Below are 72,089 nucleotides of genomic sequence, written 5' to 3'. Positions count from 1 at the left end.
TAAAAACTATTCTTGGAGTTATTTCTAAACAGAATAATAACTCTAATAATAATAATAATAATAACTCTAAATAACTAATAATAACTCTAAATAACTCTAATCCTAATGTAACGAAATATATACAATGATCGGTATTTAATAATTTTTTTGTGTGTGTGGTAAATTTCAAAGCATATAACAACACAAAGCAGAGCATCACATTCCACACAAAAATATTGCATTTCTCTCTGGATCTTTTTGCCATCTTTGTTGTTGTACAGTAGCAAACTTTGCAGTTACCAATTGGATTCTGTTTCCCTGATGTTGGTGGTATGCACTTGAGAAATGTCTTCCAGACAGGAGAAAAGATGTGATGTCATCAGACCATGGATGACTTCAAAGACGTTGCTGCCCTGGCTTGTGATGCCTTTCCAGCATTCTTTCAATTAACATCAGTTTGAAGTTTACATGACTGATAGTGTGCTCAGGATTGTCCTTCTTGAACAAGATGTAGGAGTTCAGCACCGTAATGTTTAGAAGCTGGCAAAAGAATTTCTTATACCAAAATTTGTGTTTTTTTGCACTCAATTGGATAAGAAGTGAGCATCTGATCAGCCAAATGCACTGCTCCCATATTCTCATTATAATCCACAATGACACATGGCTTCTTAGTTTTCTTTCCATTTCTGTTGTCGACTTCAATCACGGTATCATTGCAGAATGTTGACAACATTGTCACCTCCTTCTTATCACACCATTTCAGTGCCGTAAGTTCACCACAGAATCTGGCTATAGTTGTCCCATTTGCAATCTTGTTTTTCAGATCATTTTTTCACCACAGAATCTGTTCAAACAAGCATTCTCAACTGCATTCAGTCCTATTTTGATGTAATTCTCTGAAAAGCATGGGAGATGTATGGTAAACAACGAAGGTAAGGTTAGGCCTGTAATCTGTGATCTATCTCAGGATAAATGCAAGTGCCATTGGCAAATAATCTCGGGGCAAACTTGAAATAGGTTTAATAAATTTATAGAATAAAAGACCAACTAATAACAATTAGTTATATTTCCATCTATTAACAATAAACATGCTAAAATAAAAAATACAATGTCATTTATATTTACCCCAAATAAACAAAATATAGAGGCATAAACTTATCCATAGGATCCGTATGCTGAAAATTTTAAATTTAAGAAAATCAAAGACAGTCTAAGTGGAAAGATACACCATGCTCAGGTATTGAAGATGGACATAATGAAGATATAAATTCTCCCCAAATTGATCCATAGATTTTAATATAATTCCAGTCAAAACCTCAACAAGACTTTTATAAGCTATAAAAACTTATTATAAAAGTTATGTAGATTTACACAAAGTCCTTGAAAAAGAATACGGTGGGAGGAAATATTCTACCTAATATTAAGGCCTAGTATATAGCTATATTTGTCACAATGGTGTGATGCTAGTGAAGAATAAACAAATAAACCAATGGAAAAGAATAAAGGATCCAGAAATATATATACACCAAGATACAAAAGCACTTAGTGGAGAAAGAATAGCTTTTCAAACAAATTATGCTGGAGAATTTGTATATCTATAGGCAATAAACAAACTTTGACCTAAACCTCACACAATACACAAAAATTAAATCAGGAACTTAAATATAATTTGTAAAACTATAATACTTTTAGAGAAAAAAAAAATTGGAATCTGGGGCTCAGCAAAGAGTTCTTAGACCCAATATCACAAGTACTATCTACATAAAGAAAAAATGATAATATTTATCTCATAAAAATTAAAAACTTTTCTCTACAAAAGACTGTTTAGAAGATGAAAAGACAAGATATAAACTTGGAGAAACTATCTGAAAACCACTTACCTGACAAAATACTAGTATCTATATTATAAAAATCTTTCAAAACTCAATAATAAAAAACAAAGTCAATTAGAAAATTTTCAAAATACATAAAAATACATAAAAAATATTTCATCAAAGACCATATGCCAAAGAGCAAATAAGCATACCAAAAGAGAGTTAATTTTCTTATTCATTAAGGAAATGTAAATTAAAAACATAATGAAGTATTACTACACATCTGTAAGTATAGCTAAAATGAAAAATAGTGACAACATCAAATGCTAGCAATTATGCAGAGAGACTTGCTCATACATTGCTGGTAAAATATAAAATTTCATAGCTGCTCTGAAGAACAGTTTAGAACCTGTGCACACATACAACTCTACAACTGCATGCTTGGGCATTTATCCCAGAGTACATGAATACATACATTCAAACAAAAACCTATATATGAATGTTTATAGTAGCTTTATTCCAAATAACCCCAAACCAGAAACATCCCAAGTGACTCTCAATGGGTGAATGATGAAACAAACTTGTATATGCGTACGTAGGAATAATATTCTGCAGTACAAGGAAGAAACTACTGATATATGCAACAACATGAATGAATCTCCAACAAATAGCTAATACCAAAAGGTTACTTGGTGTATGATTCGATTCACATAACATTATTGAAATGATAAGTTTATAGAAATGGAGAACATATAGTCATTGCCAGGAGTTAGGGACTGGAGTGGGGGAGGTGGAGAAACTTAAAGGAGAGTGATGTGAGTTTGACTATAAAAGAGCAGCATGTTGCTCCTTGTTTAGATGGAATTGTTCTGTATTAGAACTGCCAATATACTTGTAATAAAATACTATTGTTTTCCAAGATGTTACCATTGGTAAAACTGGGTAAAGGGATATCTTGGTATTATTTTTTTTTATAACTGCATGTGAATCTATAATTTTCTAAAATTTAAAAAGTGTACTTATCACAAAAATCTTTCTTTAAAATGTTAAAATTTCATTCGAGTATGATTGAAGCACTTAAAATATTCTTTAGTATTAAAATTATCGATTAGTAAAGGAGGCATACTCTGTTCAATTCCTTTATATTTATCTTTTGGAAATTTGTGTATTTTGTGATCATAAAGGTAATACTTATTGTAAAACAATTTATAACATAGATAAGTATAATGAATAATCTTATCTATCTCATCCTGTTTTAATTCTTTTCTATTGGAATTGTTTCTTTTTTGGAATCAAGTTGATCATTTCTCTTATTCTTTGCTTTTCTTCATTTTTCTGCTTTCTCAGTAAACTTAAGCTATCAATATATACTTTATCTTTAAACTTCTACTTATCTCTTATTTTCCTTCCATTAGCAATTATATATGCTCAAGAAAGTCTCATTCTAGATACCAAGCCAAAGCAAAAGAGAACAGAAGTAACCTTCAAAGTTACTTTTTCCTCTCTGCATTTGATTTTTCCCTCTTACTAAATTCTGTTTATTCCTTCTGAACAATATAGTTTCTATCCTTAAATTTCCACAGATGTTACAATCTATAAAACATCAATAACCTTTATATTGCAAAAGGATACACAAAAGTTTCTGTCACTTAAAATTTTCATTATCAGAGTCATTGCTTCAACATTCCCAAGTCAGCACTAAGCACATTATATTTTGTATTTAATCAAAAGAAGTTATAATATGAAGCCAGTAACACTTAAGCTTCAGGACTCTTTACTTACACTGTAAGACACTAGTAATATATTCACATTTTCGTGTTTTTTGTATAATTTGGGAAAGTAAGATATTTTTATTGAAAAAAGGTTTTCACTTTTTTTGTTTTTTACACTTTGTAAATTCTTATTTACAGTTCCCTTTCTTTTGGGGAATTTTCACATGGCCTCTGGCATTTCTGGGATCTAGCTAAGGAAGTGCTGAGTTTTGGCTTTAGTGGGATATGTTGATGTGATTTATGTGGTTCATAGCTGCTTTTTCTTAATAGTAATTGTAAGCCATTCTATTATAGGATTGCCTTCTACAGAAATTCCTCCCTTCCTCTGTGCCAACACACTAGATGTCATGGCAAGAACTATAGAACCAAATATCTTAAATATAAAAACGTTCAGTGATACCCAGTCCCAAAATATATGAGAAGGAAAAAGAAAAAAAAAAAAGAAAAAAGAAATCCTGAAATATGCAAAGCCAGAAGCTAGTTTTTAGAAAATTCTTTCAGTAATTACATGTGAAAGATTGTTCTCTTTAAAGCATGGTCAAACTAGAAGTTCTCTTCTGACAAGAATATATAAAGATGTGATCATAGATTGTGCATCCGAACCTTTAGAGAAAAATGTGTTTGAGTGATATGCCAGGCAGTTAACTATTATAAACCTTATGTTATTTTTCTGGATATTTTCAAGTTTGTGGTAGTTTATAGACTTTTTTCTTGAATTCAACTCTGTAGTGTTTTGTGTTTTTTTTTTTCCTAATTTTAAATGAGCATTCATTTTCATATGTGATTTTGAACTGATAATTTAAAAAAAAAACAGTAACCAAAAATTTAAATATTTAATTTTCACATAACTTGGAGCTCTCTATTTATTCCAGTGTTCATTTATACTTCATAAAATAAGCACTTAAAATATTGAAGCACTTAAAATATTCTTCAGTATTAAAATTATCGATTAGTAAAGAGTATCAACACCTCAGCTGACTGCCATGCTTTGTCATAGAGCCCATGCCTCTATTTCTGCACTAATGATTCTAACTAGACATCCCTGGTATGACCTCTCACATGTATGTACTTATGTAAAGCCTCTCTGTATGTTTTTAATGAATAATGCTATTACCATGTATGAAAAAAGACCATTTTCCATAAAGGCTGAACCATTTTGAAATCCCTCCAGCTGGCAAATATTCTTTGACACTTGGCATCTTCTATATTTCAGATTACCCCCAGTTAAGTTATGTATATCATTTTCATTTGCATTGTCATGTGTGTTTATGCATCTCTTCATATGCTCACTGGCCTTTTATATTTGTTTTATTGTATATACCCATTGCCCATTTTTACATTGAGATTGCTGTTGTTTTCTTTCTGGTTTGCATGTGTTACTGATGTAATTGAGATAGTTAATTATTCTTTTTTAGGCACTGAATATAACCTCTCATTCTGTCACCTATATTTACTTTGTCTATGGTAGTTTCCTTTGAAAAATTCTCTAATTCTGTATTTTTTTAAAAGGATAGGCTACCATAAATGCAGTCTAATCATAGGACCTTATAACAAGTACCTTCACAAGAGTTAGCATTACCACATCATTACCCACCTATCCTGACCTAAATTGGAGACATTCCTAACACTGTAGTCTGAGGTTTTTGTTTTCCACAATTTTAGTTACCTGTGGTTGACCAAGATCTGAAAATATTAAATGGAAAATTCTAGAAATAACCAATTCATAAGTTTTAAATTGTGTGCTGTTTTGAGTAGTGTGAAGACATATCATAGAGTCTTGCTCTGTCCTCCCAGGATGTGAATCATTCCTTTGTCCATCATACCCATTTTGTATACGCTACCTATCTGTTAGTCACTTAGTAGTCTTGGTTATCAGATCGACTGTTTTGGTATCACAGTGCTTCTGTTCAAGTAACCCTTTAGTCAATAATGCTACTAAAGTCATTCATAACTTTTATGACAGTATGCGATAGTTCTAATTTAGTGTTATTGGTAAGCCCTTACTATGCCTAATTTATATTAAACTTTATCATTATTTTGTATGTATAGAAAAAAAACATAATACACATAGGATTTAGTACTATGTATGGTTCCAGACATCCACTGGGGGTCTTGGAATGTATACCCCACAGATAAGAGGGGACTACTGTAAGATAATTTCTAGTTCAGAATCAACTTCCCCATTTTCAGGCATCAGTTCTGATGTTTCTCCAGAAAGCAGTTGCTATTTAACCAGGCCTTGATTGGGCCAGTCTGTGCAAAGGCTATTATCTGAATAAAAATCACTTACGCTTTCCTAAACACTGCTTCCATTGGAATGGTTCTGAAAAGACTAGGAGTACCCTATTGTGTTCTATGTCAGATCAGATTCGTTCGAATGAACTTATTCCTATAGGATCCATTAAATCTGATATTTTTTTTGAATTTCTAAAACCCAGATAGGTTAGAAACATTTTTCTATTCACATTGTACAACTTAAAAAATTATGAATCTGAGTAGCATTTTTTTTCTATACTGCCATTTAAAAAACAACCTGTATGAGCCCATACTTATTGCTCTGATAAATACACCACGCTTTCTATGGCTTTTTACTACCTGGTTTTCTAATACAAAAATTGTTCTCTATTCTCTCAACCTATTAGGTATGACTTTATAATAACTTATGGTAAATTTTGACAGTAGACATCTCAAATCAATCAATTCAAATTTCAAACAATTTAAGATTTTTGGCAAAATCCAATATAAAATGAGTCATACTTCCTTATTTTTTCACTCAGATATTTGACACATTTAAACATTGATAACATTTACAAAGGTATGAATGCTAAAACTATATTTTTTTCATTGTATAAATACTAATTTAAAATTAACTAATTGCTGTTTTTCTAAGGACAAGAAAGAAAGGACAATAAACAGAAGGTGAATACTTTGGAAGGCACTGCAAGAGAGTGCAAGAATTCCTATAGCTATTTAGAGTATATTTGTGTGTGTGTGTGCGTGCGTGCATGCACACGTGCGTGATGAACAAAATGGAATAACCTTGCTTGTAATTCATTATTGGCAAAGCAACATATATAGCATGCCAATAAATAAGTAGAATAATTCAAGAGATATGGGAGGCTGGTATTTATTACATATTAATCAGCCACATAATTAGTACTGGGTGTTTTGATGGAGCCTCTCCCTCCCTATATTACATCATTAAGATTATGTTGTAGATAAGAAAACTAAGGTTTAGAAAGTTGAAACGATTTGTTTTAAAGGTTCGCAAGTGGTTAGAGACAAAGCCAGGTAATAACTAGTTAAGGCTCATTTCAGTATACCACACTGCCTCCTGGTACCTCTCCCTAGTTGTAATTCTGAGAGGAGAGGAAATAGTGAGTTACACATTCAGCCATATACAGCCACCTTCCTCTTTCCTTAGTGGAGGCATCAGAGAAGTGGTTATTCAGAACGGTCATTGCAAGTACATTAAACTAAGCCTATGCAAATACATTTCCCTTTTAAAAAGAGGTATCTCTAATAATATACTTATAAGGCTTTTATGTAACTGTATCAAACGAAAGCTCCATCAGAATTTCTACATCATATTTTTGTTAAGAAAATAGGAGAAAAATGCAATGAATATAGAGAAAAAATACTTTGGACATTATATAAACATAATGTTAATTTCCTTTCTTAAAAGATTAAATTTTAAAGAAATCATTACCTTTCTCCATAAACAATTTTATCAGAAATGGTACATAGTATTGTACAATAGAAAAAACAAAGAATAGTAATGTCATTAAATTGATTTTTAATATGCAACATCTGTTTCAGCCACAGGTATCATTTTAGTTAAGAAAGTAGTGCTTGAACAAAAGCTACCAGTATGTTCTCTAGTTATGTGAAAAACTGCTTAATGTTCTCAGAAACATTATAAATTAGCATATCATCCCTTAGGTCCCTGCTCCATAAAACAACCTATAAAATAGATTGCATGTTTGTTTTTGAAAAGTAAGTATTATCAAACAGACCCATAAAAAAGAAATAAAGGAAAGACAGTCCTAGGAAAAAACTGGCAACGCTGAGAATACATTTCCTAAAATCTGTCTGGTTAAGCAGCCATTAAAGGCACCTAGATATCCCAAGGGGAGTGACACAGTGAGAAGGAGAGCCCAGAAGAATTTTGTTCAGAGTCAGCCAGAGATTGGTTTCTGACACAGAGCAGAAGACACACAAGTCTGAAACAAGTTTAAAGGATCTAAGTTAAGGCTACCTAAGCACATATCTATGTACTTGTTTGAGACTTTGCAGGCTGGCTTAGAATATAGCAGTCTCATCAAAATCACTGAGAGTTAGAATCTTCTTTGAAGCCACAGTAGTATGTTTGGTTTAACTAGGCTGCCATAGCAAAGTGTGAAAACATATATTTTAAGAAACTATGGCTATAGCTCAATTGACAAAGAGTTTTCCTGCCAAAAATTTATTTGTAAACTGATCTTTGAAACTCTGAATCCATTTTTCAAAATACATAATAGTGATTAGTACCTCAAAGTTAAGCAACAAATGACTAATCCTTAAAATATATATATAGTATTAATTAATGCTTTTTATTCCAACAGACTTTTTTATATGGTGAAATTATATTTTAAGTTCCAAATGAAAAAGGCAAAAACACACCTCACTGGCTAAGGTTGTAAAGACCCACAAAATCTTACCGGCTCTAGTGGATCATATGAGGTGGGCTAGGTAGAGTATGGCCTCAGAAAACCAAGAATAGCAGAGGCTCTGAGAGCTTATTAAAGTTAGTTTTCTTTACAGAAGTAAATGCACTTTATAACTTTAAAAGATAGCTTAACTAAAACATGTAGGATAGTTTTATAAAATGAGATTATATTTACAGTCCTAAAGAATATTATTATTTTACTGATATTCTTCAATAGGTGTTTACTCCCCAGTAGGTGTGGTTTTGGTTTATTTTTTACAATGGCATTAAATATTGCTTGGGAAGCTTCCCATGTTTATGAAAACATTATATGATTGGAGATATTTCTTAAGATTTTCACAATCATGAAGAAAAAGAATAGCATCTAGCATCTGACAAAATGTTTTCTTTAATTCTCAAATAAATAATTAAACAGGTTTTCAATATATTAATGTGATTAAATCATTCTTTGTAATGTAGATCTCAGAATACACACATTTAGAATACATAAAAAGAAGTTAAGATAAATATTTTAACAAGAGTATTTATTGGTCAAGTAAGACCCATAAGTTGCCATTTTGAGGGGAAAAAATGAAACTTTCTTTACACTCTGAGGGAAAGAACTTCCTTTCTCTGTTTTCTTCCCCCCCTCCCATCCTGTCTTTCATCTTCTCTCTTCCAAAGTTGCTCTCTTCTCCTCCAGCACACTCTCATTCCTCAGATAAGTATGTATATGTTCCAGGCACTGTACTAGGTGTTGGGGAGATAGTAGTAATCAGGGTGGTGCTGCCCCTGCCCTCAAGAAATTGACATCCATTGGAGAAGACACACATGAAACATTTATTAGAAGATGATTATTATAAAAAAAATATGAAATATAGTATACTGTGGAGTACATAAAACGAGTTTCTGATTGTATGTTTACACTTGGGATGGTAGTGAATGTGGAAATTTAGTCTACTTAAAATTGATACTTAGCATTATATGTCAATATAATTTCTTGTTTTTCATTTTTGTTTTTGTTTTCTATCAATGTTGTTAAATTTGAAAACATTTACAGAGAAAACAAAAGGAGTGATTCAGTGTTGGGGACTGACATGACAAAATGATAAAGGGAATTGGAATTTGGGACTCCCAGAAAAGATTTAAAGTTCTTGCTAAGATCAACGGTTTGCCTTTCAGATGATCTGTTATTTACCTTGCCCACAGATTCTTTAGAAAACATAAAACAAGAAGTAAAGGAAGGTGGTCTCTAATTCTCTATTAGTGGCTGTTATGCTGTTGCTAGTGCTGCATGTGTCTTTCTCCTTCGTCTCTTCTTGTGTTTCTTTAGTTTGTACACACCTGATGCTTAAATTCTTCCTTTACATTCTCACTTCCATTAACCCTGGTTCAGCTGCTTTATTCCTCAAGCTTTGGTTTGATTTATTTATCTCTCTTTCACTAGAAATGGTTTTCCCCACAACTGCCCCTTCCTCATTAGGAAAAAAAAAAAAATCTGGATGTGACCCAGATTTCCTTGTTTAAATCTTCACTACTTACTGATCTCATTTGACATTTGCCAACTGCTTTCCTATGTGGAACAGATTTTATGCCTGCTTCTCTTCACTTCTGGCACCTCAGGATCCAGAATCTGCCATGCATATAGACTTGTTATAGCCTGCCAACTGTCCCCTGTGCCAGCTGGTCCGCCTGTGGACATTTTCAATTTAAATCTTTAAAGTTGTATATACCTTTGAACTTGAGCTTTATTAACTTCATTTGGGGTGCTCTTTTACACATTAAGCAGTGGCTCCTTGATATCAGGCTTCTTTCCAATGTTCAATGCCTAGTATTCAATGAAGATTTTTTGAATATATAATTTGCTTCTTTTACCTTAGATCTCTCATGTTTACAAGAATATATATACTTCTATGTTTAAACTTCTGCAAGTTTGGCTCCATTTCATAACACTTTGCATTTCACAGTCATGCACCTGATTCAGTATTTAAATAAACATTTCTAAATGGGGAAACTATGCTGAAGTTTGTTCTCTTATTTTTTTTTTTGTCATTTTGTATGCTCAAGATAACATCTAACTTTGCTTCTTAAAAACAAAACTGCTGAGTGCTGATTCATTTCATAGCTTTCTTGATAATACATCTTCACAAAGGTATAATACTTTGTTTATTTTGAATGAGGTATATGCATTCTTAATGACACAAGATCACTCCTAAAGGGACAGAAATTGTTCTTGGATGAGGATTAAAAAGAATCTTACTTTTTTAATGAAAAATGCACTGATATTTATAGAGTATATAACAAGCAGAGAATATATTTGTGATATTAATACTTCATGGAATTGATAAAGAAAACATGTTTTAAAAGACTCCTTGTGGAGGATGACAATGGAAAAAATGTTGAGAAACTGTGGTAAATAAAGATAAGAAAGAGTTTCATTCCTGATTTGCAGAGAGCATCCAAGTCAACAGGTAAAACATACCAGGGATTAACACCTTTAAGAAGTGGCATATTTTGAGAAAACTGCAAGCACAGCCTGGAAAATGAAGTGGTAGACACAGAGGAACATCCTCAAGATACTTCTTGATTGTCAATTTCTTTCAAACTTGAAAAAAAAAATCATTTGTTATTTTTTCTGATAATCTTTCAAGTTTTTAATTATTTTTTTCAATCTACTACATCCAATAAATAGCCATTTAATACACATACAACTTTTTTGCACTAATGCTGTATGACTTTTTAAAACTACATACAGTCCTTGACATGGTGATTTGTCTTATGATTTTTTGACTTTATAATGTTGCAAAAGCAATACACATTCAGTAGGAACCATACTTTGAATTTTAAATTTTGGTCTTTCCCTGTACTAGCAATATGTGGTAGGATACTCTCTCATGATTCAGGACAGCAGCAGAGAGCCACAGCTCCCATTAGGCCATGCAATCACACGGGTAAACACCAATACTCTACAGTGTATTCACTGTGTTAGATGGTTTTGCCTAACTGTAGGCTAATGGAAATGTTCTGAGCACATTTAAGGTAAGCTAGGCTAAGCTATGATGTTCAACAGGTTAAGTGTATTGGATGCATTTTTGACTGAAAATTTTCAACTCACAATGTGTTTATTGGGACGTAACCCCATCATAAATTGAGAAGCATTTGCAATTACGTGAAGTATTTATTTTAGTTCAAAAGAGCAAAATTGGATTCAAATACTTATCTCTGTTGTCTCATGAATCACAAATTCATTTAGTCACAGCTACTTCTAAGATAAAATTATTTTCTTCAGAAATAATTCATTTCTGTTACATCCCACTTTGAATAAGTCTCAAATGTATTGTGAACGCTAACAAGTGATCGCTCTTCACAACTCAAGTGCAATCAGAGCCATGACTCAAACATTTGAAAATATCTTCTTTGGACTGATAACTTACATTAGCTTCATTATTCCTAACCTACCTCCCCATTGCAATGACTTTCTCTATTCTGCCAATGAAATCAGCACACTTTAATACTTGTAGCCTTGGTGTTCTGGAATACTAATATTATATATTTATTTCTACTACTTGTTAAAGACAATCAATTAAATGATGTCTTCTAAAATCTCATCTACTTGATCTTTTTTGTAACATTTGACAGATTTTAATATCCCTTAATTTTGGATTTTTGGTACATTTTGGTACTGTGTTTTTCAGATTTCTCTTTGATAAATCTTAGTGTTTCTTTGAATTCTCTCACCTTAGCCCTTCTGTTCTAAGTCTATTACATTTTTCTTTTTGTTTACAAACATCCTTACCAATTTCCAAGAGTTCGATATCAGTCAGATACCAAACCATATTAATGTGCAAGGTGCTAAGTACATACAAAGATAGACTAAATATAATCCTGCCTTCTAGAAGTTCTGATAACATCTTTTTTAAATGTCATGCATATTTAAAATAATCTTAGAAATCTCACTTTCAAGCTCTGTGAACATCTCAGATATAATCTATGTAAACTTGGAATTTTTTTGACCCTAAAATATACTCTTCTTACTGCAAGCCTTTATCTTGGTAAATGGCATAGTATCCACCATAATAATTATATAGTTAACTTTCTCTCTTGTCTCTTCCTCAAACCTCAATATATCTCTTTATTCAAGATCATATTAATGGTTTTATTAGTATCAAATTCTGGTTTCTCCACATACAACTTGTGTGGTCTTAAACAGGACAAATAAAATCCTTGGATCTAAATTTTCTTATTGATAAAATAGAAATAACCTCTAACTAATAGGATGTTGTAAGAATTACTTGAGGTACATGTGAAGAGTGTAGCACATAATATGTGCTGAATACTTTTTTAAGTTTTCTTTTTCCTCAAATCCTTCTTTTCTCATAGATTATATACTTATTCATTGCTATCTGGATATTCTGGCACAGGTTTACATGTTTTTATTCTCTGTCAATATTTATCTAAACACCATAGTGTTATTAAATTAATTATTCTGCTGAAAGCTTTTCAGAATTATCAATTGCTCACAATAAAAATATCAATAGCATAGCATAGCTTATAAGATACCATAGCATAGCTTATAAGAATCTTTATCACATCTTATATACTTCTGTATATGCCCAATAGAGTATAGTCTTAGATATAGAGCAGATATTTGTCAAATATCTTCTAAATTTGCTTATCTACCATTGTAAAAGAACTTGTAAAAAACATGTGTACAAAGACCAGGCTGAATCCTTTGTAGAAATTACTCATTTTTTTGAAGGAGAATATTATATTCAAGTTAATGTTGATTTAAGAATTATATGATTTCAGAAGGAGGGACTGAGTTAAGGCACAGCTTCCATTGGATTTATAGGATTTATAGATCTAATGCCCTCTTACCAACTCTGTTTTGTCTTCTGCTTTGTCTGCATTTGTCTGTGTACTTTTTATTGTTTGGGAGATAAGAAAAGACAATAGTAAAGTCACTTATTCTATATACTTTTAGTTAGAGCTAACATTTTTTTTTATCAACCTTCTTTCATTTCTAATACTCTTTCCTGGATTGGACTTTAAGTCAGATAATGATAATAATGACAATGATAATAAAAATTAATAATCTTGGTTACAAACAGATTTCCCTATTGAATTTCACCTCACCTCTATTCCTGCGGTGGGTATGACCTCAATTGCTATAGAAAAATATAGGTCCTTTCTGTTTGCCTCATGTAATACTAGATCCCAAAACCTTGGTCATTGAATATGACACTCAGTACTATGACACTTTATGGAAAAATCTCTACCTTGCTTGAGAACTAATGAATTATGTACCACCTTTCAGTGTCTTTTTGCCATTTCTTCCAGATTTAACAAAATATGGCAATTTTTCTTTCTAGTTTTCAGCCTTATGTTAGCAGGGCTCTTTATTTTTTTCTTAGTTCATAAGTGTAATGTTAGCAGGGCTCATTTTCTGATTTTCACATTTTTTTCTCTGATTAAATCAAGTTACTTGATTTAGAAGTATAAATTGTTGCATAGGTGAATACAGGAGATTTGATAGAATATGAAAACACCTAGTAATCAAATTATCATTATCTCCAGCTCTACAGGAGTTTTCTTTAATGGTCTAACAAGATCTCTTGAAGTTTTTTATTATAGGGACTCTAGAAGGTAAATTTTCATTTCAAACATTTTGCATAACATAATTTTATCCCTTTAATAACTTCAATTTTGTTTTGCTTGAGCACAGGACATTATTATTTTTGAGGTGAAAAATTTGAAAGTTGTAATTTTCATAATTATATTCATACAAAATGAAAAAAAGTATAAATTTGTAGTTTCTTATTAAATTATTTGTTTGCAATATGTTTTTCAGCTCCAATTCCACTCCTTTTGAAATATTCTATTCTCCTTGCAGATCAAAGTAGTGGTAAAGCTGTAAACATCCTGAACTTTTTTTTTTTTTTAACCATGTGTCTTGGCTACTGCCACTACTGTCTTCATCTAGAATACTCACCCTTAAATCCATCCAACTGAAATAAAATTGAGTTTTACTTTTCTTCTGTCTCCTCATTGTACTCTAGTTCAGTACTATGGTAAATTATATTATCATATGATATACCTTCATATTCCAAGGTAAATTACTGTTGCTTGATATTGTGTTACTTCTCTTACCAAATTGATAACTTCTTGAAGGTAGTAACCAAGTCTTATTCTTTTTGAAAATTTCAACTATGATTATGTATTTTTCTATCTTCCTGTATTTCTGTCATTGTGTGTTACTATATTTTGAAGTTCTCTATTTAGGTTCATACATACTTAAAGATGATTGTGACTTTTTGATAAAATTCACTCTATCTTACAGAATATTCTTTATTTCTAAGATATCTCTTTGCCTTCAAGTCTACTTAATTTGACATTAAGATAGCTACACGTGTTTTCTTATATTATTATTTCATAGAATGTATTTTCCTACTATTTTACTTTTAACTGGTCTGGTACCTTAATTTAGATTGTATTTCTTCTAAACAGCATCTTATTTTTTTTTTAATTCAATCTGATAATCTCTGTCTTTAACTGTGTTTTGTCCATTTACATGCTTATATGCCTGGATTTAAACCTACCATGGTAGCACGTGTCTTCTATTTTCTTTATTTGTTTTTTATCTTCCTGTTTCTTATATCTTTCCATCATTTTTAAATCAAGTATAATTTTTAGTACGTCAGTTTATATTTTCCATGAATTTTTAGTTAAAGATATTTAGATATTTTAGAAATTTCTCTAGAGATTACAGAATGCATATTAACTTCATAGTCTATTTTCAAATAATATTAGACTATAAACACTGCAAAACCTTAAAATTGTAGAGTTCCAATTCCCTTCTCTTTCACTTTGAGTTCTTATTTACCATATTTTTCTAAATACGTAATACCATGATATAGTATTTCCTTAAAAGTCACTGTGATATACACACACATGTAGTCACGAATTATACATAAGTTTACTTTTAGAAAGTATTTCATAAGTATTTTTTTATAAAAATGAAAAACATTATTTTTTTTCTGAAGCCGAATTTCTGTCTGTAATTATTTCTTTCAGTTTGAAGAATTTTCAATATTTCTGATAATGCATGTCTGCTAGAGATGATGTCTCTCAGTACTTGACTCTCTGAAAATATCTTCTCTTCATATCTAATGAGATTTTCACTGATGTAGAATTGTAGGTATATTGATTTATTTTTTCCCCGTTTTTAACACTTTAAAGATGTATTTTATTTCTTAGCCATTATTTCTGAGGAGAAATAGTCATTATTTTTATTGTTGTTTCTCCTTGTTTAATGTGTCTTGCACAAGACTTTGAATACTTTAAGATTTTCTCTGTGTCTTTAGATTTGAGGAGTAAGAATTATGTACCTAACCTGGCATTATTTGCATTTTTCCTTCTTGAAATATTTTAATCTCTCAGATCTCTGTGACATTTTTCATGTTTGGAAAATTTTTGTTCATTATTTTTTCAAATAATTTTCTGCCCTATTATCTCTCTTTATCCTGTACTTCAAATAACTATATACACACACTTAATATTGTTCTACATATTTCCAGACAGTCTGTTATATGTTTTTTCATTAGGTTTCAGTTTGGACCATCTTTAGTTTCAATGATCTTTCTTTTGCTGAGTTGAAAAGAGAATCAAATGATCACTATGAGACCATTAAGTGAATTCTTTACTTTTTATAGTATATTCATACATTTATTGTTAGCATTTCCACTTGACAGGTTTTTTAAAAGTTTCTATGTTTCTGCTGAGATTTTTATGTTTATGAATATTGTACACTATGATGGTTAATTTTATGTGTCAACGTAAGAGATGCTCAAATAGCTAGTAAAACATTATTCCTCGGTATGTTTTGAGAGATTTTCTGGCAGAAATTTGTATTTGAATCAAGAAACGGACTAAAGATTTGCTTTCACCAGTGTGGGTAGGCATCATCCAATCCAAGTTATTATCAGCCTTCTGATGGATTTAAAACTAACAATAATTTAGTAATTTTTATGATTTATTTTCACATTTGTTTTTGTTGTTTTTGTTTTTGTAGGGGGCCACAGTCTCATAACATTTCATAATTTAACCAAAAGTGGAAGTCCCCTTTTGTTCTTGGTGTAACTCTTCAGTTCTTACTAAGATCATTTAGAAATAAATAGCATCCAATACAAGTTTATTTAACTGAAAATACTATTTCCATGTTAGAGATGTTATTAAGATTTCTTCCGGTAAAGAAATGATTATGAATTTTTTAAACCATCTGTAGTATCACACTGAAATGCCCATGGGGGTCCTCCTAGGGTCCACTAAACATTCAGATTCACAAAATGTCGTAGGCCATATTTGGTAGTAGGTTCACATAGAATAATTTAGGCCAGAAAATACAATTTTCCAGCAGGGAGGTTAAGCAGTTCTTGAAGCAGTCTATATAGCATCCAATAGCTATTCTCTTTGGTTCTTCAGATAAGTCATTGATGAGGAAATGAAAGGAGGGTTACATTGGGGAAGTGTAGAAGTCACCTGGGTTAATACATATTACCCACAGAAACTAATATCTCTTGTAACAGTTCCATGAGTATAGTTTTTAGGTTCCAACAAAGGACAGGTCAGTTACAAGGGTCACTGAAGTTGAGAAAACTCAAAACTATGGCTTCCTACTAGGTATTTATAATTCTCTCATTCTAAATGGAATTTACCTAAAGTAGCCAATTTTACCATAAAAAATGTTCTACTTGTATAGTTTTCAAGAGAAAACAAAGAGAAAATTGACTGAAGTTCAAATTCTCTTCCAGAATATCACATCATGATTTAGAAGTATTTGTATTTTCAGTTTCAACATTAAAAATTTCAGAACACTTAAATATTTTTCAGAGGATTCCATGAATTCTCAGCAGTTAAATGTCAGTGATAACAGTTTGTGTGTGTGTACATAAGATTTTTACTTCACCTGAATACTATATAAATATACATGTTTAAATATGGAATTTATTACATCAAATTTTAAAAATTTAGTAGAGTAGTAGGTACAGAGATTGCAAATAAAATGTGAAATTTCAACACTATTCTTAAATAATAAGGAAAAATGTATTCTCATATAACCAGATTCAAGGAAAAATATACTCTGGAACTGGTTAATTTAGCAGAATAGTCATCATCATGGTCTCAATTTATTATCTTTTTCCAATCCTGCCACCTTAAATGTGCTAAATGTATCCTTAGGCTACTGACAAGATCATAGATATACTTACAAGGCATAAGATATGGAGAAAACATTGTCTATCAGAAACAGAAATGTTATCTTTTATTGAATTTTGTAAGATCAAAGAAATAATTTCAAGCAATCCCTCAGTAGACCCTTTCATCTCATTGGCCAGGATTGCATCACATGTCCATACTAATCTGATTATTGACAACAGGAAGGGACCACAAAAAAAGGCTATTTATGATCTACCCTTAAAACTTGGAATTGGCTTCCTTGCTCTGAGTAATAGAAGGGAGAGAGGGAAAACCTTAAACTAATTTAAGACTGCAACTGCTAAGGGGATAATGGCTGTTGGCAAATCAATATCTGCCACTCAGTGTTTTGTTCATGAAAAATAGTGTATATTAACCTTCTAACTGCAATGGAACTTTGAAAATATTATAAATGAATACAAAAATGTCATTTTACTATATTCATAGAAATAAAAAAGATCTTTCTTAGAGAGGCTAGGAATTACATAAAATAGTTGATAGCTATAAAGTAATATGATTTTAAAACTATAACTGATAAATACTATTCCAGACCGTTTGTAGTTACACTTATGAATTTTCACTGTGAAAAAGTGAGTTTTCAGTTTGAGTATTAATTCTTGAGCTTTAGTTCTGATGCTTAGATACCAAGTAATAATGTAAAAGTTATATGATTTAAAGGCTTATAGAAATTGTCCTGCATAAACTGTTTAGGTAAAAATTGTCTAATTATAGTAACTTTTAAATTTGTTGTTATAATTAGGAACATAATTTATTATTTAGAGGTTTGCTTCTATGATATTCAAATTTTTAAAATTTGTGGATGAAATATTTAGACATCAAAGCAAATACTAGAAAATGGGAATACAGAAAGAAGTAAAATGAGAATATAAAGTTGGGAGTAATCTCATTGGTTTTCACAGGGCTTTTATCTATATTTAATCCATTCTATAATTATTTATAAAAATTGCTCAATATTTGCTTATTAAGCTATTTGTTTATAAATCTACTCTTAGCCCAACAATCGTTTAATGAATACTATGATACACTGTGGCTTGCTGTTATTCAATGGCTGTGCTTCAGTATTTTTTTTTAATTTATAAAATGGAGATAATAAAGTTACCCATTTTGTAGAGTATCAACCATCACTGTATTATAATCATTATTATCATCTTCATTTTGATATGAAGGCATAAAATATTTCCTGTATTTTAGAGGGAAAGATAGATTTGCTTTTGAGAGTTGGGCTATTTTATAAAAAGTACTTTTATGAGTATATTTAAATACAAATCAATTTTGTCCATGATTTTTGAGATAATCCTGAACAAAGAGGGGAAGTTTTTGTTTTTTAATAATGAAAGGCATGTTACAGACTTTTTGAATGGGTGTTGTTTTGTTATAACAGTTTCTTTCCAAATAATGATTTTAGTTTAGACCAACCCCAAAGGTGGTGTGTTTATACATTTACCTTTGTTTCTTTGTTGATTTGTTATTGTTTGTAGAGAGTATACATTTGGGGAATTGTGAGCATGTATGTATGTGTCTGTGTCTGTATGTTTAATGCAAGTCACATTAGGAAGAAACTTTTAAGAGATGTATTGGAAAGAGACTTTTTCAAGGTAATGCACTGCCTTGATTTTTCTTTATTTTTGGCTCAAGAAAAAAAGATAGGAAAGGGACTGCACTAGATAAGTACTGCACTACCTGAACTACCACTAGTTATGTCTAAGTAAGTCACACATTAGCAATACATCAGTTGCATTAAATGTACATTTTCTAAGTATTCTCTTAAAGAAAATAAATTTTCAAAATGAAATGCTTCATGCAAACAATTAGACATAATTAAACATGAGTCATAATTTACTTCTTTATCATACAGTCTAATACTTAAAGTGGAGATGAAGGGAGTTAGAATAATTCCAGAATAGAATTCTTGGCAAAAGTTTCTAAAGCAAAAGATATTTAAGTAGCAGAAACATTTAGTACACAATTCAAGAATTACTGTTTTATGTCCATTCGATTTTATTTTTATCCAGAGTATTTTACTAAAGAAAGCATTTAGAGTTATGCACCAACTGAAGTTTATTCGAAACAACCATTTGTCTTTTAGATCTTGTGTAAAGCCAGAGCACTTGGAGGTAGTCCTGAAGAGATACAGGGCACAGCACATCTCAAAAACTGTCAGTGCAAGACCTGCGAGAATCAGGGCAAAGAGCAGGTACCTATTCTCAACAGTTAATTTTCCATTGTGATGGAGCTGAATATGAGTACAATATTGCCTACTGTAAGAAATCTGGAGAATCAAAAAGATATAATTTAAAGACCAGGAAATTAAATGAGGAGGTTTAGCAAGAAATTAATGGTGAAGAAAATTTTAGGAAAGGTTGGATTGGCAGAAATACCTACAATTACATCTGGCAATTAATTATCAGAAAAAGATCTATGTACCATTTACTCAACGGTGCTCTCTCTGCTGTGAATATATTTTCATCATTACTCAGATAGTTTTAGGATTTTGCCAGTATTCTACAACTATTCTGTCATGTATGCACTGCCCAACATCATTCACTTGGTATGCACTAGACAATTCAAACTAATTACTTAGAAGTATAATTTATGTTATATCCCCATTTTACAATTGAGTATAATAACGTTTTCTCAGCCAGAAGGCAAGTGTCCAGGAAAATCGATGTATTGAGTTCCCCTACAGGACTAAGATTTTTTATTTTGTGACAGATCAGTTTATTTCTGTCTTGTATCACTGATAAATCATGGTTACCAGTGATCAGGACAGTTAGCCTTCTCAAAAAATTTTGGTGAATGTAGTAATAAAATGACAAACTTTGTTTAGTTTTGACTCACACATATATTTTAGAATTCTCACTAAGTACTCAGACGTGAATTCCTGGTAACCTCTCTGAGGATGATTTGCGTTTAGTACTCAGAATCATACCTTTTCTTAAGCTAGTCTATTTTTCTTGAACTTAAACTATACCACCAACCTTCTACTTTTCTTGGTTTAATATATTACAAACACCCTCCTTAGGACAGACCTCAGTTAAAGGATTCCTATCAATACTGTGGAAATAAAATTTAAGGTGAACAGTACAAAGAATATGAACCTAGGTCATCACAAGGAAACACCTGCCATTTAGCTCATTTGAATAAATAGCCACAATATTATGCTTATGGAAACTGTGTAAAACTTTGTATTTAGAAGGGGAAAAAACTAGTAATATGCTTCTTAAGGTTATGAAGATGATGAATTGGATGACTTTTTTAAAGGGTAACATTCAATAACAAAAACTATATCTAAAGCTAATGAAAGGTTAGATCATATAGGAATTATTGAAAAACACTTTTTGAAAAGAGGCAATCAACTAGAAATAGATATCCCAGGGAATGATAGAAGCTATGAAGCATGAATATATTAAAACCAATTTAAAGGAAAAATCATTAAAGGCTAATACCTTTGCTAGTGTGCTATCACAAAGAGCTTTTTAAAGTTTTTCATTCTAAATTATTTGTTGGTTATAAATATTACTTCAGTTTTTAAAAAATTAGACTGTCACAAAAGTTTTTATCTCTTCAGTAATTTTTCTGAAATTTTTAGAGAGTAGCAATATTTTTCTATAAAAGTTTTATCCTGTGATTCTCTTTTATTTCCTCCAGCTCCCTAAGAATTCATACCTTGTTAATCTTTTCTTCAAAATATTCAACACGATCCAGCTAACTCAGATTCCTGCCCTCAAGTGTGAATGGAAGACAGCTACTACAATCACCATCTCTTTCATTCTCATTTAGAAAATGAGAATCTCATTTATTTCATCCACAATCTCCACCTTCTCTTACAAGTTTGCCTGACTCCAGCATCTTCCTTATCCAAATTCCCATTCCTTAACTATTTACTGTATGTAATGGTTTTCTACAGTCTAGCCATTTTATTTTATTGGATCCTCAGACATATTTTAGTTATATCTTTTGAACAAAATAAGATTGTTAAAATATATATCATCAGAGTCGTCATTCACGGATATGCAAGTTGAGTGCTAAAATCCTGCATTTGAGGGGAATATAAAATGTTAGATTAATATAATTGCTCACGTTTCTTAGACATAATGTTATTTTCCTGATATTAGTTTCATTCTAATTCCAAGTCCTATTTTCTGTCAGAGGGGTGAGATTTTCAATCTGCTACCCCAGACTTGTCCCACAGCTCTAGTATTCTATATAACCCCGTGGCATCAGGGAAGAATCTGTGATTAATAGCAGTCCATCCTGGCTCTTGCTGAGATGTCCATTTTACGGTATGTAAAACCCTCCAGTCTATTAGATCTATTGCTTCATTTCTAATTTGGATGCTTTTTATTTCTTCTTCTTATCCGATCGCTATGGCTAGGACTTCCAATGCTATGTTGAATAGAATTGGTGATAGTAGACATTCTTGTCTTGTTCTTTATCTTAAGGAACACACTTTTAGCTTTTCACTATTGAGTATAATGTTATGTGTGGGTTTGTCATACATGGCCTTTATTATGTTGAGGTATGTTCCCTCTATTTCTGCTTTGCTAAAAGTTTTTATTATAAATGGATGTTGGATTTTTGTCAAATGCTTTTACTGCATCTATGATATGATTTTTATCTTTCATTTTGCTTATGTGATGAATCACAGTAATTGATTTGCAGATATTGAACCATCCCTACATCCCAGGAATAAATCTCACTTGATCATGGTTTATGATCTTTTTATGTATTGCTGAATTCAATTTGCTAATATTTTGTTGAGGATTTTTACATGTATGATCAGGGATATTGACATAATATTTTTTGTAATGTCTTTGTCTGATTTTGGAATCAGAGTAATAGTGGTCTTATAAAATAAGCTTGGGAACCTTCTCTCTTCTTGAATTTTTTGGAATAGTTTGAGAAGGACAGGTGTTAATTCTTCTTTGTCACATGTTTTATTACTGTGGAACTCTTATCAGTTAAGCTTCCAATAATGAGAGAAATATTTATGGAATGAATAGAGGACCCATGCCTTGGTTTCCACTTTTGACATCTAGACTTACTAGAGTTTTTTAAATGCAAATATTAAGATATGTTTAAGTATTTAGAATGGGGCTTTGGGTTTTTAGAAGGAAGATCACAAAGGTAAAGTGCCATTTTACCACAGCACATCAAGAGTACTATGGTCAATACGACATGATGCTGTGGATGCTCACCTCGATTTCCTGACTAGAGCAGTATCCGTCAGGTTTTCACCCTAAAGTATTTTTTTCTTCTTTTCCATACCATACACTTTAGAAGGCAGTCACTGTGTATGAACCACACTTCAGGGTTAGGGAGTTAGTTTCCACCTACTTGAGGGCAGAGTTTCTACATAAATTATTAGAAATTCTTCTACAGAGATTTGTCTCTTTTCCCTCAACTATATATTTTACAAAAATGTCTTTATATTAATATGGAGTCATGGATGTTTATTTCATGGGTATTTATAACTTTATTTGGTGGCTCATATTGTTTATTGCTGGTATGAAGAAAAACAATTGACTTTGTATATTATTCGTGTATCCTGCAACCTTGCAGTACTCAATAGTTCCAGAAAGATTTTTTATTGATTCTTTGGTATTTTCATCATAGACATCTATGAAAAATAGCATTGTTTCATCCTTTAAAAAATTTTATGAAATTTATTGGGGCGACATTAGTCAATAAAATTATATAGGTTTCAAATATACAAATCTATAATGTATCATCTGTGTACTACATTGTGTGTTCACCACCCAAAATCAAATCTCGTTTCCATCATCATATATTTGACTCCCTTTACCTTCCCCTACTCCTCTTTCCCTCTGGTAACCACCATGCTGTTGTCTGTATCTATGAATTTTTCTTTGTTCATTGGTCCTGTTGGTTCATTTGTTGCTTTCAGTTTTATATCCCACATATCAGTGAAATCATGGTTCTTGGCTTTTTCTGACTTATTGCTTAGTGTTATATTCTCATACATTGCTGGTGGGAATGTAAATTGGTACAGCCACTATGGAAAACGGTATGTAGATTCCTCAAAAATTAAGAATAAAGTTACCATATGACCCAGAAATCTTTCTAATGGGTATCTACTCAAAAATTTTAAAAGATTTATTTGTAAAGATATATGCACTCCTATGTTTACTGCAGCATATTCATAGTGGCCAAGACAGAGTACAACTGAAGTGAAAGAAAATGTGGTACATACATACAACGGCATACTAATGAGCTATAAGAAAAAGATGAAATACTGACATTTGTAACAACATATATGAATCTTGAGAATATTATTTCATCCTTTCAAATGTATATAATCCTTTTATTACTTTTTATGTCTAGCTGGCACTCCAGTACAATTTTTAATATGGGTGTTAAAAAAGGATAACCTTGCCTTGTTGCTGATCTTAAGAAGAAGGTTTGTAGTTTCTCACCATTAAATAATCTTAAATTTCTTTCCATCACCATTCGAGTGGTGAACATACAATGCAATATACATATGATGTGTTATTGAATTGTACACTTGAAACCTATATAATTTATTATGCAATGTCATTCCTAATACATTTTATATACATTATTTTATATACATATATGTATTCTTAGCTGTAGTTTTTATTTAAATGTTATTTATCAAGTTTAGAAAGTTCTCAATTCCTAGCTTGTTTACATTTTCGTTATAAAATGGGTGTTAGATTTTGTCAAATGCTTTTTCTGCATCTATCGATAGGATTTTTTTTTTTAGTCTGTTGATATATTGGATTACACTGTTTGATTTTTAAATTTTGAACCGGAATTGCAAAGCTGAAATAAATTCCATTTTATCAATATATAATTCTTTTTACATCTTCATGAGTTTGACCAGGTTTTATTGCATCTTTGTTCATGAGAAGTATTTCAGTTTTCTTTTCTTGTAATTAGGCTTACTTTTTATGTTTTTTTTAAATGTTGAAAACTGCGATTATTGATTTAAGATCATTTTTCTTTTTTGTGTGTGTTTAATGTTATAATTCTCTCTGAGCAGCAATTTCACTTCATCCCATAAATTTATATAATTCATTTATTTTAGATATTTTTATTTTCTCTTGAGATTTGATGTATGTGTTATTTAGAAATGTGTTGTTAAATTGCTGAGCACTTGGGAATTTTGAGCACTCTTTCTCTTATTGATTTCTAGTTTAATTCCATTGTGTTCTTTAGACATACTTTATATAATTTCTATTTTGTTAAATATGTTAAGATGTGTTTTGTGGCCCACTAAGTTCCATATTGGTAAATGTTCCATGGGAGCTTAAGAATGTATATTCTGCTGTTGTTGAATGGAGTATTCTAAAAAATATCAATCAGATCTGGTTGATTGAGAATGCTATTTAGGTTAATTCTATTCTCACTGATTTTATCTCTGTTTATCTAGCAATCATTTACGAAAAGAGAGGAGTCAAAATCTAGCTGTAATAGTGAATATGTCATTTTTTCTTGGAGTTCTAACAGGTTTCACTTCATAATGTTGATAGTCTGTGGTTAGGTGCATATACAATAAGGATTATGTCTCTGCTAAAGTGAGCCTATAAAATCTGGAAGGAAACTGCTTACTCAAATGTCCAGATACCAATGTAGAAAATCAAATTTCACCAAAAAAAAAAAAAAAAAAAAAAGGTAAACATAATACCACCAAAGGAAAATAATAAAGCTTTAATACTGACCCTAAATTAATAGATATCTATGAGTTATCAAAGAATTTGAAATAATCTCCTTAAAGAATTTTAGTGAATTACAAGAACACACAACAACTAAACCAAATTAGGAAAACGATACATGAACAAAATGAGTTCAACAAAGAAATAGAAACCATAATGAAACAAAACAAAACAAAACTGAATTTAATAGCCTCAATAGCAGATTCAACCATGCAAAAGAAAGAGTCAGAGATGAAGAAGACACAGCACTTGGAATTATTCAGTCAGAAGAGAGAGAAAAAAAACAAAACAGTAAAGAGAGCCTACATGACTTGTGAGACATAATCGAAGGAGCTATATTTGCATTATGGGAATTCTACAAGAAAAGAAAGAGAAAGGGACAGAGAATATACTTAAAGCAACAATGACTGAAAACTTTCCAAGCCTGGGGAGAGAAATAGACATCAAGATCCATGAGGCCCCCAAAACCACAAATATATAGAACACAAACAAGGTTATACTGAGGCACATTATATTTGAATTTCTGAAGTCAAAGAAAGAATTTTGAAAGCAAGAAAAGTTACGTACAAGGGAACAACTGTAATTACACAAAAGAACATGATAGCAAAAAAAAAAAAAGATACTAGAATAAGAAGCAAGGAACAATGACTCTACAAAACAGTTAGAAAACAATTAACAAAATGCCAATAGTAACTTAATTATCTATCAATTTTAAACATAAATGAATTAAATTTTTCAATCGAGACATAAAATAGCTGAACACATACAAAAACAAGATCCAATATTACACTGCCCATCAACAGACAATTGGATAAAGAAGTTCATATGTACAATGGAAAATTACTCAGCCATAACAAAAAAGAAAGCCTACCATTTGCAAGGACATGAATGGACCTAGAGGTTATTATGCCTAGTGAAATAAGTCAGGCAGAGAAAGATAAATACCATATGATTTCACTTATATACGAAATTTAAGAAACAAAAATGATTAATCAAAAATAGACTCAAATATAGAGGACAATCTGGTAACAGCCAGAGGGAGGAGGTTGGGAGATTGGAAGAATGGAGAGTGAAGGGTTAAAGAGGTACAAATTAGTGGTTGATAGATGGTCATGAGGATGGGGAGCACGGCACAGGGAATGCAGTTAGCATTAATGTAATGGCTAGGTGGAGAGCCAGAGGATTGTTTTATAAGCTATATAAATGTCTAACCAATGTACTGTATACTTAAAACTAATATAAATAAATAAATAAAAAACTCACTTTAGCCTTAAAGACACACAGAGTGAAGGGAAAGTAAACAATATTTCAAGTAAACGGTAGCCAAAACAAAAGCAAGGTATACTTACATTAGACAAAATAGACTTTAAACCATAAATGGGAAAAAGAGGCAAAGAAAGGCATTAAATAATTTTAAAGGAGTCACTTTAAAATTCTCACTGATTTTATCCCTGCTTATCTATCAATCATTTATGAAAAGAGAGGAGTCAAAATCTAGCTGTCAAAAAGTTATTACAATTATTTATGCACCCATCATAGCATATATAAAGCAAGAACTAAAAGGAGAAATAAATAGCTATACAATAATACTTAGGACTTCAATATACCACTCTCAATGATGGATAGATCAACAGAATCAATAAGGAAACAGATTTGAACAACACTGTAGACAAAATGAACCTAACAGGTATATAGAGAACATTCCATCTAACAAAAGTAAAACACAAATTTTTCTCATGTGAACATGGAACATTTTTTAGAGTAGATCTTATGTTAGCCATAAAAAAAGTCATAGAAATGACCAACAGGTACATGAAAAAGTACTCAATATCACTAATTATCAGGAAACTGCAAATCAAAATCGCAGTGGTCTATTACCTCACACCTATTAGAATGGTAACAATAACAAAAAAATAAAAGAACAAATGCTGGCAAGGATGAGGAGAAAAGTGAACCCTTGTGCACCACTGATGGGATTGTAAATTAGTGCAGCCAGTATGGAAAACAGTATGGAAGTACCTCAAAAAATTAAAAATAGAACTACCATATAATACTGTAATTCCACTTCTGAGTATATGTCTGAAGGAAACAAAAACACCGTGTCAGAGAGATTTAGCACCTCTATATTTATCGCAGTATTATTTACAATAGTTAAGATGTGTAAGACATGTATACAATCTAAGTGTCCATTGATGAATAAATGGATAAAGAAAATATGGATAAAGAAAAAAATATATACACATGATAATGAATGGATAAAGAAAATTACATGTATAAATATACACACACAACACAATGGAATATTATTCAATCATAAAATATAAGGAAATCCTGCCATTTGTGACAACATTGGTAGATTTAAGGGCATTATACTAAGTGAAATCAGACAAAGATAAATACTATATGATCTCACTTATATGTGGAATCTAAAAAGCAGCAAGCAAAACCAGACTTATAGAAAAAGTGATCAGATTTGTGGTTACCAGAGGTGGGCTGGAAGGTAGGGTTATTAGATGGAGATGTTCAAGATGCATAAACTCTTAATTGTAAGATAAACACTGGGGATGTCATGTCCAGCATGACTATAGTTAATACTACGATGTGATATATTTGAAAGTTGCTATGAGCTAAATCTTAAAAGTTCTCATGATGAAAAAATAAAAACTTTTTTTGCATCTATATGAGATGATGGATGCTAACTAAACTCACTGTGGTAATCATTTCAGATACATGTAAGTCAAGTCAATATGCTGTATGCCTTAAACTTATGAGTGTTGTATGGCAATTATAGCTCAATAAAACTGAAAAAAAAATACTGCATCAACTCATAGCTACATTTTCTTTTTTGTTCTTATTCTACATAAATCCTTTTTCCTGCTTTAATGTATGTGATTTATACTCTAATATGAGTGCTGGTCAAATAGTCCTGCAAGCAACTAAAACTGCCTGAGTTTTATTATTATTATTTAGAGATAGTTGGTATACAATATTATATTGTAGTACAATATAGTGATTTAATGTGTTTATACCTTACAATGTGATCACCCATTAACTCTAGTAATCATCTGTCATCATGCAAACTTATCACTATATTCCTCTTCCTCTTTCACCCATCCCCCTATCTCCTCCCCTCTTAGTAACCATCCCTTTGGTCTGTTTCTATGTCTGTTTTTTTTTGTTGTTTTGTCTTGTTTTTAGATTCCACATGTAAGTGAAACCATACAATATTTTTCTTTCTCTGTCTGATTTATTTCACTTAGCATAATACCTTCCACATCCATTCACATTGTCATAAATGTCAAGATTTCATTCTTTTTTATCACCGTATAATATTTTATTGTTGCATTGTGTGTATGTGTGTGTATTTATATACCACACCTTCTTGGTGAGCATGTAGAGAAAAGGGAACTCTCATACACTGTTGGTAGGATTGTAAATTGATGCAATTACTATAGAAAACAGTATGGAGATTCCTCAAAAAAACTAAAAAAAAAAAAAAGGATATAGCATATGACTCGGAAATTCCACTTGTGGGTATTTATCCAAAGGAAAAAAACAAAAAAAAACAAAAACACTATTTCAAGAGTACATATGTAATCCTGTGTTTATTAAAACTGCCTGAGTTTTGGTGAGTGGATGATTTCCTTGAGTAGGTGACATTTTAGCTACTTTATAGAGTAGGTACAAGAAAGTTAATTGAATAAAAGGGCAAATGGGCAATACAAGTGAATAAAATTGCATGTGAATATCCCCCCAAAGTTTAGGTAGGCTGAGTATTTAAAAAATAATTTTTCCATATAACTAATCATGGCATATGGATCTCGAAATTGCAATGGGTGAAAATAAAAAAGTAGAGAAGATTCAGATAAAAAGAATCCTAGGTATAGCATCAGGAATTTGATGTTTTCCTTAAGCATATCACTGGCAAATTTTATAGAGATACAATATGGTCAGATTTGTGTTTGTTTTAAATGCATCTGGCAACAACAACAAAAAAGAATGAAATAGAGAAGGAAACCAGTTAAGAGACTACCGAAGTATCCCGAAGAGAAACAATGGAGTCAGAACTAAGGCATTGACATTTAAATAAGTGAAACCCATGCAGAATTTACCGCTTTAGCAAAACTCTATTGGACCCTGCCGAAATTCTTAGAGTTCCTTGAAGTTTAGTATGCCTATCTTGTAACTCTCACCTATGCTGCTGCCAACGGCTCCTACCTGCAAACTCTTCCAAAGAATTGTCCTTGCATAAATGCAGCAAACTTGTAGTTTATATCTCCTCATGATCTACTGACATAACTGGCCAATTTGATAGTATTTGGGGTAGGACTGGGAGAGAATTGGCACAAAAGACTAGTTCTCTATCCTCAACAAAGCTAATTCTGTAGGGCAATTTTTACTTCCCTCTGGATCAAGATAAGCCTAGACTACACTTAAAACTACATAATTGTTTGGTTTTCCATCTTGTTATGGACTTAACTGTGTGCCCTGAAAATTCTTATGTTGAAGTATAAGCTCCCAAGTTGACTATATTTGCAGATAGGGCCTTTAGAGAGATAATTAAGGTTAGATGAGGTCATAAGGGTGGTGCTCTGATAGGACTGGTGTCTTTATAGGAAGAGATATCAGAGATTACTCCTTTGAACACAGACAGGAAAGGCCATGTGAGCACACAGGGAGAAGCCAGCTGCCTACAAGCCAGGAAGGGAGGTTTCAACAAGAACTGAATTTACTAGCACCTTGCTCTTGGATTTTTAGCCTACAAAACTGAGTGAAAATAAATTTCTGTTGTTTAAGCTACCCAGTCTGTGATATTTTGTTATGGCAACCTGAGGAAACTAATATCCTCTCTCTCTCTCTCTCTCTCTCTCTTCCTCCCTCTCCTCCCTCCTGTCCCTCTCTCCCTCCCTGTCTCCCTCTCCTTCCCTCCCTCCTTCCATCCTTCCCCCGCCCTCCTTACAAGTTTCTCCTGATAGAAAACCCTTAAACTTATCATTTACATAAAAATCCCTAGCTCTGGGTCTGGAGAATCTGAGTTTACAGAGTGACTTATTAAAATCTGAGATTGGAGGAAAAAGTATAAAGAGACCTCCAGATTTGAAGCTGTGACGTTGGATGTAGATATTGGGGAGAGACAAAGAATGTGATCCTTTCTGGGTCAATAACTAAGTGTGGTATTTTGTCAAATCCTTTACTTTCTTGGGCTGCCATTTCTCCATTTTAAATTGGATTACTCTAACTCTAAATCACTGGGTATTCTGCTTTCTGTACTAGATTGTTAACATTTTAAGTGAATAAATGACATTCCACTTATTAATTATTGAAGACCCCCTAATCTGCTGAAGGTAGTGACTGATCTTACAATCTCTTCACTTACTAATATTCTTCACTTATTAATCTCATAGAAAGCAGTACAAAGAGGTCAAAGGAACCACTCATATATTAAGTACAACTCAATGTTCCTTTCTGAGTGTGTGTGTGTGAAGACACCTAGGATATGTATGACATTAGATATGTACATCTCTGTTGCTGTTTTAGCTCTTTCAATTAACTATGGTCATTTGGGGAAAAGGTAACTAAAATTGGTCAGCTAATTTTTGCTTCAATTCAGACATTTGAAAGGTTAGCTTTTCTTTTCTAAATATGCTCCATTCCATTTCTGCAGAGAGCTTATAATATACAGCCATGACAAAGTAATCCATTCACCTTGGCAATATATACAAGATTCTGGAAAAGAATCAATTTTAAAAATATAAAAAAAAAGTCAGATTGGCATTATATGGGCCAGAAGACACCATAATGGCTAAAGCGAATGAGAACAGACTATGTAAAAACCATTCATCAATTGACATGTGTTGTATTCATAGCAGGATGTGAGTTTGTTGAAAGTCCTTAAAATTTGGCAAGCTTATGAAGAAATGAAATGGCAAATTTTAACTGGAGGACAAGAGCTTGGAATGTGAAAATACTAATGATGGGATCATTAGTAATGGTTACCAAATGATTTTAAAGTAAAGGATATTTATCTGAAAGTTATATTATAATTCATATCATGTGCAGGTAAAAATAAGTCTTTCCATGAAGGAATTCTGCAAGACTCTTCTTGAGGTTTGTTCATTCTGGGAACTGGAAGTTTAACTCTAATGGGCTGTTGATAGACATCAGTTCATGGTTTTGTTGTTTCACATAGAGAAAAATAAATTTATCATGGTAAAACTATAATTTGATTAAATAAATAACTTTCTATAGTGAGACCATATAATTTACACATACACTTTTACATAATAGTAAGTTTTGATGTCTGACTCCAATTCTCCCTCAGTATGGGATTGATACTAATGCTAAGCCAGAGTGGTGGAGATGAAGTGAGGATTAGGATCTTTGCAAATTCAACCTGAAGCATTTCCTTATTTTCCAAGAATTGGTTTAGGTTGGGTTGGGATGACTGATTAGGCTGATGCTTGCTCTGGGATGTATTGGGTTTTATTAAGAAAAATAAAACTGCCTTTGATTAAGCCCTTGCTCACAGTGCTCTATGGAATTCTTTCACTTCCCTTGTTAACCATGTCCCAGAAATGACTACACAAATCTGAAACTCTAATCTAAGAGCATTGTTTCTGCTCATTTTTCACCAAAATCTACAATTTTCTTCTTAGGTGACTGAGTTCTATCCCCCTGGAGTATAAAAAGGAGAGCATTAAAAGCCCTCTTCTTGCTTCAGAATATGAACTGAAAATGAACCCCACATTTAACTGTTACTGCAAAACATCTTTAATTATTAAATCATTAAATATTCTTCTACAAGGGTTGTCATAGCGTGATTCAGGACTTTAGTTAATCATGATTATGATGGTTACATATACAAGTGAATTAATTATGGTAAGAAGTAGCAAAACACTACAAATACAACCCAATTATTTCTTAATTAGCATTTGTAAAATGCATTAGTTGCTTTGTGACAGAAACTATGTGACAAAATTTGGTATGCTCTTTTCTAGAAGGTTAATAAGTAATTGGTAATTGAGGTTGTAACAAAACAGACATTTTAGCAAAGACTGTTTATCCATTCATTTCTGAAGAGGAATTTCACAAGTTTTATTACCTTCATATACACATACATACAGAGCAACCAGTTCTTCAAAGAAGACCCCATCCTCTTGTACATTCTCATGCCTTACAAAAGAAGTTTTTAGACTCCGTAAATAAAGTCTTTACATAATAAGCAAGTGATAATTCTCAGGTACACTTATTATGAAAGGAAAGATGAACTATGTGAGCTAAGTTTCTTTCAAGTACTTGACAAAGACGCCTATATTCTTTTAACAAGAATTGTGAAAAGAAAATATTTCATGAAGAAACTTTGGTAGAGTTGAGGTCCCCGTGACCCTTTTCCCTGCCCCAAACTTTGAAACACTGGTATGTTGTAGGAATAAAGGGATTAAATTAAATGTATATTTGTGACTATGGTGGTTTAGAAATAGACGATAAAGTCAAACAATTGCTGGATTCAAATAATGTTGCCAAGACTAAAATGGCTCTATGTGGTCTTCAGTTATTTTGGCCTCATTCTTTAAAATTATTTTAAAAGGTAAAGATGACTATATAAAATAAAATATAACAGAGGACACTTATAATAAGAGAAATATAATAGTTACTGCACTAGACATTAAATCAGAAAAATAGGAATTCTAGCTCAACTTAGTCACTTATTTACATATTACCTCCACAAAATATGTTTCTCATCTATAAAATGAATATAGAAAACTTTTAATTTATAACAAAGTAATGATGCAACTCTTAAATCTGCAAATGACTAATGAAAATAAACTATTACACAAAGCATAAATGTTAATATCATCACATCCACTTTTTCGACTACTGATTTTCTAAACAATCCATTGAAATAACCAACTGGTTAAGCAAAGAGAAGCTTGTTACTTACTGCAGTAATGGACAAACCGAACTGATACTCTTAGTAGTGTCTCTGAAAAATAGTTCGGGGGTAAATATTCATAAGGATTAGACTTTGATTTAGGGTGGATCTTTCAATACGCTAATCCATAATACATGAAATAGTAATTGAGAATTGGTAGACCAAGACTGATGAAGGTTTTGAAAGTGTCTTGATGAATGGCCATTCGTTTGATAAGAGAATGGTTTTCCTTGTTGAGTGATCCATTGTCCTGAGAAGGCAGGTCAATGGAGCAGTCTATTATTCACATTAAGTAGATTTTCAGGAAGTTTCTGAAATAAACAATAATTTTAATATCTTCCTGGGCAAGAATTTCCTGAAAAAGTAAAATTGTGCCAATTTAGATGGTTTAAGTTTTTCCTCCGATCAACTGTGTTTCCACATAGTTTGTTATCATCACAATTATGAAGTTGAGTAGATGTTACCAAGTATGAGCTATGCTGAGGTATTCTTCTACTTGTTACCAGACAAATCAAATCTTATTTAATTCTATCAGCTAGCTTATGGTCTTATTACCATTTTAAAGATCCAGAAGGTGAGGTTGAGCCTTTTTTCAGTGTCACGAATCCTGATTACTCTAAGAAAGCCAACACACACACACACACACACACACACACACACACAGTAATTGATAAGGCACTAAACTTTTAAAATATGCATTTGCTCTCCCACCAATGTATGTAAGGTAAAGTTGCACGTGTGTGTCCACTTTAATTCAGAAATGCTAGAGGCACAGACTAGATTACTACTGCTTAGGACACCAGGAGGACATTAAAGATACTGTAAAATAGTTTACATCTTTTGACTCCTACTGAAGTTCTTAAACAATAAAACACACTTGAGAAATTACCTTAAAATTTTATCATTATGCCTATAGTAGAAAAATAAAGATAGATTAAAAATTTTAAAGATGTAAATTTCTCGTTCTCTAGCACATGAAAAATCATTATATTCAATTAGTTAAAGGAAACAAGATGTATAACAGAAAGGTACTGCCCATACAGTAAATGTTAAAGTCTTCATCAGACTAAAATGGGACCGAAAACTCAGACTTGGACGAGCTCTAAATAGGCACAAATTCCAGTGACTGCCTCACTCTCTAATCCAAGTGTCCTTTACTTCTCATATTTCAGAAGTTAGAGTTACCACTAAGAAGGGGGAAAAAAGAGTACTATAAAGGTCAAGAATAAACGTGACTCCTTTTTTAAAGAGAACATTATTTAACAAAGACCTGTTTATAACAAATTAATGATTTTATATGTTTTTGTTTATTGTAAATTCATACAAATGATGGATTAAAATTAATTTGAAAGAAAATGTATCAATGAAATGTTCTGTAAGTCACTGGTTTGAAATCGATTTGTATTCTAATTCTGAAAAAATTTCTCGGTATCTATAAAAAGTAAACATTTGATTACAAAAAACTGGAAGTTTTTCTTTACTAATTACTGCTTATAATTAAGCTTCTTTTATAATCTTATCTAATATGAATTTTTTTAGAAAATTAATGAACTATAAAAGGACCATATAAAATATGAAATAACAAGAAAACTGAAACTCTGTTGTTGAATTTGCATATCAAGCAGAGTATGAACAATTTTAGTTTTCTATATTTAGGGGCCCACTTTGAGAAAATCAAAAAGCAATTAGGTAAATCACCAGAGTTATAAAAATTGATTACTTATATGTTCATTACACAAAATTAAGAGATGCTCTCCTTGGTACTGCTAAATAATATATTCTTGAGAACACAAGAAATATCTTAAAGTTATACATTTTCCTAAGTTTAATATTTGCTCAAATATTGTAAATTATTTTTATAGTTTCAGAATATTTGATCACTAAAAGCTTATTTATCATATTTGTATAATATCAAAGAGCTATCTATTTTGGAGTATCAGGAAGCGAGAGCTATAGTGAAAATTTACTTTGGAATATCAGAATGTGTTTAAGAAAAACATTTGGTAATCAGAATAATGTAAAATACATCAAGGATACAAACTGTACATTTGGTTTGGAAAATCACTGAAATATGGTACAGTCTGGTTTTTCACTTTTTGAGTGTATGTGTGAAAATCATGTTTCTATCTCTGTGAAGGAAAATCTAATGTTCTAACTTTAATTCAACTAATGCAAGTTTAAATACATAGTATAAATGATAAAGCTATGACAAAGCAGTGTTTTTTAACTAGGTGATTCTAATCTATAGGTGTGAACAAATGGATCCACAAACCATGTAAAAATTTACAAAAGCTTAATGCAATTTATGAATTTACATGCAAACAGTGAAATAAAAATTACGAAATTACTAATGCTGTTTGTGACAAGACAATAGGTATACAGGTGATGTGTCTTTTTTTGCCTTTTCAACATAATTAAACTTATATTTAAAAAACTTGTGGTATTTTGATAACATTTTTTAAATTAAATTTTGTTTAAAAACTATATACCCCTGTCTAGCAGTAATATAAAAGATAAATCAGTTTTTTAGTAAATATGAGATAGGAAAAAAAGCATGAGTGGTATGAATAAATAAAAGAAAATGATATAGACATTCTTGGAAGGTTTTGGCTAAATATTATTTGGCTAAATACATATTTACATATATTTAATATAATGGCACAATTCTTGTTTTTGATTTCTACTTATTCAATATTTTTTAAAAATCATTAATATTTATACAATTTTGTATCTATGCTTGTCATTTTCCTATGTTTTTTTCCAATCTTTGGTATTTTGAAAGTATGCACACAATTTCTATCCTCTTCACTTTATACCCTATTTCACTTACACTATAACATTTCTCAAATTCCTATTATCATTCACAAAGAAATACAATAAATGTGATTTCATTTTTAACACACTGTGGGGAAGAAACAGTTTTTGTACAGGGGCAAATTATAGCTGGGTCTCTCCCCAACTAGTGTATTGTTTTAAGTCCAACATAGACTGCTGAGTTTCAGTGCCAGTTATAGCCAGGCGTCATTTAAGTGGATTTGTGGGTAAGTATTTAGACTTGGTACATTTGGAATACAGAATAAAATTGTTTTAAAATTGTTTCGTTTTTGAAACCTGTAAATTGTTTCTGTGCATTTTAAAAGATTTGTGAATAAGATAAATGTCAAAATATTCAATAACAATATACTATGTACAGACTTTATATTATTCTTGCCTTATGCTCTCAAAGAAAATTATATTACAGAGTCGAAACATTATAGGGTACTTTTAGCTTGACAAATTTGAATAGTTTTGATTGACATATTTTCAAATCTAATTAAATAGGTATTGTTTTCAATTTCTTAATGTAACTGACAGAGATTCTTGAAAAGCTCAAAATTCAGCTGTGTAATTTTCATTTATTGCTTTGGTTATAAACTCTTTCCTTTCTAGTTTCCAACCCGAGACCACACCTCTCCTTTGGCATTTGGAAGCATGCTCTCTATGGCCTCTAGGCAGCAGGGACATTCATTTTTTTAAAAAATTCTTTTCAATACTCCAAAGTGTTTAATCATTTCATTATTCAAACAGGGAAATAAAAATACTGGAGATAAAGTGACTTGACTATAAAACTCAATATCAAGAAACAGTTTCTAATTCAAATATTTAGTATAACTCTGGTGCCAAAATAAAATTGTATTCTTATAAGATGTTACTCTTATATATGACCACACCATGACAGTATCGTGTCTTGGGATCAGAAATGGGAAAATAGAAGGCATGGAAGCCTTCTTCCAAAGGCAAGAAATGCCATTACTTCTTTTCTTTCTTTATCTCTCACATTCAATAAATGAGCCTTGTCCTGTTTTTAAGGGCCTTCAGTGAGTACTCAGTTTTTCAGCCTATGTGGTCAGGCAGGGCTGATTTGTGTAGATGAGTTAAAAAGCACCACCTAACACTATGTATAGCACATAAGATATTGTGTTAGTGGTAATGGAGAAAACCCAAATTGTTAGTGAACTGTAAACAAGAATTGGGAAATGTTCAAATCTACGAATCTAAAAATGGGGTGGCTTTGTATTTTCAAAAGTGGATTGTTTGGTATAATTGTAATTATTTTGGCTACATCTTAATAGAGTATATTAGGTAAGTATTAGCTTTCCCATATGAATAATTAATCATAAATTATACCACTATTTTTGGTTATTTATATGTTAAATACTGGTAAATTTTCAAGGGTTTCTCAAAATATAAAAATTCATATTAATAAAGAGTAAAAATATAAATTTTCAATAAGATATTATTCTTTAGGAACAAGTTTTTATCATTTTTCTGAATTTAATATGCTAATTTTGTCTTTCAACAAATTGCTTCTGCTAATGGAGTAAATGCAACTACCTACTTTTTCTCTTTTACTTGAGCTGTGATTGTACATTTGTTTGTTTCCCACAGTAAAGATCTGTGGCATTCAAGTCTATGAAGACAAGCTGGCTGTCGGACAACTTTCTAGTTTTGTAACACTGGTAAATTCGTCCAATTTCTCCTAGCCTATTTTTTTAATCTGTTAAATGAGTATGATCATAGGACATTTATGCTTCATAGGGTGGTTACAGGGGATAAATGAAATTATGTATGCAGAGTACACAGCAGAGTTCAATAAATGTGAGTAGTTTGTTGGTAGTAACTGTAATATTAGTTATGTGATTGTTCATTCATTAAAATATAATTTATTCAGTACATTTGTGTCAGGAAGCGATAGGTCCAGTAAAAGATAAGATATAGTCACTCAAAAGGGAAATAAAAAACAAAAAGCAAAGCATTACTGACCACAAATTTTCCTAGAGTTTACCATGGCATGGCTACAATGGGGCAATGATATGCCAACGACAACAACAAAAAACTCAACATTTTTGACCAGTCATTACACATTTAGCTTTTAATTTACCAAACATTTAACTAATAAGTTGAATCATTTTGTTTTCTTCTAGATACTTTATTTTTATGCAGACATGCTCATAATCATTTCTCAATTTATTTCAAATCTGTGGAATTGTAGTTGGAAAGTCAGGGTGTTGGCTACCTTTTAAGACCATATGAAGATACGCTTGACTATGTTTGGACATCTGTCAATTGCCTCTGTTTCTAAGCCAAGAATATGTTTGAAAAACAAGTTTTCATGCTCAAAAGAAACTTGTATAAAGCTGTAATGCCTACTGCCTATTATGTGCATAGTAAGAAAGTATGCATGATTCTTAATAAGAATATTTATGTAACAATAATCAACTATTGGAGTTAATAAATGTGATTGTAGGAAAAAATTGTTTTAATAATAAGTATCAAACAGTACAAATCATATATTTTCACATGTGTTTTAAAAAATGTATTCCCATAGCTTATGGCCAATTTTTCATTATGTATATATATTAATAGTTAATATATAAAGCTTTTAAAAATCAATACATTATGAGATTTGAACCTGAAAGCTATAAATTCTTCAGGGAATTAGCAGTTTCTATGTAAGTGCTATTCATAAATGCTTTAGGGTATTATTATCAGGCTTCTAATCACAGGTTAAAGATCCCTAACCTTTATCTATTTAAGAAATTAATAGGGATATAGTAGTATGTATTCTCTAAAGATAGCAAGTAATATGCTAAAGCACAAATATTTAACTTCAGTACAATTAACAGTATAGTAACCTCTAGATCAGGAAAGTTTGAAGTCAATAGCTGAGAATCACTTGAGTGGACAGTGATTGATTTTGCTTCCTCTAGCTATAGGGGCTGATTGATCTAAGCTTTATTTTGTGCTAGCTTTTTCTCTATTCCAAGCCTAATGAGGCATAAGGGGTGAAGTGAAAATGGAAACAATGGAAATAGATTTTTGTCTGTATGGGGCCAACGTAGTGATGAAATAAAAAATTAATCCAACCAGCTAATTGGTATCATCTTTTAAGCTATGCTATCAAATTTCAGAAGCTTTTTCCTCCCCTCCCCACCCGCAAAAATTATTGTTTTACATTTCAGCAGTTCAATTTTCTTCAATTAAACAAGTAGATACTGAGTAACTTCTATGATCCTAGAACTGGCAGGATATGTTTAGAAGGAACATTTTATTTAATATATTTTATAGAAATGCCATTACAATTGAAGATTCTGTTGCCAGAATACATAAAAATGTACTTTTAGCTTTCTGCTATAAACAACATTTGTAAGAATCAATCCTATTAGTAAATACTTGTTTTGATGGTTTATTGATGAGGTTTAAAATAAGTGGTATTTGAAAATCATGAAAATACTAGCTCTAAGACTCCACTGAGCTCATATAGGCTCTCAAACCATTAGCACATGGTATCTTGAGATTTGAAACTAGACGTATTTACAACTAGAAAAGTACATTTAAATAGTTTTGTAGAAATGGTAGTTAAGATATAAATAAAAGATGTTTCTTGGAAGAAAAATATATTAAATATAATTGGTCACAAGAAAGAAAGATTTGACATGGCTAGTAAAAATTATTGTATTTGTCTCTGGAGTGTAGTTTTATAAACAAACTACATTACTTTATTCATTTAATAAACATTTATTATGTTCCCTCTTACTCCAGCTAATTAATTTCTACTCCGTCTTCAGAATTCAGCTTATATAACATTTCTTCAAAGCAATTTTCCAAACCTTCAGACTATGTCAGGTCCATTCTATTTATGTCACTATAATTCCCTTTCTTTCCTTGTACTTACTATACTAGTAAAGGATAAACTATTGAGTAATTAGTTTTTCCATGTATATGTACAGTGAATGAGGGCAAAAACTATTTTTCTTATGTCTATAGCTTTAGAACCTAGCACAAGGCTTTTCACTTAATAAACACTAAATTAAAACTCTGTTAAATCAGTAATTGCATAAATCTGTCAGTATAATTTAAGGCACTAAATTTATAGAGTCAAATAAGGCATGGGAATGTCCTGGGGAAGACTAGGTGTTGGGAGAGTAAGACGAGTAAATGAATAATTATAATTTAATGAGAGAAAGCATGAAAGTGGAAAAGGAAATTGTTGGACTTCAGTTTTAAGGGAGTCTGAGTGGGCAAGATGATACTCTATAAACAGGACAGAGTAAGTATTCTTAGCTGAGAGATAGCTTGTATCAGTAGGTTACTCTGGGAAATGGAAAGTAAGATGAATCCGAGAGTGCAAAAGGTTTATTGGAGAGTTAGACCTATGAAAGGAAAGGGAGGGATACAGGATCAAGCTGTGGGGATTTAAACTGCAATGCAAGTCTGATAAACTCTCTGACAGACCAATGTGGAGCTTCGGGGCAAAGGTTCTTGGTTACAGGGTCCTGCAATGGGCAGAAGTGGCCAGGCCCTATTACCATAGTCTTACTCAGTCATTGGTTGGGGTTACCATGAAAAGAGTATGAGTCCTCGAAAACTGAGGCAGACATGAAGTGGTACAGCTGGCCAACATAAGCTGTCCATAGTCCTATAGCTAGGCAATGAGTCTTCCCTTGAAGGGATTGCCTGTCTGCTACAAGCTTGGATGGAATGGCATGTGGAGCAACTATCTCTATTTCATACACATGCAAGCTGTGCCTGTTAAGACAAGAACAAGGCATGTGGCTGGTGACAGGGCCAAAGTCAGGACTCGAAGAGCCTTGTGCATCTCTCTGGGAAGTTTGGATCTTATCTATAGGCAGTGGAGGCCTTGGAAAGCTTTAAATAAGGAAGCAATGGGAACAAATCTCATCCTAAATCTCCTCTTCAGTGTTAAAATGAAACCACAACGCAGGGCTATTGTTGAGGAGCTGTTAGAAAAGCCCCTGTGAAAGCATGAATACAGAGGTTGATACAGGAATAGAGAACAGGGGTACATTAGAGAAACTCTATGAAGGCAGGCTCTTTAGGATGTGATGACTGATTAGATTTGAGGAAGAAGTAAGAGCAGGAATTCTGGGCCACCTCCTAATTTTCCATGACACATAATTTCCATATGCTCTGAGAATAAACTTTAAAGGAAATCATAAAATGAGGCTCACTGCAAACTTCTACCATTCAAAATGTAAAGTTGTCTAATTATCACAGCCAGATCCTTGATCATCTCCCTATAATCTGGTTCTTGCTGTGATTACACAGAACTGCATCTCAGACTGGTACCAAGTGTCAAAGAAATACTATTAAATATGATATAAAGCATGGGAGGAGTCTCAGGATCTCAGTCTTGAAGGAAAGCCTGAGACAGTGGTCAGAGAAGATAAATGCAGAGAGCTGATTATTAACAATAACAATAACAAAAAAAACAAAAACCACCTCCATCACATACACACATAAAATGAAGTGCTGTGAATTTAGCCTCTGAATTTGAAAGAAAATAAAATGCCATAATTAGTATTGCGTTACATTGCCGTTGTTAATTAAGTGTTCAATGAAACCTTTACACAGAGTACGCAGCTGAATTAAATATGAACATAGGCCTTTAATCCCTGATCTCAGGATATTTATTCAGCATCATTCACCAAAAAACAAACACATTCACACCTCTGACTTTATTCATATACTGTGGTGCCTTTTTCTCTTCTCTCTGCCCTAAAATTTCTACTCATTCAACAACATACAGCCCAAATTTCACTTTCTCTGCATGTTTATCTCTCAGGTTCTCCCATGAAATAAAGCAATTGCTCATTGACCTTCCTCCATAGACCTTTACACATATGGATATAGATATATACATATAAATATTTAATTACAATTTTTCAAAAAACTTACTGTTGTATTTTCTGAATCTAGCAACATGTTTGAAAAATAATTACTGAATAATTTCAATTAAGTTGATGCCATTGGAGACTGTCACTTGATCATATTAAGTACTACAAAAAAGTATAAATAAAATATAATGTAGAGATAGACGAAAAAATGAAGAATATAAGAATAAAGGAAGATTTCATAGTTCTTATTACAGAGTTGAAATTTCTTATCCCTGACTTAAGATGTCTAAACCCCAATAACTTGTTAAGATGAAATAAAAGTAAAGCTTCATTTGTAATTTTTCTAGATTCTTAGATTGAAATAATTCTTTGAACTCCCACATAATTTCAAAATTTTCTTCTTCAATAACTATTTTTATCTCCATTATTATTTATTTATATTTCTATATATGTGTGTGTATAAATATATCTATTAGATTTACATATATATATATATATATATATATATATATATATAATATCTCTTTCCTTGTTAGATTGGACTATAAGCTCTTTGAAAACAGATTTCTTATAGAATTCATTCTTTTGTTCCCAGCAGCACCTAGTACAATGTGCTATGATACAAATTAGTATTAAATGTTTACTAAATGCATTAATGAAATATAATTTTCTTTACTGGAGTATTTTCCAACATAAAATGATATCTAAAGTAGGATTTTCCAACCCTAGCATATTGACATTTCCAGTTTTCCTAAAGATCTCATTAGACATTTGAAGATCATTGTGGTCTGTCCTGTGCATCATAGGATGTCTATGGCATCTCTGGCCTCTATTCACTAGATGCCAGTAGCTTCCAGATCCCTCCTCACAATGCGACAATCAGAAATGTCTGTGGATGTTGTAAAATGTCCTCTGGTTGAGGTGAGAGGGCAAAATTGTTGGGAGCCATTGATTAAAAAGATGAAACTACAATTGTATAATTACTTTTAATTTAGGTAAGCAATAATCATGCATTGCCCCTTGTATCATGCAGAGGACATATAAATAATATGGGGGTTCATAACATTATTAATGTGTATTTATCTAGAAAATGAGAAACATAAAGGAGACAGAAACTCAGAATTAGTAAACATTGTCACTGCACATTCTTTTCATAGTAAACATTTTTGATAGTGATATAAACTGACACAAATATTTTTAGGGTCAAATGCACACCTTTGTGACTGGATTTATTTGTACGGTAAAGAAAGCAAAATTTAGCCACACCGATACAAATCATCAATCCACATGGAAGTACATAAGCTTAAGTACTCAGCATTAAAGCACATTTTGACTATGCACTGTATTTTCACATTTATATAGATATTAATATAATTTTGAATTAGCATTTTCTTTTATACCTTGCTATAAAAGTCAATTGGTTTCTGTTATTAGTGATCTTAATGATTTACTCTATCAAATATTCATTAAGCATGATTTTTTTTCCCCAGAAGTTCCATTAGCATACAACTGAATAGACTTGATTATAGCTCTCAAAGAACTGAAAGTTAGTGGGAATAAGCTATTTTATAAAATAAAACAATATAATGTACTGAATTCTATGATACAGATGAAAATATTGTAGAGGCGTAGAAAAGACACTCAGCTCAGTCACAAAGTCAGTATAGGAGGACCCTGTAGAGGGATATAGTTATGGTTACAGATAAAGCTTTAAGACTGGAGGCAAGGAAACCACTTTGAAGCCTTTTATAATAATCTAGAAATGTCAAGGGCTGAAATAGGCCAGTGGTTGGAAGGCTGGGAAAAAAAGACAAACTTCAGAAATACAGAAAGACAAATATCATTAGAATTGCATGAGTGACGTGACGTGAAGTTTGGTACAGAAAGGATTTAGATTGTCCCATCAGAATATAGCTATGGGTAATTGGATAGTTCGGTGTACCACTTATTGAGATAAGAATAACAGAAGCTGAAAAGCTTTAGGAAAAAAGACCTTGGGTTCCCTGAATTTTCATCGACACCAGTGCACATGTCTGAGGCATTTTACTTAGGTTGATTCAAGGTTAAAGTAGGCGTTTTTGTTTTTTTTGTTTTTGTTTTTGCCAAATGGGTATAACAGAAGGAATGGAGATAGATAGAAATTTGAGAGTAATGGTGAGAAAGTGCTTAAGATGACGAATCAAGAGTCTTAGGCAGTCTACAAAAGTAAAATAATATAACCCCTCTTAGACTCTGAAAAACAAAATCAATGCAATAAAAGTTTTAGAATTTTATAGAGTAGGTACACTATATGAGAAGTCTCGATGGGGAAACTGTTTTCAGCAAATGAGGAGCTGAAACTTAAGATTTCTGATTTCTAAAAGTACTACGTGGTAACAAAGTTTAGGCTATCACCATGGTGTGTATAATGCACATAGTCAAGGTAGTTAGGAAATAGCTAGCAAATGGTGTTTAAATAAAACATGGACGTGAGACTTGCAGTAGGCCAGTGTTATGGCAGGATTTAGAGTAAAGAAAAAAATATTTAATAGAAATGTTTTCAATTCCTCACCAGATCTTTAGTATTAAAGAAGAGTAGAAAAACCATTTAGAGTGGACCTCCAAAGAAAAAACAAGAGTTGTGTTGTTCCTTAATGTTTTGGAATTTGCACTCAACACTGAGGAGGTAGTCAAGAAATTGCTCAAGGGAAGAAATATCTTCCACTTGAAAGAAGGACACACTTGTCATGGGCTGAAAAAAATATATATGAAATTAATCAAAACTGAAGCAATACTTGCTCACTGTTGCAATTTTAAATAATAATAACCTGACACTGATTTCACTATTTTTCATTCACTTTAATGTTGTTTGGGAGCTACTGCATAAAAAGCCCCAGAAAAAATGTTATTTAAAATAAGGCCAAGACTTGGAAAGCACTGTAGAATTTGATTTGTCCTGATCAAAAGCAAAGCAGATTTAGAGAGAAAATTTGTCATAAATAATAGAGAAATGTTCCCAAGTATCATGGTACAATTTTCTTATAAAGTACTTAAGTTCCTTGAGTCTTATACAAAAATCATCAAAGCTCCATTCAAGCATGCTTCTCTGTATAATAGTGTTGAGATTCTTCTGTAGTAATAAAATGGCTTTAAGATCCTTGAGATCAATAAGCAATTGAAATATTGGAAATATTTCAAAGCATGGTAATCAAAATGAAGACACCGGCTAGTGGAGGCATTAAAGGAATCAACTGAATATATGCAGGAAAGCAAGTAAGAACAGATTATAGTAGACTTTATAACTATAGTAGTCCCCCTTATCCACAGGATTATGTTCCAGACCCTCAGCAGATGCCTGAAACCACTGATAGTACACACACACACACACACACACACACACTTTTTCCTATACGTGCATGTACTTTACTGCTTTTGTTTGGCATATCTGAATTGTCAACAATATTACTCTTGTACTTTGAGGCCATTATTAATTAAAATAAGGGTTACTTGAACATAAACACTAAGATACTAAAACAGTAGATCTGATAACTGAAATGACTACTAAGTGACTAAGGGGTAGGGAGCTTACACAGTGTGGATGCTCTGATGAAGGGATGATTCACGTTCAGGGCAGGACAAAGCAGGACAATGTGAGATTTCATCAGGCTCCTCAGAATGGTGTGTAATTTAAAACTTATGAATTGTTTACTTATGGAATTTTCCATTTAATATTTTTGAACTGTAGTTGACTTTGAATAACTGAAAATGAAGAAAGCAACCACTGATAAGGGAGGATTATTATACATAAGATAGTGTATTCATATCTGCAAAGACATTTAATAACAAAAATTATTATTGGGTTGCTAAAGGTAATTGTTACTATAGCTGTGAAAGTATAATACAGTACAAAAGAAGAGTACATTTTACATTAAGCTTGTGGAGAGTGTAGAATCCTGGCATATTTTCCAAAACCCAAAGATGGTGCCCAAAACTCAGTTGCTATAAATAGTCATAGCTTTACAACTTCCTTTTTCTTCCCTTTCTTTTTTTTTCCCTCTCTATCTCCCTTCCTTTAATCCTTCCTAAGAGCCCACAAAATAGAGCCAGTAACATTCTCATTGCATAGCTTGAGAAACAAAAAGTCAAAGGGTTTTTATGACCTTTCCAATGTTACACAATCAGAAATTTCAAAATTAAATGCAGATGTCATTCTTTCAATTATAGCCCAAATGAATGAACACCTTACTTATGCTTAGAGCTGAATAGTTCTTTGCAGTTATCATTTTGCCAGTTGAATTTTTTTACTCTTTTCACATCCACATTAACACCAGGAAGTAACAGGTAGTGATAGTATGACTCACTACTACACTAACAAGAGGAAGAAGACTATATAGATTAAGAAAATAAAATATATTAACCATAAAATATCTCATTGCCGTGTAGTTTATAGATGGTACATTCACAGAAAGTGGTCATAATTTTATTGGAAAATTCGGATTAGGCCTTCATAATCTCCAAGTGCTCAGCCTTGAGGAAAAGAATCTACTGTCAAAACACTTAGAAGCCCTTTTTCTTACTCCATTCTTTCATTTAACAAACATTTATTGAGCACCTACTATGTATTAATAGTAAACACAACATTGAAGAAAAGACACATTCATTTTTGCAAATAAAAGATATAGAAAATAAGATGAATAAGGAAAATATATATTATATGTAAGCTGGTGACAATGAAGTAAAATGAAGGAGAATAAGTAGAGTTGAAAGTGGGTGTTGCAATTTTAAATAAGGGCAATCATTAATGAGAATGTGGCATTTACATGATCTAAAGGACTTGGGGTAATGAGTCCTATCACACATAAGTGGAGAAGATTCTAGGCAATGCAAACAGCAAAGATTACGTTTCTGAGGAGGAAGCATGCCTGATATGTCCCAGAAAAAAGGAGGACAGGATAGTGGAATTCAGTGAACTGGAGGAGTGTAATAGGAGGTACGGCAGAGAGCTATGTGTGAGGGGCAACAAGTAGTATCATCTAGGGCCTTGTAGCCCATTTTAATGAATTTTGCTTTTACTGAATGAGGTAAGAAGGCATCTGAAGATTTGGGTCCAAAGTAACATTATCTGACATATTTTAAAAGGCTTCCTTCATTTAGAATAGACAAGGGCGGAAATAGGGAAACAGCTTAAGATGGCTGCAAGAATCAAAGCAAGTCACGCTGGAGTTTTGAATTAGAGTGGTTATAGTGGAGAGGAAGAACAGCGAGATTCTGCATCAATTGTGAAGGTAAAGATATCAGGAGTTAACAAAGGATTACATGTAGGTTCTGAGAGAGTCAACAAAATTATTCCAAGTTTTTTATCCCGAAGAATTAGAAGGAAGAAGTTACTAATAAATGAGGTTAAAGATAATGGGCTACCATTTAGGCTCTGAGTGCCTATTGTCAATACCAATATTTTAGGATAATCTGCCTTTTTGTGTCTTGATATTTGCTTTTCTCATATTGGTTTAGTTTCAAGTTGTATCAAACCATCTCATTCATTATGTTTATTAGTAACAAATATCCCCACTATGTCCACATTTCTTTGATAAGATCTTATAATAAATGAATAATAATATTTTAAACCATGTTTGCCTCTGCAGTTTGAAAAGGCTCTGATAGTTTTATTCTCATCAGAGAATCAGACTCTCTCAACTATAACTCTTCTCTTTATTTTACCCATCGATTTGGCAATTTTTAGCCTACTAAAATGTCAACTCGCCAATTTTAAGTTCCCTTACTTTGTAAGTGAAAAGAAGTGCAAAGATGCATTGAGGGATACAGATAACTCTTTAATAAATTACAAACAATGTATTTAACTTTTTTTTTTTTTTTTGCATTAGGGACGATAGTGACCTCTAGAAATAAACAATTTTTAAATGATTGTAGTCATAAACTAGAAGAAGGCAAATGACATATAAAGGAAGGTTCAAAGGCATTGAAGTTAAGTTAGCCTCTATCCAATTAGTGAATAGCTGAGTCCTTTGGTAGAGTCACATAATCTAGTTGATCCTCAGCCTTCATAATTATTACCATGTACTTGTTATGCTTTTTGAAAAAGTTAAAAGATAATGTATGCAAAATATCCAAAGACACATGAAAAATATTAAGTGCTAAACTAATGTTAGTTTATAATTCTCGCGGTTTCAAGAAACACAGACCTAACAAATGGAAAAAAGATATAGATCACTGGAAAAAAAAGGTAGATGGTACATCTCATAGCCTCGAGTATGAACCAATTATACTTTATTCCTCTTCTTTATCCTCCTCTATGTTTCATAGAAGTTATTCACTTCTGTGTTACGAACCATTTCACTAATGTCATTTCTATGTGTTTAGAGGCAGAATGACTGCATCTACAATTTTAACACAACTATTTGGCCATGAGCAATAATAAAAATTAAGTAAATGGCAGATAATATTCACTACCAGTTACTGTCTTTATGCTAAACAACGACGGGCACTTTATTTTCACATTCTTAGTTTTCTTTTAACTTAATTATTTTCATGTTATAAAAAAATTAATGATGAAAAGAGCACAGGCAAATTAAGAAATTAAAAATGGGTACATGCATATGTGTGCAGCACTAATACTTTTAATGATTGAAGTTAGAACGCAATAGTGTTGTAGTAGACATAGTCAAACAAAAATCACTTGGACAGAATAATTAAATATATTTTTACAATTTTAATAAATCAGAGCAAAAATTACCAATATAAAATTAGAAAACAAATGTGATTATTCTATTTCAAGGACAAATTTAAAATTTTAGTTTTCAAGGAAACACAGAAATTTTCTAAAATTAATGTTACATTATAGGTAGGTACTAGAAGACAGATTATGAAAGATCATAAAATAGAATGTTAACAGCTAAGGCATTTACTTCTTAATAGCAATGCTGCTAAAAAGTTTGATAAAGTAGCTTTGACAAAATCATCCCAAAAGAGCCGTACGAGGGCACTGAAATATTTGTCATTTATTTCACTTAGCCACAAGATTTTTAGTGGTAATATATGTTTAAGTACTCCCAAAAGTACATTCCAAATTGTACATTCTCTGTATCAAATTTAAATTGGGAACATTAGATTGATAACTTAGAACTCTACAACTCAAATTCTATCCCTATGTCAGCTTGGAAAATTGGACCAAAATTTAACTTATCTTTGAAAACTACATAATCAATATCTCATAATTTGTTAACGATAAATATGAATACAAATATTCACGAAAGAGAAATCAATTACTGTCATTTTATCCTGTTGGTTCTCATTTTTTTTGACAGCAAAAGTAATTTAAAGGATACTAAGACATCTTTTCTCGAAAACTATATTAATACCAATTAGAGTCCCTTCACAATCTAGCATTAAATTCATGTTTTAGGTTAAGCAGCTATTAGTTACTAGAAGGCACAATATATCTTAGTGAAGTAATGCATTGCTGTTATCAATTTACATATTTGGATAGCTTAGTTGATTTTTTTTTCACTTTTAACTCAGCATGTCATTGAAAATAAATTATTCTAAATACAAAATGAAATACAGAGAACATGAGAGCCCTGTGCAGTAATGAGAATAAGTACAGCAGGATTCTTAAGAGGAAAATGAGAAAACATGAAAAGCAAGTTCTTCTATATTAAAAATTTAGCTAGATCTAGCTGTGCCTTTTTTTCCCTCTAATGCCAGAAGGAATTTCAATCACATACTTTCTTTACTAATGATTTTTTCTTAGGCTAGATACCCATATCTCAATGTCTAAGGCAACAGTATGTTTGTAGGAACAGAAATGAACTGGATAAGTGACACAGAGAAGGAGAAGAAGCTAATACATTGGTGCATTATTGACTTAGCCATAAATTTTTGTGTGATTAATTCTCAATATTGCTAAGACTTGTTGAGGAGCCTTAGGAAAAGTATCTCAGAACCATGCCCTCCAAAGATGAAAAATGGAAACATTTATTTGTCGCTCTCTCCCTTCATGGAATAAAAGTCTGCTCTATGAGACATTAACATTTTAGTACTTTCAAATTGTACGTGTGTGAGAGACATAAGGTTCCTATAAAACCTCACATCAAGGCATTAGAGACAAACTAGGGCAAGAAGTAAGAGGTACAGAATATATGCTTGACATGAAACACTCTCAGGTTTTACCCAGTCAAAATCAGTTGCCACAGCTATGCTGGTATATTAGATGAAGACTAGAGAATTTGAAGTGCTTTAAAGAGATATTTTATACAATTAATCCAAATCCCACTTATATAGATATATGTATATTTTACTTAATCATAATTCACCCTATAGTTCCCTTCAGCCAGATTCAAATTGTATGGTTACATAAAAGACAATTATTATGACTAATTATAGTCCCTGCTCCTCCAATTCACCCTGAGTCCTTAACTGATATTCATCGTTTTCCTTCTATCCTTCTCTACCATGTATTCTAGATTTCTTGATCCCTAATTTGGCATATCAGCTAGTCAAATGTTTTTGGGTTTTTTTGGTCTGGTGATATAATTTAGAATGTCATCCTGCAAATATTCTCTCAATTGCCTTGCTGTTTTGGGACCATGGTTGCTGCAGATGTAGGCCAGTAGAAGTTGGGATGAATGGGGCCCATGTTACGCGTCTACTTCTTGGTTCTCATTTTTGTTTGTTTGTTTGATTCTTTAAGATGTAGTACAACATGTCAGTCATTGGTTCAAAATCTATGTCACAACTTGGAAGATAGAATTCCAACCTTCAGTGATAGTCCCTGAGCTAGTCTTTTAGCTATAACTTTATAAGGTCAATTATTGTTCTATCGGTTTAGATGTTTCTGAATGACAAGATATACTGGAAGACTAGTGGGTCCCATAGGCACGTGCATATTGTAGAAACTCTCTGTTACAAATTGAGACACTTTTGTTCCAATGTAATGTTGGGAGGGTACCATGCTAATAAATCAGGATTCTGTAAGCTTTTATATGATGGTGCTGTCTGGCAGCACTTAAGATTATCAATAGGCCCCCAACTGTTGACGGATAACTAGTAAGTAACACAGTCCCCAAATCCTATCCTGTGAGTATGTCTTTTAGGGCTACTTCCAGAAGCAGTGCCTGAAACCAACACTTATAGTCAGGTAATTTATTGTGGAATGCCAGGGAGCTGGAGTGAGGAAGAGAACAAAAATTAATATAAGAATGGTTATGATGCTAAGAGTTATAAAGCTACAGCTGAGTGAATCAGTCCTCAATGCCACTAAAACTTTCTGAGGAACTTTATGAAATATATCTCAGAATTAGTCGCACTGGGGACAAATGAAGAAAGCATTTATCTGTTGTCTCCTATCCGCGTTGATAAAGTATTGCCCTGTGAATCATTAACTCTTCTACACTTCCAAGTAGTGCATTCATGAGAATCAAGCAATTCCTGCAGGCTTCCCAGCTGGCTTCCTACACTGTGTCTTCAGAGAAGCCCTAGGGCAGAAAGTGAAAGGTACAGGGGATGCAATTCTGGTAAGGTGCAAAGCTTGTGGAAGACTACACAGAACAAATATAGCATAGCTGAAATAGGGAATAAAGGGAAGAGACTATGAAGGTGGTGCAAGAGCTCTCAGGAGGCTCAGTACTCTCCAGTGGTTATCGAGGTAGACATAAAAAAAGTAAATTCTCATTCAGTAAGTAAGTACTCTGTTAATATATCTTTTTCTTTTTCCAGGGTAGATCAAGGTGAGCTATCTATATCTGTATCTAACTGTATCTACACCTATCATCTATATATATCTCCAGCCTCTGGATTGTATAAATATAAGCTAATAAGGTATTATAAATACTACTTTAAGAAAATAAATGGAATTATAATGGATATATGTAATATACACTAATTTTGAATTATTTTGTTAGCCAATGAAAGGATTTGATCCACTAAATGTTAGTAGATAAACTTCCACTAAAAATATTACCTAAGTCATGAAAATTGGGTGTTCTCCCAAACAAGCACTTCAGAGAGAGTTTTAAAGCAAAGAATTGGGGGCTGGCAATTCCTCTAAAGGAAATTCATGCTTTTCCATGCTTTTGCATCAGAGGTTAGATGAAGCAATTGCTATTATTGTTGTTTTTCTTTTATAATAAAATTAGATAAATTAAAGACATTAATGATTATACTCTTAATTTCATGGTATTTTTGTCATAATTATTGGGTGAGCCAAAACAATATCAAACTAGTTAATTGATTTTGCTATCCCATAGCCTTACCCTTTATCCTGATTTAGTAAAGACACCAGGTGGCTTTATTTTGTTTATTAGAAATGAATGTTATTCACTCTTCCATAACATACCTAGAGCATTGAGCTTTTGGTTAAGATTTGTGAATTTAATTGTTAAAACAATAAAAGTGTTTTCCAGTACATCATGTTAGGAATGTTATAATTTATTTCCTAGGCTAAATAACATTAAAAACAGAGTTTTAAATGGCAACTTTTCTATAAAGATATTCAAAATAATATCAATGAAATGCTTGCTGTGTGCCATGGACTGAACTAGATTCTGGTGGAAAAATAACAAATACAACTCAGTCCTTTGTCTTCATTGCCTAGTAGAGAATTTCAGCTCATTTTTTAAACTCAATGGTATCTTTGAATTAGAATTTCAAAATGTTATACATTTTCTTTTCTCTGATACATGCTGAATTTGAAATTAGTAGGACAAATTTACTGATTTTTAATAGTGATATATTCTCCCAGACATATCTTGCCAAAATAGCAACATTTTTATCCATTCTTATAACCATATTCCAGAAAAAAACCAAGTTCTGTTGATTTGTCTCTACTTGTGAGTTTGAATTGTTTGCTTTGATTTTACCCTCCTTCTTATCATTGTAGGCTAGGCCCTCATATTTCATACATACACTATGATAGTATTTTTTTCTTGCTTTCATGCTCTTACATGCATCCCTAATGCACACCATGACTTATAATTTGGGTGACTATACATTTCAGTTTCGTGATCATACATTCTATTGTAATTATTGAGAACAGACACTTTTAGTCTCAAAAATGATCCAACTGAGTGATAAGTTGCATGGTCATCGTACCTATGATGATACTAAATTCAAATTGGTCAACTTATACTTCAAAAGTCTTTCAATGACTGAGGTAAAAACTTTATGCAGGATTCAAAACCCTCTATAATTTGATCACAATCTGCCTTTTAAATATTAACATATGTTCTCATTTCTCAACCTACCTAAATCATTCTCTTTCTTTAATGATCCTCATGGCCAATTCAAATTCCTTAAATTGTTTTTCCATGTTGTCTTTCCTGATCACTTACATAAGTGATCTTTCCTTCGAACCACAGTGAATACTCTTCTGTCAGTTATATACAGATTTTTGACAGCTGTGATGTTGCTCTAATATACAGCATTTGGTTGCCTTATACTTTCCGATAGGGAACAATATTGAGTAGTGTTTAACAGCAAGGTCTCTTATGTCATAATGCTTAGGCTAGAATACTAGATCTTCCAATGTGTTCTACCACTTAAGATCTTTTTTTTCTTTATTATACAACTTCTCGAGGCAACAAAAGATTACTTATTAAATAGGAAAAGGATTAGGAAATAGAAATAACAGGAACCAAAAAACATCAGGTAATACTTCAAAAATGGTACTCACTCCACCATCCCTTTTCTCCCACCAATAAATCTTTGCATATTTGAAGATAAATACAACTTCTATAAAAAGATGAGATATAATACACATGTATATTCAACATGTAAAACCTAGTTTGATATATATATACATTTTTACATGTTGAATATGTGTGTGTAGATATATATATCCCATCTTTTACAGATATTTATATTCTACATATAAAACCTAGTTTTATATATTATTACATATTGAATTGTTACATGTCAAATTATTACATATACGTGTGTGTGTGTGTGTGTGTGTGTATTTACATGTTGACTATACCACATTCAAGGAATGTGAGAGTGTGATGATGTAGAGTATTATTTTCCCCAGATACACACTTTAGTTGTTTGGCTTGATCCTGGGGAATTTTTAAATTTCACTTGAGAGCAACTATCCAGAAAGGCTTTTCTTTATTCCGGTACTGGTTCTCTTCTCCACAAAAGCTGTAGCCTAACTTTTTCATATTCTGAACCTAAACCCTTTGAATCCAGGCCTGACAGAGTTTCTCTGTCTAGTCTTCTTGACCTGCAGGCAATGTGCCATCTACTCTATTAGAGAATACACGTAAATAAATTGAATTCAATGTGGTAGAAACTATGATAAAACAATCATAGGTGAAATGGAGAACAACTTTTGAAACTTTAACATAGTAATCTCTCTCAAATCTAGGATACATTAGAACAATATTATGCATAAGTATTGGGCAAAGTAATTATCTGAATTAACTATTTTATGGATAATTAATTTCAGTAATCAATTTGTTATTTTATACTCATTCTTGTTTTTATAATATCTCAACCACTTTAGTAGTCATGAAAAATGGGGTTATAAGAGTACTTCACAACTTGTAAGGCAGTATTACTTAATCTTCCAGATCATCATCAGATTTACTGTAGTGCTTTAAACATGTTTACAAGGCTAGATAAGCTAATAAACAATCAATATAACACCAAATAAATTCATACAGGTAAAAATAACTTTATTATAGAAGTTAAAAATAAATATCAAAAATATTTGATGAATGAATTATTAACAATTATTACAGGGTATGTACATAACTTTAAATAACAAGTCAATCCTATTAACTCTTCATTTCTCTTCACCAAAAATGTTACATATCAGTCTGTTTTCTCTGGGACACTCATATACATGGTAATTCTAACTTAACTCATTTTAAAATTTCTATCATCTAGATGATATTTCTGAATGCAAATTTCTTGGTACTAGTTTGAAAGGAACAGAGATTACTTAAAAATTAAATGAGCAGCTACAAAATTTTAAGTATAAATGTCAGAAAGTTACCATGTCTTTTGATTCATGAATCTGTCAAGCAATCTACTTGTCCCATTTTAATTGTTTAGTTTTTTTCTCACTTTTCATTTGCACAAAGCAAAATCTGTACACTTAAGAAACACGATTCAAAAATGCCAAAATAAAAAAAACTAGTAACTTAAAAGTATCCCAAAAGGAAAGGTTTGAAATATTATCTTTGATCCCTTCCTATGAACAATTTTCTTAACTTACATATTTCTTTGAAGTTTTTCTATTCAGTTCCCTAATAAAATACTACTTGCACATAAAGCTAGACAGAGAAAAATACAAAGTAGATAGAAATGGAGTAATGCAAATTAAGAAAAAATATACTTATGCACATACACATTTGTCCTATCACATATATTTTGAATGTAGTTTGCTAGTTACTAGCAGTGTTTATTAAAGATATTTTGAAGACCTATAAAAAAAATGAATAAGAGTCAAGAGTAGAAGTCATGCCAGATTAAAAGGTGAAATTCCCCAGAAGGCTCTTCTGTTTAGTGTGTGGGTGTTTGGAAGTCAATCGTATGCAAGGTTAGTAAGATCAACTCAGATCAGTATAGCCCATTAAGTAGCAGCTGGTCAGAAAAGCAAATATCTGGGTCAGCATGATTATCAACATTCATGGTGGATAAGAGTCAGCTATAAGAATGAAAAAAGCAGAGCAACCACAGATGTCATCAGAAATATGAAAATATAAAGACGATGCAGTATGAAAGAATTAGCCACCAGGGCTATCCATGCCATTGAGTAATGAGACAGAAAAGTCTACAGGAGCTGAAGAAACATATAAAAGATATGTATGCATGATTCAGTGAGGCAGTTTTTTGCTTCTTGCCCCTGGTTTATAGTTATAAGAGCTGTTAGTTAATGACCAGTGGCAATATATCCTCATATATCATAAAATATGTATTTGTTAAACAAGTTAACCTCTCTTTGATATCAGGTGGTTAATATAACCAAAAAGGAATTGGGATCTTCTGTAATAATATTTTAATTAACCAAAAATTTCAAAAACAAATCACATTTTTATATCTAGATACTTAATATTTATTTGCTCAGTGCAGCAGAGGGTCTGCTAACTGCTCACTGAGTTTATGTGGCCCTTCTCATCTTCCTAGGCACATAGCAAGATAACATATCTTAGCTTTCAATTTGATATGTCCAATTTACTGAAACCTATGTAATGAATTATAGGTAGAATTTATCTCTTTTCCAGATCAAGGCTTTTATGAAGTGGCTATTTTTCCTCCATATCCTTTTACTCCCTCTTCTAGCCAGATGCAGATAAGACTCTAGGTTTATACTCTGCAATACAATAGCCACTAGCCACATGTGATTATATTTTAATTAATTAAATTAAATATAATTATAATTCAGTTCCTCAGCCATACTGGCCATATGTCAGGTGCTCAAAAGCCACATAAGTCTTGGCTATTATAATTATAAAACATATCTATCATTACAGAAAGTTCTGTAGGACAGTGTTGCCCTAGACAATGGTGAAACAAAAGTACAGAAATAGACTGAGTCCTGAATCACCACAGGAAAATTGCACAAAAGCCAGTACCATTTAATTATGGCTCTTATGTGAGTGAAAATGAAACTTGCACTATGTTTGAGGCATTTTACAGTTTGAGCTCTATATTGTTACAGTTGCTAGTTACCCTGACTAGTACAATCAGTATGATATAGTTACAGAAAATGAAGTTAACCCAAAAGAAAGGAGCAGCTCATTAAGAGACACAAAGCTAGATTGGCATCAGGTGAACAGGATGGAATTTCATTTCTATGGCAGACAACATATGATACTCAGGTAATTATAAGTCCTTTGTAACAAAATGTGATTTCAGTGTTCATTTGGGGCATATATCAAGTAAGTAAAGATAGTTCAGAGTTTGAGTACATGTGGAAACTGGGTTTATTTTATAACCGACCCCATTTTCATTACACAGTACAAGAGATTCTCCTAACTGAAGCCGCTGGTTCTTCTACTGCTGGTCTATTCAAGGACAGACAGAAATTGAGGCCATGTAATTTCAAGACAATAATCAACAGCAGATTTACACTCACAAATCTTAGAAAGTTAAAGAAAGAATATCTAAATATTCACTTAGAATGATGACATTAAACTGAAGAAAGGACTGAGAAAAGGGTCTTAATTATTTAATAGGACATCTCTATGGCCTTTATCAAGGGAGTAAATTTTATGTTGACATTCATTTGTTCTGCAAATTGAAATTATATTTTGGTCTTTGGCCAATAGCCAAGAAAACTGGTTATATCAAGTAAAATGAAAGAGACAAAGTACCCTTAATCTTTTTTTTATTTCTTAAAGAAAAAATTGGTGCCTAGAAAAACAGTAAAGAGAATATAGTAGACAGAAAATGCATCTTTTCTCCTATACTGAAAGAAAAATTTCAATTGAAGTATAAATCTTCAGAGGGTGAAAAATAACAGATTCCTTTCAGAGTGAAGGTTTTGTTTTGTTTTTTTTTTTTTTTTATTCCCTGAGTTTACTATAAGGAAAGCAATAAAAAAATGTGAAGAAGCTTTTATGTTATCTTACAAAATAGTAAAAAATAGTCACTCTTGAACCACTAAGCAATGGTATGTAGGAGAGTAATTTACTCTATGAGCCTTTTACTTTAGGCAGGAAGGTATACTTGTAATAGCTGTTTAATCTTAACTTCAAGATTTTACAGCTCATGAACTTTTGTATTGACGTTAATGAACAGTGTAGCAAGGTAAATTACTGATCAACACAGATATCTTCATTTCTTTAGAAAATTAATAAGGAGAAATCTCTGGATGAGAATTTACTGTGAGTGCCTTGAGAGTTAACTGCTCTAACAGTGAGTCTTGATTGAGGGGAAAAAAAAAAAAAATTTTGTAGGTGATGGTATGGGAAATTACCACACTATATCAAATCATCTCCAAATTTCATTATTTTTGTTTTATTCCCTATTACCATTCCTTAAGCAATAAGCACTGAATAAGATAGTATTGGCAATTAGAAATTTAGAACTATTAGAAAAAATCCAGTTCATATTAACTGTTTCTTAACACAGATAATATTGCAATGAAGTGTAATTAATGGTGCTATACTTATTGATACCACGAAATAGAATTTTCTGAGAATAACACATACATTAAGAATCTATTTTTCTTGCTTTTTCATAGGAAGGTGCTATCTATAATATGTAGCCACTCTGTCCCTAACCCTAATTGTCCATATGTCCGAATAAAAATTAGATGCAGGACACTGAATCAGCAGTTTGTTTCCTAATAACCTCAGTACCAAGTAAACATAACTGTTTGGAAAAATCAGTGAGTAGCAGAAATTGAACAGCTTTTGCCCTCCCTGGGTCATATATCTATCTTTCTAGACCATGTACCTGACAATGTGACTATTTTTACCATGAATGCTAAAGAAATAGAATTATGACTGCAGGTACAATGGTGTGGGAATACTAAAAGATCCAAGTTACACAACTATACTTTTAAATAGAATCCTTCTCACTAGCCATAAAGGTGCGGCAACACTAAATGAACCATGTTACCCAGTATCTTAGCCAGTTTTAGTTGCTATAACAAAGTACCATAAACTGAGTGGCTTATAAACAACAGAAATTTGTATTTCATCATTCTGGAGACTAGATGTCCAAGATCAGGGTGCTGTTATGGTCTGGTTCTGGTGAAAACTCTCTTCCAGGTTGCATACTTCCAACTCTCCTTATATCCTCACATGGCAGAATGAGGGCTAGAGAACTCTCTGAGTTCACTAATTTCATTCATGAGGGCTCTACTCTTATGACCTAATTACCTGTCAAAGGTCCCCCACCTCCTAACATCATCACATTGAGAGCTAGAATTTCAACATATGAATTTGTGAGGGATACTAACACTCAGTCCATAACACTCTGGTATTCTTGCTGTGACCACTTTGACAAAAAGGTCATGTCCTGCCATGTTACTTGCCAGAATCCTATTGCTCTTTTAGAATGAACATGTTAGACAGATGAAGACTATCAGAGGTTGAGGAGAAAAGTATGTGAAGATCTTAAAATTTGTATCAGAGCAAAGGTAGAGCACACATCAATGTTTTGGCCATTTTGTGTTAGAAAATTCTATTTTGATTTCAGGAATGAAGGTCAACAGTTATGTTTGACAGAATGAAATGTTGTCATGATCTTGTCATAGGAGACTATAAATGTATTTGTTCTGTTATTTCTCTTTGACATTTGAGAATATAATTTCACTATAAAAACTGAAAATTCAAATAAACTAGTTCTCTCTATATATCACCCAGGGAATAATAGGCCTCCATAATTGGAGACTTCAGAATCTGTGTGATAGACATCATTTAATCAGAGGACCAGATTCCTCATGGAAGACACAAATTTCCTCAACCAGCATGTCATTATCTGCCTGCGTAGAAGCCATTTGGCCCTGATATGTGGCGGCGGGCAGGGTTGGAATTCATGTTTGTACTTGAGGTTGTTGGCTATTTTAGGGAAAACAAAACAATTAACTTCATTAGTTCTAGATTTTCTTCCCTTTCTCCAGATGATGAAAAGTGCATAGTTAAAACTTTCAGTATGGTATTCTCGGGACAAGACCATGTGTGTATATCTGCTGTCTTTTTACCGGGCATCGCATTACTCACCTAACCAGATTTGATTTACTTTTAGCTCCTCTGAAGGAGAGTTTGGTTCTTTGCTCTGGAGCTTTGGGGTTCTCCTTTAAAGAGTTCTCTTACTGCCAGGTACCACCGTGCATTTTTTTCAATCCTTCATGCTTAACTGGTGCCACATTTACAGAGCCACATATTTGATTCACTCTGCAGTTTCAAACTTTCTGTCTTGCATCCACCTTTTGGGAATCTCAAATTTCATGAAACCCATCATACAGACAGATTCAATGTTTTTTGAGTATAGTTTGAGAAATAAAATTAGAATCTATGTGTCTGAGCTCAGAAGTAAGTGAGCACTAAGCTACTTGGGATAATCTAGTTTAGCAATGTTATTAATCTACAGCTTGAATGGGACAGATCTCCACTAGAGAAAATGAAAGACTTTTGCCTCTTTTGTTCCTTTCATTGTCTTTACATGACAGTCTCTCTCTCATCGTCAATATGAAAATAAATAAAAGTCTTTAACAAACATGAAGAACACTGTGAGAAGAATTAATCAGTTCCTGGTACCTCAAGATCCATAGTACCAAGTTATCCTCATCCCCTACTAAATTTCAAAAGGTTCAAAGGGTGTGGTTTTTGGCTAATTACTGCTTCCCCTTCCATATTCACCCTCCAGTCCAGAACTATTAAAACTGTGTTGGTTCCTTAAAGGGATTTGCAAATCTGTACTTCTTTGCCCAAACTCATACAGACCTTACTAAACGTTCGAAAAGTTTTAATTTTCTAAACCAGAGGGATTAAGTCATTCGGTAGAAATAAAGATACTGTCAGGACTTGTGCTCCAAACATTTCCTCCACTCTTCTCTGTTCTGATTACACACCAAGATTATATGGTGAGTTTTGTAAAAACATAAATTCCCACATCTCGTACCCAAAGATGTTTGTTAGCAACTGAAGAAACATGCAAATTGATAGTATTACATACAATTGTAATGTATGTAAATATATCATTTATCTATTTTAAAATATCTTTTAAAAACAGAATTTTAAGCACATCTACTTCAAATGTTTCTACTTTCCTATTAATAACAGCAGAAAACCAGGTAAAATTTAAATCATACTAATCTCACAATGACCATTTAATAAAATAAGTTCAAGTGCATTTCTCAAAATATTTTATAATTCAATTACAACACTGATGTCAAACGATGTTAACATCATTAACCAATATTTTTCATTCAGTTAGTTCCAAAAATTGTGTTTGAAATAATGTATTCTGTTTTTTTTAAAGTGGGTAAATTAATTGTATATAGTATCAATATGCAAAACAAAAAACATAGCATTGCAACTGAGTATCAATTGAATAGAATAGCTTTCCTCTTGTATAGTAGAAAATTCAAGTTTTCTAAGTCATGTGTGGCACAGAAATACCGGGTAGACCTCTATTCAAAGAATAGACACAGTAGTTTACTCAGACATTCAGATATCAAATCTGTTGCTAGCAGAATTATGATTTTTTATTCCATTATTATATATTCTGATAAATTTATTAATTTTAATGTTATTAAATTTCCAACTTTAAAAATCTTATTTTACAGCAAGACATGAATTCCTTTGTGATTAAAAATGTGTATTATAAATTAGGAGTCCAATTTTGTCTCTTCTGAGAGACAATTGTCATAGAATATGTTCATTTTTCCCATGTACAGGAATATCAGAACTGTCATATATCAATTTTCCACACACACACACACACACACACGCACGCATGTTCATATACATGCATACACACATATACACTTTTGGTTTTGTCTACTAATAATTATCTCATTAACATAGAATAAAATAGTCTCAACAAGATATTAGCAAATTGAACCTAACAATATATAAAAGAATTTTACATCACAGCCTAGAGAAATTTATTGAAGGTTATGCAAATCTAGTTAAACATTTAATTATGAATTAAAGTAATTCATCACTTTAAAAAAGACTAAAGAAACCATATGATTATATCAATAGATACAGAAAAAGCCTTGACAAAAGACAACACAATTTTACGATAAAAACTCTCAGTAAATATAGGGAAATAGGGAAATATAGGGAATATAGTAAATATAGGGAAACTTTATTATTTGATTTTTTAAAAAATCTAGAAAAAGCCTACAATGAACATTATACTTAATAGTGAGAAACTGTCTGCCTACCCCTAACACAGGGAATGAAGCAAGGACATCTCCTTTCACCTTTCCTATTCAATATTGTACTAGAAGTCTAGTTAAGGCATAAAGCAAGAAAAATAAAAGGCATACAGATTAAAAAGTAAAATATAAAACTGGCTTCATTCACAGATGATTATCTGTGAAGAAATCCCAAAGAATTAACAAAAAACCTCCTTGGACTTATAAGCAATTATGTTTGCCTATTACAAGGTTAATTTATAAAAGTTCATTGTTTTTCTATATAGCAACAATTAACAATCATAACTTGAAATTAAAAACACAATAACATTTATATTAGTATCAAGAAAGTGAAATACTTTTGTATTAATGTAACAAAATATATACAGGATCAATATGATGAAGATTATAAAACTATGATGAGAGAAATATAAGAAGGTCTAAATAAATGGAGAGGTATCACATGTTCATAGATAGGAAGACAATATTTTCAAGATGTCATTTCTTTCCAGTTTGATCTATAGATTCAATTCGATCTTAATCACACTCCCAACAAGTTATGTGGATCTCGACAAACTGATTTTAAGGTTTACATCTAAAATCAAAAGACCCAAAACAGCCACACAGCACTGAAGAAGAAATTTGGAAAACTAATACCAATTACAAGACTTAATATAAAAGTAATCAATATAGCATAATATTGATTGAGTAAACATGTAAGTCTCACAATATATATGTTAAATCGTTATGCTGTATGCCTTAAACTTACAGAATGCTATATGTCTACATCTCATTAAAACTGGAAATAAATATATGCTGCCCCCCCCAAAAAAAAACATACAAGCCAATGAAATGGAAGAGAGCCCAGAATTGGACCCACACAAATAGAGTCATTTGTTTTTTTTACAAAGAAACAAAAGTAATGCAATGGGGACAAAATAGGCTTAAAACAAATAGTACTGAAAGAAATTGGATGTCCAAATATGCCAAAATATTAACCTAAACACAAACTTTACACCTGTTAGGAAGATAATTAAGAAGACCACTGCAAGCTAGACCAGGCAATTGGTGGCTCCCTAATCCATCTGCTATGCTTAGAATGTGTGCTGTTTGCCTTCTCCGTGGTAAAAGCTGCCCTAGGACACAGCCTCGAGATAGTAATGTGGTGATGAGACCATCTGTGCTGAGTATATGACTGAACCCAGGTAAAGCTTCTATATAAACTTTTACGATTAGGCGGTGGATGCAGAAAACTATTCATCTAGAGTCTGCTCAAGACAAGCCTCGTAAATAAGTTCTCTTTCTTATTAAACCTGCCACCTTCAAATCTGGAGTGGTCCACCTTCATATTTGGTGTTACCATGCCCTCTGCATATGGGGGCTGTAACGGTTTCAAATTACACCCAGGAAGCTCTGAAGGAGGTTGCAACCCAATAACACCTTTCCTAAAAATTAACTCAAAATGGATCACAGATCTATGTTTAAAATGCAAAACTATTGAACTTCTAGAAATAACATAGGAGTCAATAGAGGTGACCCTGGATTTGATGAATAGCTTTAAGATACAACACCAAAGAGGATCCACAAAAAACATAAGTTGACAAGGTAGACCTTATTAAAATTAAGGATGCATGCTCTGCAAAATACACCTAAGAAAATATAAAGACAAGTGAACAACTAGGAGAAAATACTTACAAACCACGTATCTAATAAAGGACATATTTAAAATATATGATGAACTCTTAAAACTCAAAAATAAAAATATAGGCAAAAGATTTAACAGATGCCTCACCAGAGAAGATATTCAGATGTCCAACAAGCATATGAAAAGATGTTTTACATCAAAGATCATTGGAGAAATGCAAATTAATACAACAATAAGATACCAATATATACTCATAAGAATGGCAAAAATTTTTTACAAACTGTGACAATACTAAATGCTCATAAGCATGTGGAGCAACAGATTCATTGCCGGTGGAAATGCAAATGGAACAGTCACTTTGGAATATAGTTTGACAGTTTCTTAAAAAGCTAAACATTTTCTTACCATACAATCCAGCAATCTTTCTCCTATGTATTTATCCAAAATAATTAAAAACTTGTGTCCAAAAGACCCTGTACACAAATGTTTACAGCAGCTTTACTCATAATTTTGAAAAATTGGAAGCAACTAAGATGGCCTTCAATAGGTGGATGGATAAACTTTAACATCTATACAATATAACACTGTTCCACAATAAAAAGAAATCTATCAAGCCACAAAAATACGGAGAATTCTTAAATGTATATTTATAAGTGAAATAAGCCAGTCTATAAAGTATTATTATTTTGGGAAAGGCAACTCTATGGCATTCTGTAAAAGGTAAAACTGTAGAGAATGATGGTTCACATGATTTCATGGGGAGGGGAGATGGGATGAATACACTGAGTACAGGAGATTTTATGGTGATGAAACTATTCTGTATAATACTGTAATGATTGACTTATTACACTAGGTATTTGTCAAAACCCATAGAATCATTCGATACAAAAGGGTGAACCTTAATGTAAACTACGGTCTTTAGTCAATAATAATATATCAAATTGGTTCATTATTTATAGCAAAATACCACATTAATGCAAGATGTGAATAACAGGAAAATCTTTGTGTAAGAAAGTGAGGAGGGTACATGAAATCTCTCAATATTTTTGATTTTTCTGTAAATCTAAAACTGTTCAAAAATAAAGTCTGTTAATTTAAAAATAATTTGAGAAATTTTAGGTTAAATGTTCTTCTTTTAGCATAATAAAATCATCAGTTCTATATATGTAAAACATTCTTGTAACATAATTTTTTTTTCTGAAGTGACTCGATACTTAGCTTTTAAGTATTGCCAATAACCTATGTTAATAACAACTAGTATAATACCAGACAAACTAATTGTTATTTTACTGGAGAGAATAATTGTGCCATTAAAGTCTTCCCACTGAGGTTTCTCATTAGAATAAGTTACAGTGCTATAACATTTGCCAATTAGGAACAGATTTATATCCAGACCACATAGTTACTTCCTTAGTAATTCATCAATAATTGACTTACTTAAAATCTTTTCACTCCAAAGAGGCCACACTTTCTATATTCATTAATGTAATTCTTCATCTTCATATTTACTTTGTACCTGCATTACTTTGATAAAAATATCTTAAGTTTGTCCAGGTAAAATGCTAACTGGCTTCTATTGGTTCCTAAAATACAGAAGTTGTATATGATGTTTTCATTCATAAATATTTTATCTAGAAATTTCTCTAGAAATCACAGAGATTGTCACCTTGATCTTTATAGAAGAGGAAATTTAAGCTCAAAGAAGTAAACTTGTAGAAAGTGGTAGAGTTGAGATTTATATCAGATTCCTTCTGAAACAAGTAAAAATCTATAACATTTCATTATACTGTTATACCCTTTTCCATAAAGGTGAAGAGAAATCTGTACAATTATAGTAATTCTCAGATTACATTCTAAAATATGAATCAAGAGCTAAAAATGTCTCCAATAAGCAATTCTGACTGCATTATCTCAAATGATTTTCAGGAGGAAAAGAGGGGCTACCTGGAGAAATTGACTGATTTGCATAGAGAACTCTTTAATCATTTCAGACTTTAAACAGCTTTATAGAATAGACAAATAAGAAACTTGATTAAAAAAAAAAAGACTGATAAAAGTGGGTACAATGCAGAAATGGTATGAAAAGGCTAAAGACTCAAATAAATCAAGCTTGCATATATATTACTATTATAAACGAAGAGAGACATAAATGAAGGAAAAGGTCATGGTGTATGTGTGATAGATGGCAGAGACCTGCTTTCTCTTTTTTTAATCTAAAAAGTACTAACTGAATAGTAATGATAATAAAATCTATAAATAACCCACTGATAGATGAATCATAAAGATAATCTAAACAAATTAAATTTAGCTTAAAATCTCTTGGTCTGAATATTCTACTGACGGATTTACATAATAAAAATTATAGAACTGGTAATCTTTGATAAACTTTGGAGAAAAGAAGAGGTGATAAGAAAGCGAAGACTAAAAAATGTTCCAACTTTCTAAAAATAAAAATCGATGGATTTTGAATACTAGAAGTATTCTAAATTAAATGTTTTGGAATTCAGTGGGTAAATAAATACTGCTTTGGGGATATTAAAAAAAAAAAAAATTAAAGGAAGATCTGCCAAAAAGAATCCCTGAGAAATTTAGGGATTAGAAGTGCCAGTTTGTACAATGGTTGGGCATGATAATAGTTTAAAAAGAATGTAATATGTTTAAATATTTATGTAGAAATTCAACATTTCTTACCTCCTAAGGCCTCTTGGACAGAACTCTTGGTAGTTACCAAGCAAAAAATAAAAAAAAAATAATTAAAAATGAGGAGTGGAGGAAGAGAAAATAGTGTTATTTGCTAGAGATTGAATAATCTCTATAATCTCAATACTTGATCACTTTAATCTACTGTCCATATATTAGTAAAACACGCCCAAACTAAGAGCCCCAACTGGGCTTTCTTATTTCATTTTTTAATTAAACATAAATGAACCATCAAGGATTATCACGTATTTGAGAAACACACCTATATAAAACAAAAAAGAAAGTAAGCAAATAAAAATATGTATCAGGAAAGAAGCAACTATAAATAAGAGAACACAAACCAACCTTTTAACAGAAAATAGCACCTTGCAAACCTACCTTTAAATAATAATCTCAGAGCAAGAGAAGAGCGTTCATCAATAAAGCAAGAAGAAAAAACAGAAAATATAAATGCTTACTAAAACTAAAAACATGCAGAAAAATAAAAAAAGTAGTTAAGAAAATCTAATAAATCAATTTAGATAACTCGATGACTGACTAGCAGAAATTACAAAGGGAGAAATAAAAACTAAAAAGAGAAAAAAATTAAATGATATAAAAATAATCACAGAAATGGATGATATGTGTTTTCAGATTAAAATGACCCACTGAGTTACTCCTTGACAAATTAAGAATGAGGATCCTTAGAATGTCACAGTCACCTTCTAGCAAGTTTATGGAGAAATGTAAGGCTGCTTAATTTATCAGTGTAATATTTTATACAGAAAGGAAGAGACAATTATAAAAATTGCTATGTAAGAGTAAAATAAGGTGCCTATAGTAAAAAACAAATCACATTGACAGCAGGTCTTTCTTCAGCAATGATAATTACTGAAAGTAATGTAGAAATTGATCAGACTTTAAGGAAAATGTAAGATTTTTGTATAAAACTGTTCTTTTCCTCCTGAGACTCAGATAGTAAGGACAATGTATATTTTTTATCTAACAGTTAATTATGTTATTCTGTTTCACACAAATTTCAATTTCTTTTTTAAAAAATAATATTATGTGCATGGATAGAAGGTGGGCCTAAAGTGCATACAATTTTAATCAGATTCTTTGGTTCATGGCATATTACATCATCAGCCAGCACAAGCACACTCTTGTCATGTTATTTTTAAATTTTTATTGTTTTTCTCTTTCTTTTCCATCTCTCACACTGAGGAAGAGAATAGTAGCTTCTGACTTCTGGGACCAATCTTATATTCTCACCTAGGATTTGCTCTTCCTCTGTTGAATCTAAACAGTTTTGTGTTTCCAGCAAGGCTATTCCATGACTCTGATAGATCAGGACAAAATCAAGATTACCTCAGAATTATTTCTGAACACAGACTAAACCATTGTCACTCAAACTACAGAAATGAACAAACATTTTCCTATTTTTTTAAAATAAGTGGCTGCTGCTTTTTTACCTTTTATAAACATTAGCTTTGATTTTTTCTACCTTACAGATTCAATTTATTAAGATAGCCAATGGTAAATTGTCACCTGCTTTCTGACAGCGTCCAACTCAAACTTGAGCACTCGCCAAAATCACCTAACAAGTGCACAAATGCTTTAAATTTATTCAACATCCTCTTACTACAATGCCCCATAGTTCTCTATGATATTTGTTTTTCCTTGTTGCAAAGATCAATAAACCTAAATTATTTAAGTATAGGTAGTTCTTGTTAGTCTTTGGCTGGAGGCATTGATAATATCACTGCTTTTCCATTTGCATCAACCTATAGTCACCATTTGTATGCATATATTACAATTTAGTTATTCAGGTTATCTATAGTAGGTCGCTTCTTACTCTTTGCTACCACAATCACTACTAAAATGAGAACTCCAATAAATGTGTCTTAAGGGCCTATAATAATAGAGACCCAAGCAGCTCCATACTCAGGAGTGCTATAGCAGGACTGAAAGATACTATATTGTAATATATGCATACAAACGGTGACTATAAGTTGGTGCAAATGGAAAAGCAGTGATATTTATCAATGCCTCTAGCCAAAGACTAACAAGATTATGTGAAATTAATATAATGTTATATATATTCTTATCTCAATAAAAAAAGAATGGAAATCATAAACTGGTTGTCTTATATTAAACAAACACCCAAATTTATGAAATTTTGTTGAAAGGGAAGAAAATTGTCATTGTTACAAATGAGGTCTCAAAATGGCAGAAAAATTTATAATTTATACATAATCATATTTATCAAAACTTCCAGCATTATTTCTATAAATTGTTATTTATAGAGTACTATCCCAACAATAGTCAAATAAGTTTTTTTTTTTTCAAAAACACATAAACTTGCACAATGTTTTGGATAAATTATATCTCAGTAAAGCTAGAGGGAAAAAATATAACACATCAAACTTTCACCAAAATAGACTACCATCAGGAGAGTAGAAATAAACCAATGTCGAAATTTAAAATGCTTAAAAATTATAAAGAAAAATTTCTCTGACCACTAAGATGTTAAATAAGAGATAATAACAAGCAATACCTGGAAATGTCTCCAAACATTTTTAAATTAAACAGCACAAATTTCAATGATCTATGGGTGAAAAAAAATTAAAAGGGAAACTACAAAACATTTTTAATTCATTTAAAATAAAAACACATGTCAAATGTGAGAGATTCATTTAAAACACTGTTTAAATGGAAATATTTAAATTTAAAGGAATTCATTAGGTAAAGAAAAAAATATAATTAAAATTAATGATCTAAGATTCTACCTTATAAAGCTACGAAATTACCAAATTCAACAGAATAGTAAAGATAAGCGTAAAAATTAACAAAGTAGTAAGTGGATAAGTAATAAAGAAAAAGTAATAAAAACAAAACTCTTCTTTAAAAAATAATAAACTTCTAGAATTATCATAAAAAAGAAAAAAGTCATGGATATAATGGAAGATGGGGTATCACTTTTGATTCTAAAGATGGGTAAAATTAAGAACAATTTTATGCCAAAATATTCAATAACAGATAAAACTGACATATTACTTAAAAGACACAAGCTACAGAACAGCCATGAGAAGAAATAAAAAATCTAAATAATCTATATAAATAACAATATCAAATAAATTGGATTTTAATTTAAAGGCTCTTATCTGAGTATTTCAGATTTAAGAGGCTTCCGAGGTGAATTCCACGGCACCTTTAAGGAAGACATAATGTCAGTGTTAGCATAACCTTTTTCAGAAAACAGAGAAGTAGGGGGTAATAATACCCCCAAACTCAATATATAAAGCTACTTTATCTTAGTATAAAAATATGAAGAAAACATTAGCAGAAAACTAAAGATTGCTATCCCTCATGAACACAGACACACAAAAATCCTTAACAAAATCTTAGTAAATATGTATATAAATTATAACACAGTAAAAATGATCTAAAACATTAGCATATCATATCTAGCATATCTATAAAAATAGTATTTATAACCAAGAAGAATTTATCCTATAAATATGTTTCCTTGAACATGTGAATGTAGATTATTACATTAAAAAGGAAAAAAATCGCATACTATTTCAATAGATGCAAAAAAGACATTAGGCAAAATTCAAACTGGGAAGAAAAGGGATCCTCTTTAACCTAATGAAGGTCACTATAAAAAAAAAAAGTATGTCTAATATCAGGTATAATAATAAAAGGCTGGAACTTTCCCTTAGTAATAAAGGTGATGATGTCTGATCTCACTATTTCTGCCTAACCTTTTATCGGATATTGCAATTTCCTAGCCATTGCAATAGAACAAAAAAGGAAAAAGAAAAAGTCACAAAGCACTGAGGAATATATAAAAGTGTCTAGTCACAAAGTTTATGCTAATAGAAAATCCTAAGAAATGTATGAGAACACTACTAGAAGTAATAAATTTAGAAAAATGCAGATTACCAGGTGAAAATATAAAAATTAATCTTATTTCCACATAATAGCAACAAACAATAACAATCCTACAAAAATAATTAAATAGCATTAAAAACATGAAATGCTCAGGAATGAATTTCACAAAATATAGGCAATGCACATTAAAAATTATAAAATCTGAACATTTGTCCACAATATTCAAAAACAAATTATTAAAGAATTCTTATTCAAGAATACAACCAACAAATAAAAATGGGCCCGAAATTGGAAAGACGCCTCACAAAAGGGAAATAAAAATGGCTTTTAGAAGAAAAGATGCTCAATAGCATTACCTATCAGTGAAATCTAAACAAACCACAATGAGAACCTTATAAACACTAACTAAAATAGCAAAAATTTTGATGAAGTACAGACAATACCAAGTATTGTTGAGAACGTGATATAATGTGAGCTCTAATGCACTACTAAATAGTATAACCATTTTGGGAAACAGTTGGCAGTTTCTTGTTTTTCATTCATTTAAGATATGCTACAACTATATTCATAGGTATTCAACCAAGAAAAATGAAACATGTACAAAAAAACTTGTACATGAATGATCGTAGCAACTTTTTTCACAATAGGCCATATTCAGAAACAAAGGGTCCGTCAATAGAAGAAATAGCAAACTGTGTTATGCTTCTTTAATGGCATAATATGCAGCCATAAAATACAACGAATGACTGATATACTCGACAATATCTCAAAAACAAAATGATAAAAGAAGTTAAGCACAAAAAAGTACTTAACTAAAATAGAATCAATAGGATGATTCTATTTTTATAAAATAATAGAAAGGCAAGACTAAAAAGATCAGGTTTTGAAAGTACTGATGAACTAAATGTAGCATGGGTAAATTTACTTTTTAAGGATGATGAAATATTATATACTTTACTTGGCTTTACATATCTGTCAAACGCCTTGAACTGAACACTTAAAATAAGTACATTTTATCATGTTCAAATTATGTCTTAAAAATATTAAAGTCTCCTTTTAAATGAATATGACACGATCCCTAGCCTTTAGGAGGTAACCAATGGGAAACAAACATTTTTACTTCCCCCATGCTTAAATAAGTCATCATGGCAGGGGATAACAAGCTCAAGGCCTGTGATCCACCTTTAGCCTACGGATGTCTTGATTGGACAGCACAATGTCTAAAAGAATATATTCGAGTGTTTTTAGTTGGAATAGGTTCTTTCTACTTCAACACACTGACCATAATTCCCTGTTTTTAAACATTTGGCTTCTAATATATATGCTACTCTCCTGGCTATTAAAGACATTGGAAAATGCAACCTCTGAATTTTGGCAGAATATTTCCATATTATGTCGACTGCCATAATCAGAGGTAGATTCCACCAAATTCCAGAATCTGAACTACCTGTTTTTGTAATGCTGCTCACCCTGGACATTTTCATTTAACCTCAGATTATCCTATATGTTCATTATTACTGAAACAATTGGGCAATAGATTTACATGCTTCATTCAAAAATTCTAAGAAATACATTACTAACTCATTTATTCATCATATAGTCATGCATATATTTAAGGCTTCCTATTTTCATATGCTTACTATATAATACTTTAATGTATATTTACTTTATGATACTTTTTGATCCAAAAATTACTCAAAATACAGCATTAATATGGTCTAATAACTTATAAAGAAATATTTTTTTTATACATCGCTCTACTTTTTTTTTGTTCATATATAAATTGTTCTTATGATAAAATTTACTGACTTGATTTGTATTGTTTATGATTCTCTTTGACAAAACATAGTAATGTTCTCATTTGATACAGCCACAAATATTTTATAAAATAAAGACATTGGTGTCAACTTCTTTTAGAGGAAGAGTTGTCTAACATAAGACCCACTTTAACTTCAAAAGGGAGTAAATTTTTAAAGATAATTTGGATGCTATACATTTCACATTAACAGCTTTCCCATACATTTTAAGTCCTGGTAATATCAATTTTAATGCCTAATGTGGACTACTTTAGATTTACATAGTTTAGATATAACTGCATATCTTTGGAATATATTAAGAATAGTTACATTAGAGAAATCATGTCTAAATGCGACAATCTTCACTGTGGGGAGAGTCTGCACATTGCTATAGAATTTCAAAAGTATTCTGTAATA

This window comes from Pteropus medius, unplaced genomic scaffold (assembly GCF_902729225.1).
Source record: "Pteropus medius unplaced genomic scaffold, Ma_sr-lr_union100, whole genome shotgun sequence".
NCBI classification, from domain to species: Eukaryota; Metazoa; Chordata; class Mammalia; order Chiroptera; family Pteropodidae; genus Pteropus; species Pteropus medius.
The sequence above is the reverse complement of the archived record's forward strand: the minus strand, read 5'-3'. Positions refer to the sequence as shown.